The 52,462-nt window shown below is 46.7% G+C and overlaps 1 protein-coding gene across 1 annotated transcript; it reads left to right on the forward strand.

The window, feature by feature from the left end:
- Positions 1–330: 330 nt before the first annotated feature.
- On the forward strand, positions 331–37,453 carry CIMAP1D (CIMAP1 family member D). Its single transcript, XM_078670167.1, has 4 exons — positions 331–391; positions 3,191–3,301; positions 35,402–35,515; positions 36,969–37,453. Exons 1-4 carry the CDS (start codon positions 340–342, stop codon positions 37,451–37,453), a joined length of 762 nt encoding a protein of 253 aa, XP_078526293.1. The 5' UTR covers positions 331–339.
- The last annotated feature ends 15,009 nt before the right edge of the window (positions 37,454–52,462 follow it).

Genomic DNA, 52,462 nt, shown 5'->3' on the forward strand with positions numbered 1-52,462 from the left:
GACTCGACACTTCAGGTGAGCACCTTTCCACATCACAGACTGCCTGACACCAGAGATGAGCCTGTCACATCATTGCCAGTCAGCTGCAGGTCGACCTTCTGATGGTAGAAGCAGCCCGAGGAGACCTACATCCTACATCAGATGATCAGGAGAAGAGACGAAGGCCTGTTCACGCCGACTCCCACTGCTCGTAGGAGTTAGGGCTTCCCACGTCGGCTGCATCTCAAGGGGTTGTGTGAAGAACATCTGACTTCAGCTGTTACCGTCCACCGTCCTGAGGAAGGAATGCAGTCCTCCCCTACCGTCCACCGTCCAGAGGTGGGCATACAGTCCTCCACCATGAGTGAAGCTGGTGAGAAGAAAGCTCCAATGATTGAAGCCCGTGTGACAGGTATGTAGGGTTCACATTGAAAGACTTGAGGGTCACGACAAGGGGTGGTGGCATTTGGGGTCAATCACCATCGCCCATATGTGTTCCATTTATCTACACTTTTCCATGTAGTAGACCGAACATGTTTTTCTACAGTTTACTATCACACTCAGCTCTTGGACACAAAGAAAAACCAAACATCTGCCAGACACTGCCAGCATTCCTGGGAAAAATAACTGTTCTGCTATTTACAAAGGACTAAAATATTGTCCACTTATATTTATTTAGTATGTTCTTGCTGACAGAAGTGTGGCACGACCCACTGTATGTAATGCAAGATAGTGATATTAAACTTATTGTTCATATTATAGTGCCTCGCTGCGCCCCACGAGTGAGTGACAGCTCTTCAAACTCCAGCTCCTTCCTTTCAAGGGACACTGGATATTTACTGACCTCCTGAAAATGCACATTTTCAGCCTCAAATCCCCACTCGTGTCCGTGTTACCTGCACATCCCTCTGCACACCCACAGCACCTGATGTGCCTGTCAATAGAAGGGTCCAACAGAGACAGTGGCTCAGCCATGGGGCCATGGGCTCTGGTGCAAGGAAGGACATGGGCCCCCAGGCACTACAGCACAAATCAGGGTTCAGGGGGCCCCTCAGACCTCTGGACCCAGTGCTACTGCCCCTGAGCACCGATCCAGCAGGGTCTGGATCGGTGGAAAATCAAAAAGAAAAATACACCCAATGAAAAGAATAGTAATCACATTACGTAACAGAGTAATGGAAAACCTGAAGGTGGAAATGAGTCAAAAACAACACCAAGAAAATGTGTGATGAAAATACCATATAAAATATCCATGGGAACACAATATTTAAAAACGAAAACTAATGGTAAAATAGTATGAAAATAAGCTTAAGAAAAGAACGAGAAATAGGAAAGATAATGAATAAGTTGGAAGTAGGAGGTCCATACGTTTGTCAGGGAACCCGCCCCCTGTGCCCTTGGCATCTGGGAATATTCAGGTGCTCTAAGGGTGGTGGTGGTGGTGGTGGTGGTGGTGGTGGTGGAGCTGGTAGAGGGGCAGGTGGTTCACAATGAGGAATTTACCTCCAGGCTTACAAGTTTCTATTACAGTTAAAAATATTGACCAGCCTGAAGGCTCGACCAAATTTGGTTCCACGAGGCCGTTTAGCCGCATTGTGAAGTCTCAGTCACCAGGAACAACGTCAGTCAAAAGTGCTCCAACCAGGATACACCTGAAAGCTGACTCTGGATTTGGGCTTCAGAATAAAAAAAAACACTTTGCAGAAACTCATGGTCAGGGGTGGCGTCAGATGTAGGGTTTTCCAAGTAGCCCCAAGTCAATATTCGGATTTACGTTGTTACAATACATGCTTTTACCACGCATGCTTTTACAACGCAGGTTTTTCAACGCAAGTCGTTACAACGACTTGCGTTGGGGGGTGCTGGATAGTGAATAGTTTAATTTACTATTCCAACTCCAGTCCCCGTGGATAGTAGGGAAGGTGTTGGATAGTAAATTAAACTATTACCTATCCTAGTGCGCCCTCAAGCGCAATTTGTTGTAATGACTTGCGTTGAAAAACCTGGGTTGTAAAGGCACTGCGTGGTAAAAGTTGCGTCGTAAAGGATGTTTCCCCAATAGTCAAGCTCTGGTGTGCATCCGATCTACTGCATGGAGGTTCTGAGTTTAGATTTCAAAATGAAAACTACCTTTTTCTTTTTCTACCATTCCACCCCAAGTTTTCCTACAATTCGCCCCCAAGTCCTGGCCATTTATAAAAAAAAAGTTGTAGGGATGTCTCCCCCCCTGGACCCAAGCACACAAAGGTCATGTTACTTCACCCACAGTGTTAAGTCCTCTTCTGGATTTCGATCACTCGCAGCTCATGGGCATGAAGGAATGAATATTGGATTTGTAGAGCGCGGACTTAGCCCACGGGCGTTAAGGCGCTGTGTACGGAACCTGAGGGTGCAGATAGAAAGACATGCTCATACCGACGTCTGAGAAAAAAGCCAGGTCTTTAAGGCTTTACGGAAAAGCGAGTGGGACACCTGGCTCGAAAGCTCATATGGGAAGGAGTTCCACAGTTGAGCAGCAGCCGTGGCAATAGCTCTCCCTCCCCATTTGGCCTTCCTAAACCTCGGTACTGTTAACAAATTTGTGTCAGAGGACCGGAGCATCAAACTCCTCCGTAAATACATCATATCTGGAAACTGCACCTCTGCATACATCACCTCTGAATTCACAGGTCTGTAGATATTTAAGAATATCTACTATTGATGAACATGAACCGCGGGATGGGTGATTGTATATAGAGGTTTTTTTCCATAGTTTTCTTTGTACATATATTTATTTTATTTGCCTTTTCGCAGCCCTGATGAAGTCCTGTGTAAAGGACGAAACGCGTTGGCTGGGCTGACCATGTGTGTAAAATATGCTGTGAAGAAGAATGGAGAGTAGAAAGACTTTACATGAATTGGTCTTCCTGGAGGAGTTCACAGACTGGACATAGATTATATGTATACGTTATTGGTATATCTCCAACTACTGAAACCATGTTGGATGTAGTGATTGAGACCCTAAACATATTTTTGAGTGATCCTCCCACATACATTAGTTCATAACATAAAGTGATGTAATACCAGAAGCCCAGGACAACTTTGCTTGTATCTCCTAATCTTTGTTGGGAAACTGACAAAATGTGGTTATTGCATATCTTTCTAGAGCCTCATGGCCACTTTCTGTATTCAATTCCTTGTTTTTTTCTCACTGTGTGTTTATTTTATGCAGGACCTGGGCCCGGGCGATACAAGCTGCCCCCAACCGTGGGCTTTATCAACCATGACTACACGCGCTACACTAGCCCTGCGTACTCCTTCCATGGCCGTCTCAGTGATGTCAGTAAGTGTGTCCAGAGGTTGCAGTAAAAAAAACACATTTCTATCTGGATGAATATGGGTACTAAATTGTTTTAGCGAAGTCAAAGTTTTAAGCCCCACCCATGTGAAAAAGGGCGACTTGAATGGTATGGCCTTGGTGGTATATTGAAATACAGCAAACACAAGGAGATGATGGACGGAGCACTTAAACTTTTCAGTTACTCACCCCCAGTCACAGATCTGGGTTTAATCCATCATCATTCTTTAGCTCACTTCTCCACCTCAGTTTAGACCCAGCTAAATGCAAATCAATCTTGACCCTGTGCCTCATGGGAACAGTCCAGCCCAAACTGCCAAGCCAGGTCTTCCCCGAACCGGACACAAGCATCCTGGGACCAGTGTCTGGGTAACACCCTTCATCAGCCAGGCTAGCTTGAATCCAGTGGCAGAGTGAGCAAGGGACCCACGTCTGGGCATACCCTGCCAACTTAGGGTGAACAAAGCAAACACAAGGAGATGATGGACAGAGCGCTGAAACTTTTCAGACACTCACCCCCAGTCACAGATCTGGGTTGAATCCATCATCATTCTTTAGCTCACTTCTCCACCTCAGTTCAGACCTAGCTATATGCAAATCAGTCTTGACCGTGTGCCTCATGGGAACAGTTCAGCCCGAAATCCCAAGCCAGGTCTTCCCTGAACCGGAAACAATCATCCTGGGACCGGTTTCTGGGTAACACCCTTCATCAGTCAAGCTAGCTTGGATCCAGTGGCATAGTGAGCAAGGGACCCATGTCTGTGCATTCCCTGCCAACTTAGGGCGAACAATCATATTGAAATATCAACTGCAGACGTGTTGTGCTATCAAAGCTTTGTGAGCAAATGCCGAGATGGAAAGTGCATACAGGTAAGTCTAGGCTACGTCAATATCCTCAAGGGATATCCATCTGGAGCTAAGCTTCGGGGATTTGGAAGCAGAAACTTCTGGACTCAATTTTAAGGTGCAATGTCTATCACCTGGCATAGCTTCTGAGGGCCCTACTCACATGTGCAACAATGTGGTAACATTCTGTGTTATTTGGAACATGGACATACACAGGTAGAGATTCAACTACATATAAGGACAACCGTGGGGGTTGGGTCTCAGCGGCGCTCGAGTGGCCCGGGGCGGCAGTGAGGACCAGTGACTCCTTCGGCCTCAATGACGCCTCTATGGAAACCAGTGACCCAACAAACATCCCCGGAGGGATGAGGGATCCGGTGTGCCTGGGAGGGGCAGGTGCTGCTTACAGCCCCCATTAGCCCCCAGGCAGAGATGTGTGAGGTGTCTGTGATGGGATTAAAGGACACCCGAGATGTCCCGTTGTGATTGGACACTGACCTCACTGTCCTGTCCAGCTGCTAAGATACAGGCTTGGCTCTGTTTTCAGTAACTGGGCCTCTCCTGATCACCTTTTATCTCTAGAGGATAGACTTACGAGGGCCGTATTTGTCACCAGGGTCCCCGGCGCTAGTCACAAGCGACCCCTTTATGCACCAATGCAAGGTAGTGCAAAAGATTCTGTGGGGGTGAGCAAATACGCCTGTATTCAACTGATGTACGAGAACCATGGAAAAAAAACCTAGGGGCATATTATCAAGGAATTTATCCCCGCTTTTTTGGCTTTAAAAGCCAAGAAATGGAGATAAAATTATCTCCCTATCAGCAACAGGGTGCTAACACGCAAACACGCATGTTAGCACTCTTTTCCTCTACGCTTCCCCTTGCATCTCTAATGAGATGCAAAGGGGCGTTCCAGAGAAAAATAATAGGAGAAATGTTGTTAAGCGACATTTCTCCTATTATCAAGGATTTCGCTAACCCTGTTAGTGATAAAAAAAAGCAGCCCTAACCGCGGTTAGCGCTGCTTTTTTTACACCTGGTATTTTCCTGACTTAGCCATGACATCCCATGGAAGGTGGATATCATGGCTAAGTTTGTGTGCCCCTATCATCAAGCTAACGCCAAACTTCGAGAGATTATCGTTGGTTTTCCAGCGATAATCTCTCAGTGGCAGTTAGCGCGAGGATTTTTATCACTTCTGAGATAAGCGTGGCTAATAGCAAGTTATCTCTGCGATAATTTCCGGTTTTGCTTAGCGTTAAAAAATGTGTTGCTAAGCATCGTTAGCGATAAATATCGCTAATCATTGGTAATATGCCCCCTTGTTTCATGAAGTACAAGGATTCATATGATACACTTCAAGGGGTTATTCTAAAAGCTTACCAATAAGAACACACCTAGTCACATGCAGTCCAGAGGGCTTCTCTCACTACACCATCTGCTCTCTCGTGAACACCATCATTTGACACAAAACCCATAATATGTTTTCCTTCGAACTGTGATATGAGAGTCCACAAACAAACATTGCTCTGTTTCTGCCTATTTTCTACCAGTTCTGTAAGTGAATTAATCTTGAACTGCTACAGATTATGCTGAACCTGTCAACTGTGAGAGGGAAGCTTACACTGCTGCTAGAACGCCTGCATCTATGTACATCTAAAAATAAAGCCTGTGCTGCGGCCTCTGCTGTGCCTGTTCTGTATGTGACTGCAGCTCGCATTGCTGTTGTATGTGTAGCTTTTATTCATTGTGTGACGAAAACGTGCACTATTGCAACCTTTGGTATGTTTTTCAAGAGAGTGCACAATAAACTTGCACTGTCTGCTGTCTCTAGATTACATTTTCTGTTTGTGCTGTACTCATACTCAGTGTAATTGATGCGTGCACTGTTGCCTGAGCTGTGCCTACTCTATGTGAGTGAAGCTTGCACAGCTGCTCTCAGCTGTTCCCATTCTGTGACTGGGTGAATCTTGCTCTGGTGTTTTATTTACTATATCCATTGTGTGTATAAACATATCTTGCAATAGTAATATCTATGTTGTATTTATTCTGTGCGAGTGAAGCTTGCGCAGCTGCTCTCGGCTGTTCTCATTCTGTGACTGGGTGAATCTTGCGCTGGTGTTTTCTTTACTATATCCACAGTGTGTATAAACGAAGCTTGCAATACTGTTCTCTATGTTGAATTCATCATGTGTGAGTGAAGCTTGCACAGCTGCTCTCAGCTGTTCCCATTCTGTGACTGGGTGAATCTTGCTCTGGTGTTTTATTTACTATATCCATTGTGTGTATAAACATATCTTGCAATAGTAATATCTATGTTGTATTTATTCTGTGCGAGTGAAGCTTGCGCAGCTGCTCTCGGCTGTTCTCATTCTGTGACTGGGTGAATCTTGCGCTGGTGTTTTCTTTACTATATCCACAGTGTGTATAAACGAAGCTTGCAATACTGTTCTCTATGTTGAATTCATCATGTGTGAGTGAAGCTTGCAGAGATGCTCTCGGCTGTTCCCATTCTGTGAGTGGGTGAATCCGGCACTGGTGTTTTCTTTACTATATCCACAGTGTGTATAAACGAAGCTTGCAATACTGTTCTCTATGTTGAATTCATCATGTGTGAGTGAAGCTTGCAGAGATGCTCTCGGCTGTTCCCATTCTGTGAGTGGGTGAATCCGGCACTGGTGTTTTCTTTACTATATCCATTGTGTGTATAAACAATTCTTGCAATACTGTTCTCTATGTTGTATTTATCCTGTGTGAGTGAAGCTTGCAGAGATGCTCTCGGCTGTTCCCATTCTGTGAGTGGGTGAATCCGGCACTGGTGTTTTCTTTACTATATCCATTGTGTGTATAAACGAAGCTTGCAATACTGTTCTCTATGTTGAATTCATCATGTGTGAGTGAAGCTTGCAGAGATGCTCTCGGCTGTTCCCATTCTGTGAGTGGGTGAATCCGGCACTGGTGTTTTCTTTACTATATCCATTGTGTGTATAAACAATTCTTGCAATACTGTTCTCTATGTTGTATTTATCCTGTGTGAGTGAAGCTTGCAGAGATGCTCTCGGCTGTTCCCATTCTGTGAGTGGGTGAATCCGGCACTGGTGTTTTCTTTACTATATCCATTGTGTGTATAAACGAAGCTTGCAATACTGTTCTCTATGTTGAATTCATCATGTGTGAGTGAAGCTTGCAGAGATGCTCTCGGCTGTTCCCATTCTGTGAGTGGGTGAATCCGGCACTGGTGTTTTCTTTACTATATCCATTGTGTGTATAAACAATTCTTGCAATACTGTTCTCTATGTTGTATTTATCCTGTGTGAGTGAAGCTTGCAGAGATGCTCTCGGCTGTTCCCATTCTGTGAGTGGGTGAATCCGGCACTGGTGTTTTCTTTACTATATCCATTGTGTGTATAAACAATTCTTGCAATACTGTTCTCTATGTTGAATTCATCATGTGTGAGTGAAGCTTGCAGAGATGCTCTCGGCTGTTCCCATTCTGTGACTGGGTGAATCTTGCGCTGGTGTTTTCTTTACTATATCCACAGTGTGTATAAACGAAGCTTGCAATACTGTTCTCTATGTTGAATTCATCATGTGTGAGTGAAGCTTGCAGAGATGCTCTCGGCTGTTCCCATTCTGTGAGTGGGTGAATCCGGCACTGGTGTTTTCTTTACTATATCCACAGTGTGTATAAACGAAGCTTGCAATACTGTTCTCTATGTTGAATTCATCATGTGTGAGTGAAGCTTGCAGAGATGCTCTCGGCTGTTCCCATTCTGTGAGTGGGTGAATCCGGCACTGGTGTTTTCTTTACTATATCCATTGTGTGTATAAACGAAGCTTGCAATACTGTTCTTCCATATACATGCATACACACATATATAATGCACACCTCATTATGCATAAGGTAGCACGGGATAACACAGCATTACAAAATATAGCACATTAATATAACAAAAAATGAGATCAAGATTAACATTAAAATTTAGCATAAAATGACTGCATAACATAGCATACCATAAAAAAGCACAAAGTTAACATTACATACAAGATATTATGCATCACAGTATTATATTCCACAGTATAAAATTCACAATTTATATCATAAGATAACATAATTGTTATTGTTGAATTCATCATGTGTGAGTGAAGCTTGCAGAGATGCTCTCGGCTGTTCCCATTCTGTGAGTGGGTGAATCCGGCACTGGTGTTTTCTTTACTATATCCACAGTGTGTATAAACGAAGCTTGCAATACTGTTCTCTATGTTGAATTCATCATGTGTGAGTGAAGCTTGCAGAGATGCTCTCGGCTGTTCCCATTCTGTGAGTGGGTGAATCCGGCACTGGTGTTTTCTTTACTATATCCATTGTGTGTATAAACGAAGCTTGCAATACTGTTCTCTATGTTGAATTCATCATGTGTGAGTGAAGCTTGCAGAGATGCTCTCGGCTGTTCCCATTCTGTGAGTGGGTGAATCCGGCACTGGTGTTTTCTTTACTATATCCATTGTGTGTATAAACAATTCTTGCAATACTGTTCTCTATGTTGAATTCATCATGTGTGAGTGAAGCTTGCAGAGATGCTCTCGGCTGTTCCCATTCTGTGACTGGGTGAATCTTGCGCTGGTGTTTTCTTTACTATATCCACAGTGTGTATAAACGAAGCTTGCAATACTGTTCTCTATGTTGAATTCATCATGTGTGAGTGAAGCTTGCAGAGATGCTCTCGGCTGTTCCCATTCTGTGAGTGGGTGAATCCGGCACTGGTGTTTTCTTTACTATATCCATTGTGTGTATAAACAATTCTTGCAATACTGTTCTCTATGTTGAATTCATCATGTGTGAGTGAAGCTTGCAGAGATGCTCTCGGCTGTTCCCATTCTGTGAGTGGGTGAATCCGGCACTGGTGTTTTCTTTACTATATCCACAGTGTGTATAAACGAAGCTTGCAATACTGTTCTCTATGTTGAATTCATCATGTGTGAGTGAAGCTTGCAGAGATGCTCTCGGCTGTTCCCATTCTGTGAGTGGGTGAATCCGGCACTGGTGTTTTCTTTACTATATCCATTGTGTGTATAAACAATTCTTGCAATACTGTTCTCTATGTTGAATTCATCATGTGTGAGTGAAGCTTGCAGAGATGCTCTCGGCTGTTCCCATTCTGTGACTGGGTGAATCTTGCGCTGGTGTTTTCTTTACTATATCCACAGTGTGTATAAACGAAGCTTGCAATACTGTTCTCTATGTTGAATTCATCATGTGTGAGTGAAGCTTGCAGAGATGCTCTCGGCTGTTCCCATTCTGTGAGTGGGTGAATCCGGCACTGGTGTTTTCTTTACTATATCCATTGTGTGTATAAACAATTCTTGCATTACTGTTCTCTATGTTGAATTCATCATGTGTGAGTGAAGCTTGCAGAGATGCTCTCGGCTGTTCCCATTCTGTGACTGGGTGAATCTTGCGCTGGTGTTTTCTTTACTATATCCACAGTGTGTATAAACGAAGCTTGCAATACTGTTCTCTATGTTGAATTCATCATGTGTGAGTGAAGCTTGCAGAGATGCTCTCGGCTGTTCCCATTCTGTGAGTGGGTGAATCCGGCACTGGTGTTTTCTTTACTATATCCATTGTGTGTATAAACAATTCTTGCAATACTGTTCTCTATGTTGAATTCATCATGTGTGAGTGAAGCTTGCAGAGATGCTCTCGGCTGTTCCCATTCTGTGACTGGGTGAATCTTGCTCTGGTGTTTTCTTTACTATATCCATTGTGTGTATAAACGAAGCTTGCAATACTGTTCTCTATGTTGAATTCATCATGTGTGAGTGAAGCTTGCAGAGATGCTCTCGGCTGTTCCCATTCTGTGACTGGGTGAATCTTGCTCTGGTGTTTTCTTTACTATATCCATTGTGTGTATAAACGAAGCTTGCAATACTGTTCTCTATGTTGAATTCATCATGTGTGAGTGAAGCTTGCAGAGATGCTCTCGGCTGTTCCCATTCTGTGACTGGGTGAATCTTGCTCTGGTGTTTTCTTTACTATATCCATTGTGTGTATAAACGAAGCTTGCAATACTGTTCTTTATGTTATTTTTAACCTGTGTGAGTGAAGCTTGCGCAGCTGCTTTCGGCTGTTCCCATTTTGTGACTGAGGGAATCTTGCTCTGGTGTTTGGTGTTTACTATATCCATTGTGTGTATAAACGAAACTTGAAATACTGTTCTCTATGTTGTATTTATCCTGTGTGAGTGAAGCTTGCAGCACTTCTGCTGTGTGTGCGTCTTGTTTTGAGTGAAAGGTGCACTGATGCCTTTGCTGTACACGTTTGGTGTGTGTGTTTGAGTGTATTGGGTGAACGGAAGCTTGTGCTGTGGCTTCTGGCTATGCTGCGCCTGTAATATGTGTGACTGAACACACGGAGATGATGGACGGAGCACTGAAACATTTGAAACACTCACCCCCAATCACAGATCTGGGTTGAATCCATCATCGTTCATTAACTCACTTAGCCACCCAGTTAAGATCCAGCCATATGCAAATCAGCTCTGACCCTGTGCCTCATGGGAACAGTTCAGCCCGAACTGCCAAGCCAGGTCTTTCCTGGACCGGAAACAAGTATCCTAGAACTGGTTTCAGGGTAACACCCTTCATCAGCCAGGCTAGTTTGAATCCCGAGGCAAAGTGAGCAAGGGACCCACGTGTGGGCATACCCTGCCAACTTAGGGCGAACAAGTCAGACACAAGGAGATGAGGAATGGAGCACTGAAACCTTTCAGACACTCGCCCCCAGTCCCAGATCTGGGTTGAATCCATCATCATTCTTTAGCTCACTTTGCCACCTGAGTTCGGACCCTGCCATATGTAAATCAGTCTTGACCCTGTGCCTCATGGGAACAGTCCAGCCCGAACTGCCAAGCCATGTCCTCCCTGGACCGGAAACAAGCATCCGGGGACCGGTTTCAGGGGTGCTAACAGTTTCTGACATGTACCCATAACTCATCACATTTGGTTACCCTGTCAGATTCCTTATGCTCTGGGATTCAGCCAGTTCTAAGAATGCACCGGCTACAGTTTTCCTATTTATGCTAGTACTGACTAGAGGATCCCAAAATATGTAATGTAACTCAACTCTCAAATACTTGGCTTTCACGTACGCGATCCAGGGAATTGACAGACCTCTATCCAGAGACAGATGGCCATTTATAATATCTCTAGATAGAGCTGCCACAGTATTTTGCCAGATAGATAGACACAGTGAAAGAGGCCTTAACATAATCAAATCAGTAATATAGCAGAGTCCGAGTCCCTGGTTGCAAATAAAATGTGATGCAGAAATAGGGACAGATAAAAGCTTTCTACAAAATCTATTCTCTACAGTCTGGACAGCTGAACAACTGGAGTTCCCCCACTCCTCTGCCCCATACATGGCAATCGGCAAGCATTGCGATTAATATGATTGTAACATTGGAGCCACGGCGCCACACGATGGTTGGGGAAGACTGCTTAACGAACTGTTGGCGCCTAACACGCTTGTGAAGCGGTGCACAATGTTTGCAGACTATAAACCATGCCTAGATGAAAGACCACTAGGGTAAGACAAGTTATCAATAATACTCATGCTATGGGTGCCAACTATCATGTGTGAGAGGGGTCTGCTCTTAGGGCCACATGCCATAATGTGGGATTTGGCAAAGTTTGTCTGAGTCAAGAGAGGCCATATAGTCCACAAATGCGTTAATCAACTGGCGCAGAGCCCTTGGTGTACGTGCCATGAGCATTGCGTCATCCGCATAAAGTAACGTGGGCAGTGGTTTACCTTTAATGAGGGGCACCTCGGAACAATGAAGGTGCCACTGCTGCTGCAGTGCCTGTTTCATCCGTTAGTTCAGCTATGCTCTGCTTGTTTCATGCGTGAGTGAAGCTTGCTGTGCTGCTGGTGCTTATCCCATGTGTGAGTGAAGCTTGCACTGCTGCTGTATCATTTAATGGGTGACTGAAGGTGTCACTGCTGCTGCAGTGCCTATTCCGTCCGTTAGTTCAGCTGTGCTCTGCTTGTTTCATGCGTGAGTGAAGCTTGCTGTGCTGCTGGTGCTTATCCCATGTGTGGGTGAAGCTTGCACTGCTGCTGTATCATTTAATGGTTGACTGAAGGGGTCACTGCTGCTGCAGTGCCTGTTTCATCCATTAGTTCACCTATGCCCTGCTTGTTTCATGCGAGTGAAGCTTGCTGTGCTGCTGGTGCTTATCCCATGTGTGGGTGAAGCTTGCACTGCTGCTGTATCATTTAATGGGTGACTGAAGGTGTCACTTCTGCTGCAGTGCCTGTTCCGTCCGTTAGTTCAGCTATGCCCTGCTTGTTTAATGTGTGAGTGAAGCTTGCTGTGCTGCTGGTGCTTATCCCATGTGTGGGTGAAGCTTGCACTGCTGCTGTATCATTTATTGGGTGACTGAATGTGTCACTGCTGCTGCAGTGCCTGTTCCGTCCGTTAGTTCAGCTATGCTCTGCTTGTTTCATGTGTGAGTGAAGCTTGCTGTGCTGCTGGTGCTTATCCCATGTGTGGGTGAAGCTTGCACTGCTGCTGTATCATTTAATGGGTGACTGAAGGTGTCACTGCTGCTGCAGTGCCTGTTCCGTCCGTTAGTTCAGCTATGCTCTGCTTGTTTCATGTGTGAGTGAAGCTTGCTGTGCTGCTGGTGCTTATCCCATGTGAGGGTGAAGCTTGCACTGCTGCTGTATCATTTAATGGGTGACTGAAGGTGTCACTGCTGCTGCAGTGCCTGTTCCGTCCGTTAGTTCATCTATGCTCTGCTTGTTTCATGTGTGAGTGAAGCTTGCTGTGCTGCTGGTGCTTATCCCATGTGTGGGTGAAGCTTGACTGCTGCTGTATCATTTAATGAGTGACTGAAGGTGTTACTGCTGCTGCAGTGCCTGTTCCGTCTGTTAGTTCAGCTATGCTCTGCTTGTTTCATGCGTGAGTGAAGCTTGCTGTGCTGCTGGTGCTTATCCCATGTGTGGGACAAGCTTGCACTGCTGCTGTATCATTTAATGGGTGACTGAAGGTGTCACTGCTGCTGCAGTGCCTGTTTCATCCGTTAGTTCAGCTATGCTCTGCTTGTTTCATGCGTGAGTGAAGCTTGCTGTGCTGCTGGTGCTTATCCCATGTGTGAGTGAAGCTTGCACTGCTGCTGTATCATTTAATGGGTGACTGAAGGTGTCACAGCTGCTGCAGTGCCTGTTTCATCCGTTAGTTCAGCTATGCTCTGCTTGTTTCATGCGTGAGTGAAGCTTGCTGTGCTGCTGGTGCTTATCCCATGTGTGGGTGAAGCTTGCACTGCTGCTGTATCATTTAATGGGTGACTGAAGGTGTCACTTGTGCTGCAGTGCCTGTTTCATCCGTTAGTTCAGCTATGCTCTGCGTGTTTCATGTGTGAGTGAAGCTTGCTGTGCTGCTGGTGCTTATCCCATGTGTGAGTGAAGCTTGCACTGCTGCTGTATCATTTAATGGGTGACTGAAGGTGTCACTGCTGCTGCAGTGCCTGTTTCATCCATTAGTTCAGCTATGCTTTCCTTGTTTCATGGGTGAGTGAAGCTTGCTGTGCTGCTGGTGCTTATCCCATGTGTGGGTAAAGCTTGTACTGCTGCTGTATCATTTAATGGGTGACTGAAGGTGTCACTGCTGCTGCAGTGCCTGTTCCGTCTGTTAGTTCAGCTATGCTCCGCTTGTTTCATGTGTGAGTGAAGCTTGCTGTGCTGCTGGTGCTTATCCCATGTGTGAGTGAAGCTTGCACTGCTGCTGTATCATTTAATGGGTGACTGAAGGTGTCACTGCTGCTGCAGTGCCTGTTCCGTCCGTTAGTTCAGCTATGCTCTGCTTGTTTCATGTGTGAGTGAAGCTTGCTGTGCTGCTGGTGCTTATCCCATGTGTGGGTGAAGCTTGCACTGCTGCTGTATCATTTAATGGGTGACTGAAGGTGTCACTGCTGCTGCAGTGCCTGTTTCACCCATTAGTTCAGCTATGCTCTCCTTGTTTCATGGGTGAGTGAAGCTTGCTGTGCTGCTGGTGCTTATCCCATGTGTGGGTAAAGCTTGTACTGCTGCTGTAGGAGAGTAGGGTCTGCTATCCTATGGTCACCCCAAATTTTTGCTTTTTGCTTCACTGGTTTTCGACTACTGAGGCTGTGGGCCTGCTGATCAGACCCCCAGCCTGCTGTTCTCTCACTAAATTAATGATACATGTACTATAGGCACATACCACAATTGGAAATGGACTCCTTGTCAGCCCCTGTATAATGCACCATAGGTGCCCAGGGCATAGGGGCCACCAAGGCCTACCAGGGGCTGCAGCATATCTTTTGCCACCCCTGGCTGGTTCTTAAATTGACACAACTGGCTGATCACTCAGCTGGGGTAAGGTGGTGTATTCACCCCTTACTTAGATATCTAAACCTATATCTGGACACATATTAACCTGTGAGCCACTCCTATGGAAGGCCTCATCAATCCTGGAGGCAGAGTGCGTGGTTTAATGTGAGATGGAGCTCTAGCATGAGCTGAGCCTGTCTGCAGCTGTCGGGAACAACTCCCTAAGCTGTTTCAGGATAATGCCATACCATATACTCTTAAGCGCCTTATAATCCTCGCGGTTATATAGCAACTTTGGTTTGGCTTTATCAAAACATGTCGTGTAAGGTGTCATACGATTTGGAATACTATCCCCTCGCCAGTTCTGGCGACGGGGATAGCATTCCACCCCTCTAGAGGGGTAAGACATGTTACTTTACTTAAATGCGGTTAATTTCTAAAAGGACCTTGGATCCACAAAATGGATGCCTCTGCCACAGACACGAGTCTGACCCCCTGAAGCTGACCGAAACTCAGCCAAATGGGGCCTGGACAAAGGGTTTCCTGTCGCAGGGAGGTGCTACCCCCCCTCAGACAGGAGATAGTGGATTGTAGCGGGGAGGTTTGAAAGAAACCAGACACTGCCTGGGGAGCACAAGGCTGCCCCTTGCATAATCCGGCCAAACCGGTTCTGGGGCACTCAAGCCCTCGTGCCAGGGCGGCCTGGATCAAAGGAAAGGGGTGTATCCACCCCCTTCCTGGGTCTCACCCATAGGAGGGGACCTAGCAGGTAATCCAGCCCCCAAAATTAGTATAAGACTGGGAGCAGTGCCAATGCACTTCAGATTATCCTGATGAAACATAAGAAACGAAACTCTGGACCCTTCGACATCCTACTCGACGTAGAAGCCCGAAGAATCTCCCTTGTGGTCAAGGAGTGACCACCCTGTGCAAACAGGCACCATCCAGCCATCGACGTCTGTTTTGTCGCAGTTCCCGCCGGAACTCGAGCGACAGAGATCGACGAGATCAAGCTTGCCTGCCTTCCAACAGCCCGATCCACAGTCCCTGCAGAGCTGAGACCCGTGGAGGCGACCGGAAGCGTGGGGCACGCCATCTTGGAAAGACCACGAGACGCTGACCGTGCAGCCCACGAGTGACTCTCGAAGCTGTACACCGGGGTTTGAGAAGCCCCAACCCTGAGCCACACTTGCACCGAAGTTCAGCCCTCCACACTCGACGAGTGCTGCGTGGGGCCCTTCTGCTTCTTTTGGCTCAACGCGTTGGCCCGGTCACTTGCCAGCCGGCTTGTGGCCCCTGTGTCGACGAAACTTGAAATTTGACCTGCGATTCTGGTTGCTCCAGATTTGCACCAGCTCCCCTGAAAAGGAGCCCCCACTCTGACCCTCCTGGTTCGAGTGAGAAGCAATCTCCCGGTTCCGCGTGGATTGCTTTTGCCAAGTGTTGTTTGCTCCAATCTTGAAGCCGACAGCGCCGACGGCGAGAGCCTGCGTGGGACAGATCGTGACCTGCTCCTGGACATCGTAGATGCCCCAGAGCCCACGTGACAGCGGAGAGAAGCTCCTCGACGACCACCTGATTGCGCCCGACATTGCCTGGTTCCGTCCTGGTTCCACCCTGGTCACTGCTGAGTGACCCAGACTCTGTCCCCTCTGCTTTCAGGTACTTTTCGACTCGAGTCCACCCTTGGACTCCACCGGACACTTCTCTTTCACCCCGCCTGCAGCCCTTTCAGCTTCAAGCACCAAGAGCCTGCGTGACGAAACCCGACTCAACTTCGACCCTGTGCACCCGCTTCCTGTGGGTGAGGTAACTTTGCTCCGCCGGTGTTCCCACACTGGTACACATCTCTAGGGTCTGTGTCTTAAGTTTTGTTCCTCTAGGTTCAGCGGAAGTGTCCTTAAACTTTAACTTTACAACTTTTACGCATCATTGGTTAACATTGGTGCATGCGTGCGCTTTCCGCACTGCACCCGAATCCCGTGGGCCTCTCCCGACTTCAGCATTGCTTGTCCCGACTGCTCCCAGCGATTCCCTAGGCCCTAGGCCTAACCACTGTTCGATTGGTATCTCTTATACCACTTGTTTAGTACATGGTTTGAGTGGCCCCCTGCCCTCATCCATAATTGTGCAACTTTGTATGTTTAAACTGTGCTTTTGATTTAACGCTTGTGCCCCTTTATTCATAAAGAATACTGGGGATTGTTTTTAGTAATAAATACATATATTTTTATAATATATACTTGTGTGGTGTCCTTTCATTTGATATTACAGGATTGTATGTGGTAAAACAGCTCGCTTAACACGACCTCTTAAGTTAAGCCTTTAGGCTGCTTAGTCCATGCTACCCCTAGGATAGCTTGTCTAATAAGGTTGACTTACAACCAGACACCATAAGGGACTGTTTGGTCTGATAACAGGTGGTTCCAGAATTGGAAACATCACCTATCAGGCCAACTTCTCACAGCTGCTGTATCATTTAATGTGTGACTGAAGGTGTCACTGCTGCTGCAGTGCCTGTTCCGTCTGTTAGTTCAGCTATGCTCTGCTTGTTTCATGTGTGAGTGAAGCTTGCTGTGCTGCTGGTGCTTATCCCATGTGTGAGTGAAGCTTGCACTGCTGCTGTATCATTTAATGGGTGACTGAAGGTGTCACTGCTGCTGCAGTGCCTGTTCCGTCCGTTAGTTCAGCTATGCTCTGCTTGTTTCATGTGTGAGTGAAGCTTGCTGTGCTGCTGGTGCTTATCCCATGTGTGGGTGAAACTTGCTCCTTCTCTCCATGTTTTGGGTGCTACGGAAGCTTGCACCATTCACTCCCTGCAGTTTGTAAAACATGGATGCACAATTGAAACCAGCTTATGTATAACTGTATTCCTCACATTTTGTCCACATTCATTTGAGCAGATGCTTGCAGCTGGGGCCCAGCGGCACTCATGTTTGGAGACCAGATCTTATTGCTTCATCTCAGATTTTCACCCAGAGCATGAGAAAGAAAGACACAAGAGGGGAAAAGAAGGCGGAAAGGGAAAACAGAAAGACAGTGACTGAGGGGAAAGCAGGGATGATAAAGAGCCTACGGGAAGAGTTAGAGATACAAGGAGTATTTGGTGGTGGAAGAAAGAGGCAGGAGGTGGAATTAACACTCCGCAGCCATGGGATTTGGCATTCCTGATAGTCGCAGTGTCCGGCGCAAGTTTTGAGCAAAACTTTGAGCTCTGGCACTTCTTATTTTACAAATTTAGAATTGGGTCTCGACATAGACATCCTCAGATTTCTGCATGTACGGACGAGTGGAACAATGGGGTGCAGCGTCACTCCATACATGTATTTTGCCCTTCCCCTTGAAGTGGCCCTGTCCCCTTTCACTTGCGGATGTTTCATCTCAGGGACAGCCCAAGGGCCTGCTCCTAAGTGCTGCAAGTTGGAATTTCTGACAATAACTGTCTGAGGAGCTCCCTCACTCTCCTAACTTTATCTACGGGGAGAGTTCACTTAGTAGAGATTGAAGGTTTTCTCATCACCAGGGGGCATATTACCAACAAAGCGATACATTTTCCGCCGATAGCGGCGATATGCGTGAATATCGCTGAGAATACAGCGATAACATGGCTAAGAACTGGTCTGAGCAGGCGTTGGTTTTTGGCAATAGCGGGAATATTTCCATCGCTACGCCTGCCTTGCTAATAGGCAATAGCGATGTTATCGACTGTTTTCAGTCGCTAACAGTTTGGGTACACCCACTTTGCATGTCATTAGCGGTAAATATCGCTGACATGCAAAGCGGGCCCCAAACCGCTCGCTATCACCTAAAAGCTGTCGCTAACTGCTGTTAGCGACAGCTTGCAAATAGGGTGATATAATTATCGACACCCTTGATAATATGCCCCCAGATGTCTGCATATTCAGAGAAGACGAATCCGAGAGCGAATGTCTGCTGGGCTCCTGCTCGCCGGGGCCTCTTCCGGCTGAGCCCCCCTGGGTGGCGGCTGCGACCTGCTGTCTGCTTTATCTGGACTCAGACTGCTCCTTCCAACGGCGAGAGCCTGAGTGGGACAGATCGTGACCTGCTCCTGGACATCGTAGATGCCCCAGAGCCCACGTGACAGCGGAGAGAAGCTCCTCGACGACCACCTGATTGCGCCCGACATTGCCTGGTTCCGTCCTGGTTCCACCCTGGTCACTGCTGAGTGACCCAGACTCTGTCCCCTCTGCTTTCAGGTACTTTTCGACTCGAGTCCACCCTTGGACTCCACCGGACACTTCTCTTTCACCCCGCCTGCAGCCCTTTCAGCTTCAAGCACCAAGAGCCTGCGTGACGAAACCCGACTCAACTTCGACCCTGTGCACCCGCTTCCTGTGGGTGAGGTAACTTTGCTCCGCCGGTGTTCCCACACTGGTACACATCTCTAGGGTCTGTGTCTTAAGTTTTGTTCCTCTAGGTTCAGCGGAAGTGTCCTTAAACTTTAACTTTACAACTTTTACGCACCATTGGTTAACATTGGTGCATGCGTGCGCTTTCCGCACTGCACCCGAATCCCGTGGGCCTCTCCCGACTTCAGCATTGCTTGTCCCGACTGCTCCCAGCGATTCCCTAGGCCCTAGGCCTAACCACTGTTCGATTGGTATCTCTTATACCACTTGTTTAGTACATGGTTTGAGTGGCCCCCCGCCCTCATCCATAATTGTGCAACTTTGTATGTTTAAACTGTGCTTTTGATTTAACGCTTGTGCCCCTTTATTCATAAAGAATACTGGGGATTGTTTTTAGTAATAAATACATATATTTTTATAATATATACTTGTGTGGTGTCCTTTCATTTGATATTACAGGATTGTATGTGGTAAAACAGCTCGCTTAACACGACCTCTTAAGTTAAGCCTTTAGGCTGCTTAGTCCATGCTACCCCTAGGATAGCTTGTCTAATAAGGTTGACTTACAACCAGACACCATAAGGGACTGTTTGGTCTGATAACAGGTGGTTCCAGAATTGGAAACATCACCTATCAGGCCAACTTCTCACAGCTGCTGTATCATTTAATGTGTGACTGAAGGTGTCACTGCTGCTGCAGTGCCTGTTCCGTCTGTTAGTTCAGCTATGCTCTTCTTGTTTCATGTGTGAGTGAAGCTTGCTGTGCTGCTGGTGCTTATCCCATGTGTGAGTGAAGCTTGCACTGCTGCTGTATCATTTAATGGGTGACTGAAGGTGTCACTGCTGCTGCAGTGCCTGTTCCGTCCGTTAGTTCAGCTATGCTCTGCTTGTTTCATGTGTGAGTGAAGCTTGCTGTGCTGCTGGTGCTTATCCCATGTGTGGGTGAAACTTGCTCCTTCTCTCCATGTTTTGGGTGCTACGGAAGCTTGCACCATTCACTCCCTGCAGTTTGTAAAACATGGATGCACAATTGAAACCAGCTTATGTATAACTGTATTCCTCACATTTTGTCCACATTCATTTGAGCAGATGCTTGCAGCTGGGGCCCAGCGGCACTCATGTTTGGAGACCAGATCTTATTGCTTCATCTCAGATTTTCACCCAGAGCATGAGAAAGAAAGACACAAGAGGGGAAAAGAAGGCGGAAAGGGAAAACAGAAAGACAGTGACTGAGGGGAAAGCAGGGATGATAAAGAGCCTACGGGAAGAGTTAGAGATACAAGGAGTATTTGGTGGTGGAAGAAAGAGGCAGGAGGTGGAATTAACACTCCGCAGCCATGGGATTTGGCATTCCTGATAGTCGCAGTGTCCGGCGCAAGTTTTGAGCAAAACTTTGAGCTCTGGCACTTCTTATTTTACAAATTTAGAATTGGGTCTCGACATAGACATCCTCAGATTTCTGCATGTACGGACGAGTGGAACAATGGGGTGCAGCGTCACTCCATACATGTATTTTGCCCTTCCCCTTGAAGTGGCCCTGTCCCCTTTCACTTGCGGATGTTTCATCTCAGGGACAGCCCAAGGGCCTGCTCCTAAGTGCTGCAAGTTGGAATTTCTGACAATAACTGTCTGAGGAGCGCCCTCACTCTCCTAACTTTATCTACGGGGAGAGTTCACTTAGTAGAGATTGAAGGTTTTCTCATCACCAGGGGGCATATTACCAACAAAGCGATACATTTTCCGCCGATAGCGGCGATATGCGTGAATATCGCTGAGAATACAGCGATAACATGGCTAAGAACTGGTCTGAGCAGGCGTTGGTTTTTGGCAATAGCGGGAATATTTCCATTGCTACGCCTGCCTTGCTAATAGGCAATAGCGATGTTATCGACTGTTTTCAGTCGCTAACAGTTTGGGTACACCCACTTTGCATGTCATTAGCGGTAAATATCGCTGACATGCAAAGCGGGCCCCAAACCGCTCGCTATCACCTAAAAGCTGTCGCTAACTGCTGTTAGCGACAGCTTGCTAATAGGGTGATATAATTATCGACACCCTTGATAATATGCCCCCAGATGTCTGCATATTCAGAGAAGACGAATCCGAGAGCGAATGTCTGCTGGGCTCCTGCTCGCCGGGGCCTTTTCCGGCTGAGCCCCCCTGGGTGGCGGCTGCGACCTGCTGTCTGCTTTATCTGGACTCAGACTGCTCCTTCCAAGGGCCTTAGATCCCTCAAGGACTCTTGAGAGGCACAAGCGGTGTTCAGCCACACACAATGTGGAGGAACAGGTCTTTGGATGCTTGCATTGGCCACCAAGGCCCCTCCGTGCTGTCCAGCATACATGACCCCAGCGGAAGGCATGTCATGACTCAGACTGCACACACCGGCCGTGCCTGCGAGAGATGGCTCCAGCTTGGCATCCATCGAGGTGGCAGAGGGATGCACGGAGCGAGGCGAGCCCCTGCTCTCATCGTGAGAACAGTGATGAGGACGACTTGGACTCGGAGTAATGAAGATTAACGAGAAGTAATGCCCACGATGCAGTCAGGCGGCCGCCGAGAGCTCCAGAGAACAGCCTTTGTTATTCCTGCAGTGATCTCTGGAAGGAACGACCCCTGCCTGCTGGAGCAGCGCCCGCAGAACACTGGCTGCGGTACCTCCATGTGGAGCGGGCCTCCCACCCCCACCGCTACGGAGAGGGGAATGATGCGGGTGATGATGAGTCTAGAACCGGCAACAGCCTTTACCATGAGCTTTTTACCTCATTGTACCTTTACCACGCATGCTTTTACAACATATGCCTTTATCACGCATTTAAGGTAAGTTGGAGGGTGTGAGTGGTCTTCCCCCACAAATAAATTGTTTTTGTATGTATATATATATATATACAATGCTTGGCAAAGACATACGTCGTGAAAGCATATGCGATCTAAAAAAATGCGTGGCAAAGGCATGCAGAGTATTTCCCTGCATTGTTCCGTCATACAACCGCCTAGAATACAGGCTCTCGAACACAGCTCCGCCATCTTACGCTCTTCCTGCCCCAGTGACAGATAAAAGCAACTGAAAGCTTGTTGGCCAGACATGTAGTACATGCCATGCCTGTTACTGGCATGCGGAGAACATGCATACCTGTTACTGGCATGTGGATACCATGCATACCTGTTACTGGCATGAATGAATGAATACATTTGTACTTGTAAAGCGCACTGCTGCCCCAGCAACGGGCGTCCTGGCGCTGCACTCATACCACTGGGAAACCCTTCCTGGCTCTTCCCTGTGAAGTGTCCACTCCTGGGCACCTCCAAGGTGAAGCCAGGCATCCCAGCGCTGTTGGGGCCGTTGTGGAGATTAAGCAAGCTAATGCCCAGAGTTGCAGAGTGGGACCCATCATTAGACTAGGCACCGAGGCGAGAATTATCAGGTCCGGGGAGATTGAGCACAAGACCTGGGAATTGAACCCTGGTCCCGGCCAGACCTCTGCCTCAGGGTCTGCGGCTCTAACCATTGAGCCACACTTCTCCACTGTGGAGAACATGCATACATACCTGTTACTGGCATGTGGAGAACATGCATACCTGTTACTGGCATGTGGTCACCATGCACACCTGTTTCTGGCATGTGGATACCATGCACACCTGTTTCTGGCATGTGGATACCATGCACACCTTTAAATCCTACCCCGTTTCTGGTTATCGTTACTGGCAATAATTTTCTTTAAAGGTCGGCAGGGAGAGTTCAGAGCCCCAATCCCATGTTTTTTAATCTTCTTACTTTCAGAGCTTGTTAGGACTCCCATGTCAAGCATGATTAGCTCACCCGGTCCCGGCCTTAGACTTCTGCGGCCTCATTTATGAGGCTATGCGTCACTTTTACGCCTGACGCACCAGTGGCGTAAAAAATGCGCCTTGTTGCGCCATATTTACAAAGTGACGCATCTAGGTAGATGCGTCACTTTGTAAACCCCTGCGCCGCATTATACCTGCGCCAGGTATAATGTATGCAAGGGGGCGTATTGCCTCAAGAAAGGGTCGTAGAAGTGACGCAGTGAAATCTATAGGATTTCACTGCGCCACTTCTAGGATACAAATGCGTCATTTTCTTTAGCCTGCCTCACAGCAGGCGTAAGACTGACTAGGGTCCTTTCACATGGGCCTTGCCCCATGTGAAAGGGAGCATTGCTGGAGTTGCGTCACTTTTGTGACATACTCCAGCAATGCATCACTTTTGCGCCATACAGATACGTCAGAAATACTGACTTATCTGTAACTCCTTGCGCAATGATGCGTCATACTGTAAATATGACGCATCATTGGTGTCGCAAGGAGGGCGCAGTGAAAAGTGACGCATCGCTGTCTTCACGCAGCGATGCGTCACTTTTCATAAATGAGGCCCCTGGTACTTACCGTCTAGAACGTACAATGGGAAAATAAATCTGTAATTACTGGAAGGAAAAGTAGAACCAGGGCTCCCACAGGATTTAAATTGCAGCTTTCGGCACTAATATTTCGAAAAGTATGGGGGGGATGAGGGGGGGTAACTGCTAAACCCTTGCTTAAAATTATGTGTTACATTTCTTTAAAATTCCAATTTTTTAACTTTATGATTGGTCAGAAATATGCTTACATTTCTTATTTAGAAATCCATCGCTACCAATAATGCCCAAGAAATGTTTATGGTGTCCCCTCCCCTCTGTGGCTGAAACTGAGGGTTTGTTTTAGTGGGGATAGCACATGTGGTTGAGTTGGTGCACTGCTAGTGGGGGCATCCAATGGGCTCCTTTCACTGTATTTTGTACGTGGGCTGTCATTTCCCGCTAAGTCACCTGGGGCCATATGTATGAAGCCAAATTGTGATCGCAAACACTGAAATTCGCAAAATTTTAGCGTTTGCGATCGCAATAGCCAAATTGCGATCGCAAACACTGAAATTCGCACAATTTCAGCGTTTGTGATTGCAATTTAGGCAGTGTGCAATGTAGCACACAAAATCCCACTCGCAAAATAAGGAATCGCAAAATTTGCAATTCCCTATTTTGCAAATGCATTTAAGGAATCCCAAATTGCGATTCCTTAAATGCAGTGCAGGAAGCATCCAAGATGTGCGATTTTGGCTTAAGGAATCACAAATTACCACAAGCTTCAAGGTTGGTGGTAATTTGTGATTTCTTAGAAAATTGCACTTTTTTGCATTTTTCAAAGCACCATGTGGCGCACATACATGCCCTTAGGGCATGTATGTGCGCCACATGTGCACACATACTTATTTCAAGGGTGCAACAGGGTGTCCTATTGACACCCTTGCAACCTTGAAATTGCATTCTCAATTTGCGAATCTCTAATTGGGAATCGCAAATTGAGAATGTCTTCCCATTCATTCCTATGAGCCTTCTAGCCCATAGGAATGAATGGGAAGGTATTCCTTATTTGCGAATCTCAATTTGCGATTCGCAAATAAGGAATATTCAGGATTCGCAAAAATTTTAGCAAATCCTACATGCATTGCATTTTGCAATTCTCTAATTGCAATTCCCTAAAAATCGCAATTTGAGAATCGCAAAATGCGTTTTTCATACATATGACCCCTGATTCTGAAACAATGAAAGCCTGCATTTATATAATATGAAAAACACAACTTCAAGTACCAGCATGCATAGCAAAATCCTGTATGAAACACAAACACCTGGGACTGCTGAAGGCATCCTGTGGGTGGACCTCCCTCGGCCCCCACGTGCTAGTGCAGCGGCGGAGGGCGCTTCGTCCCCCACACGCGAGGCTCCTTCACTCCATCGCTGAGGGAACATGTTATTTGTTTTTCCATTGAGAGGGATAAGGCTTAAGGCCACGCCCACATTGCCCTAGTCTCCTGTCACCAGCTCAGGGCATGAAGCCAGAGGCAGCCATCTTTGTTTACCTACCAGGTGCCAACTGAAACTGGGCTCCAGTCCTAATGATTCACCCATCCAACCTAGGCGGCTGTTTAATATGTTAACAGACTTCCCTTCCCACAACGTGGTTGTAAGTGATTAATGAAATACCGTCACTGAGAAATCATTTTATCTAAACAATTTAATAGAAGTTTTCACGATGAATGGCATTTACCATTTCATAGAAACCAAATCATAAAATGTCTATTGTATCGAAATTGGGTTCTGCAAACTTATTTTATAAGGTGCAAATGAAATAGTTGCAGGTCTTATTTTCAGAACGTCTGGGGATATTATTTCAGACTTATATCATTTACATTATCAAACAATTACTTTGGAGGCATTGGAGGCCAGATGTCCGACCCGACATTGCATGCGCAAACGGGTGAGCAACCCGTATGCGCATGCAAAAACGATTAGGGCCATGAACAATTCCTATTTAGCGAGTCTCTATTTTTTTGTGACTCGCTAAATAGGAATTGCGACTGCGCAGTTGCGGTTGCAAAACACTCACAATTTACCACCCTCTTCAAGAGGGTGGTAATGCACTCACAAATGGGAAGGGGTCCCCAGGGGAACACTTCCCCTTTGCAAATGCAGGGGATAATATTTTTTTGGGCCAGGCAGTGGTCCCAGGAACCACTACCCACCCTCAAAAAATGAAATGAAAACGTTTCTTTTTTTTTTTTTTTATGCGGGCAGCATTTGAAAAAAAAACTGCTTTATTTAAAAGCAGTCCCAGACATGGAGGTCTGCTGAGCCCAGCAGGCCACCATCCCTCCGAGGGCCAGCCATTCCCAAATGGGGTCGCAAATTGTGAGTGCCTTATGAATATTGATGAGTCAAGAAATTTGCGACCCCATTGGGCATCGCAAACAGTTTCTCAGACACTGTTGTACATGGCATTTTGCTACTCACAAATTGCGACTTACAATCGAGCACAATTTGCGAGTCGCAAATTGTCATGGTCGTACATCTGGCCCTTAATTCCCTGAACCCTCCCCACCTATAAATACCATCCATCTATGCCCCCTGAAAATACCTCTGCACGGATAAACTCAACCCATCCCTCATTGCTAAACACCAGGTGCCTCATTTATAAGAAATGACGCATCGCTGCGTGAAAGCAGCGATGCGTCACTTCTCAGTACGCACTGCTTGCGACATTCCTGATGCGTCATATTTAATGTATGACGCATCATGTCGCAAGGAGGTACAGATACGTCAGTATTTCTGACGTATCTGTATGGCGCAAAAGTGACACATTGCTGGAGTGTGTCATAAAAGTGACGCAACTCCAGCAATGCGTCCTTTCACATGGGGCAAGCCCCATGTGAAAGGGCCTGCTTCGGTCTTACGCCTGCTGTGAGGCAGGCGCAAGATTTTGACAAAACGGCGTCCTAGAAGGGACGCAGTGAAATCTCATAGATTTCACTGCGTCACTTCTACGTGGCTTTTTGTGGGGGAACGCCCCCTCTGCATACATTATACCTGGCGCAGGTATAATATAGCGCAGGTGTTTACAAAGTGACGCATCTCCTTAGATGCGTCACTTTGTAAATAGTGCGCAACAAGAGGCATGTTGTACGCCGCCGATGCGTCACAAAAAGTGACGCATCGGAAGCGCAAAACTGACGCAAGGCCTCATAAATGAGGCCCCTACCATCTCTGGCCCCAAAATTCCACTAATTTCTGAACCCCTAAAAGCCCTTTCTATTCTTAAACTCCACTTTTCTTAACCTAAAACCCCTCACTATGGCAAAACTCCACCCATTTCTGAACCCTAAAACACCTTTCTACGCCTAAACCCTACCCATCCTTCATCCCTTGAAGTCCCATCCCACCTCTAAACTCTACTCAACCCAGAACCTTAAAAAACCCACACCACCCCCGAAAACCACCCAATCATGAGCCCTAAAATCCCTCACCACCCCTAACCTCTTGTACCCCTGAAACCTAAAAGCCTTTTGGATATAAACATCACCTATCCCATAACCCTTAAAACCCCACAGAAGCCATGAACTCCACTTATTCCGGAACACTAAACACCCTTCACCATCACAAAACTCTACCGGTCACTGAAACTTAAAAACACTCACCAGCCCTAAACTCCACCCATCCATAAAACATAAAAAACACCAGCTCTTAACGCCACCCGTCTCTGAACCCTAAAAATATCCCTGATCAGCACTATACTCCACTCATCCGTGATCCCTAAAAACCCTGACCAGCCCTAATATCCACCCATCTCTGAATCCTAAAAACCTTTAAACCTCCTCATATCCACTAAACATTACCCATCCCTGAGCCCAAAAAAAACTACTACCCCTCCTACTCTTACACAAGGGTGTGATTGTGGATGTTTCCTTAAATTGATCTTTTCACTAAAATGTTTCCTTTCATTTTCAATTTGTTTGTATTTCGTTAAAATTGTTTTTCCATGATGTTGTTTCTTCCAATGTGGTTTCTCAGTTTTCGTTTTTCCATTAATTCACATACATCACCTCAATGCACTGCTGGCCTCGGCAGGTGTGGTTTTAGGAGGGTACCTAGTTAAAGCTTCACATATTGTTTTGCTTATGCAAAGTTCTTGCCAATATTCAAGTCACCAAAAAGGGGAAGAGTGATTAGATTGTTTTTAAACGAGTTTTTCACCATTTTGAATCAGAACAAAATAATCTCACCAATATGTAATCTATTGGCAAACTCCTGAACCCTCTTCCTCCTACCCCAAACTTTCCCAATTAGAACTACTCACCCTCACCGCAGCCTCTTAACGAACAGTTCCATGGTTATGCACCCTCTGTATTGAGTTATGCAGTTCATTGGCTGGTTGGATTTCTAATGTCCATGTTGGTGGTTGACTGGCCATCGCCAGGAGTGTAAGGCTCTTGCACCCTCTGTATTGAGTTATGCCGTTCATGGGCTGGTGGGATTTCTAATGTCCATGTTGGTGGTTAACTGGCCATCGCCAGGAGTGTAAGGCTCTTGCACCCTCTGTACTGAGTTATGCCGTTCATTGGCTGGTGGGATTTCTAATGTCCATGTTGGTGGTTAACTGGCCATCGCCAGGAGTGTAAGGCTATTGCACTCTCTGTATTGAGTTATGCCGGTCATTGGCTGGTGGGATTTCTAATGTCCATGTTGGTGGTTAACTGGCCATCACCTGGAGTGTAAGGCTCTTGCACTCTCTGTATTGAGTTATGCCGTTCATTGGCTGGTTGGATTTCTAATGTCCATGTTGGTGGTTAACTGGCCATCGCCAGGAGTGTAAGGCTCTAGCACCCTCTGTATTGAGTTATGCCGGTCATTGGCTGGTGGGATTTCTAATGTCCATGTTGGTGGTTAACTGGCCATCGCCAGGAGTGTAAGGCTCTTGCACTCTCTGTACTGAGTTATGCCGTTCATTGGCTGGTGGGATTTCTAATGTCCATGTTGGTGGTTAACTGGCCATCGCCAGGAGTGTAAGGCTCTAGCACCCTCTGTATTGAGTGATGCCGTTCATTGGCTGGTGGGATTTCTAATGTCCATGTTGGTGATTAACTGGCCATCGCCAGGAGTGTAAGGCTCTTGCACCCTCTGTATTGAGTTATGCCGGTCATTGGCTGGTGGGATTTCCTATGTCCAGGTTGGTGGTTAACTGGCCATCGCCAGGAGTGTAAGGCGCTGGCACCCTCTGTATTGAGTTATGCCGTTCATTGGCTGGTTGGATTTCTAATGTCCATGTTGGTGGTTAACTGGCCATCGCCAGGAGTGTAAGGCTCTTGCACCCTCTGTATTGAGTTATGCCGTTCATTGGCTGGTTGGATTTCTAATGTTCATGTTGGTGGTTAACTGGCCATCGCCAGGAGTGTAAGGCTCTTGCACCCTCTGTATTGAGTTATGCCGTTCATTGGCTGGTTGGATTTCTAATGTTCATGTTGGTGGTTAACTGGCCATCGCCAGGAGTGTAAGGCTCTTGCACTCTCTGTATTGAGTGATGCCGGTCATTGGCTGCTGGGATTTCTAATGTCCATGTTGGTGGTTAACTGGCCATCGCCAGGAGTGTAAGGCTCTTGCACTCTCTGTATTGAGTTATGCCGGTCATTGGCTGCTGGGATTTCTAATGTCCATGTTGGTGGTTAACTGGCCATCGCCAGGAGTGTAAGGCTCTTGCACCCTCTGTATTGAGTTATGCTGTTCATTGGCTGGTGGGATTCCTAATGTCCATGTTGGTGGTTAACTGGCCATCGCCAGGAGTGTAAGGCTCTTGCACCCTCTGTATTGAGTTATGCCGTTCATCGGCTGGTGGGATTTCTAATGTCCATGTTGGTGGTTAACTGGCCATCGCCAGGAGTGTAAGGCTCTTGCACTCTCTGTATTGAGTTATGCTGTTCATTGGCTGGTGGGATTCCTAATGTCCATGTTGGTGATTAACTGGCCATCGCCAGGAGTGTAAGGCTCTTGCACCCTCTGTATTGAGTTATGCTGTTCATTGGCTGGTGGGATTCCTAATGTCCATGTTGGTGGTTAACTGGCCATCGCCAGGAGTGTGAGGCTCTTGCACCCTCTGTATTGAGTTATGCCTTTCATTGGCTGGTGGGATTCCTAATGTCCATGTTGGTGGTTAACTGGCCATTGCCAGGAGTGTGAGGCTCTTGCACCCTCTGTATTGAGTTATGCAGTTCATTGGCTGGTTGGATTTCTAATGCCCATGTTGGTGGTTAACTGGCCATCGCCAGGAGTGTAAGGCTCTGGCACCCTCTGTATTGAGTTAAGCCGGTCATTGGCTGGTGGGATTTCTAATGTCCATGTTGGTGGTTAACTGGCCATCGCCAGGAGTGTAAGGCTCTTGCACCCTCTGTATTGAGTTATGCCGGTCATTGGCTGGTTGGATTCCTAATGTCCATGTTGGTGGTTAACTGGCCATCGCCAGGAGTGTAAGGCTCTTGCACTCTCTGTACTGAGTTATGCCGTTCATCGGCTGGTTGGATTCCTAATGTCCATGTTGGTGGTTAACTGGCCATCGCCAGGAGTGTAAGGCTCTTGCACCCTCTGTACTGAGTTATGCCGTTCATTGGCTGGTGGGATTTCTAATGTCCATGTTGGTGGTTAACTGGCCATCGCCAGGAGTGTAAGGCTCTTGCACCCTCTGTACTGAGTTATGCCGTTCATTGGCTGGTGGGATTTCTAATGTCCATGTTGGTGGTTAACTGGCCATCGCCAGGAGTGTAAGGCTCTTGCACCCTCTGTACTGAGTTATGCCGTTCATTGGCTGGTGGGATTTCTAATGTCCATGTTGGTGGTTAACTGGCCATCGCCAGGAGTGTAAGGCTCTTGCACCCTCTGTACTGAGTTATGCCGTTCATTGGCTGGTGGGATTTCTAATGTCCATGTTGGTGGTTAACTGGCCATCGCCAGGAGTGTAAGGCTCTTGCACCCTCTGTATTGAGTTATGCCGTTCATAGGCTGGTTGGATTTCTAATGTCCATGTTGGTGGTTAACTGGCCATCGCCAGGAGTGTAAGGCTCTTGCACCCTCTGTACTGAGTTATGCCGTTCATTGGCTGGTGGGATTTCTAATGTCCATGTTGGTGGTTAACTGGCCATCGCCAGGAGTGTAAGGCTCTTGCACCCTCTGTACTGAGTTATGCCGTTCATTGGCTGGTGGGATTTCTAATGTCCATGTTGGTGGTTAACTGGCCATCGCCAGGAGTGTAAGGCTCTTGCACTCTCTGTATTGAGTGATGCCGGTCATTGGCTGGTGGGATTTCTAATGTCCATGTTGGTGGTTAACTGGCCATCGCCAGGAGTGTAAGGCTCTTGCACTCTCTGTATTGAGTTATGCCGGTCATTGGCTGGTGGGATTCCTAATGTCCATGTTGGTGGTTAACTGGCCATCGCCAGGAGTGTAAGGCTCTTGCACTCTCTGTATTGAGTGATGCCGGTCATTGGCTGGTGGGATTTCTAATGTCCATGTTGGTGGTTAACTGGCCATCGCCAGGAGTGTAAGGCTCTAGCACCCTCTGTATTGAGTTATGCCGGTCATTGGCTGGTGGGATTTCCTATGTCCAGGTTGGTGGTTAACTGGCCATCGCCAGGAGTGTAAGGCTCTTGCACCCTCTGTATTGAGTTATGCCGGTCATTGGCTGGTGGGATTCCTAATGTCCATGTTGGTGGTTAACTGGCCATCGCCAGGAGTGTAAGGCTCTTGCACCCTCTGTACTGAGTTATGCCGGTCATTGGCTGGTGGGATTCCTAATGTCCATGTTGGTGGTTAACTGGCCATCGCCAGGAGTGTAACGCTCTTGCACTCTCTGTATTGAGTGATGCCGGTCATTGGCTGGTTGGATTTCTAATGTCCATGTTGGTGGTTAACTGGCCATCGCCAGGAGTGTAAGGCTCTAGCACTCTCTGTATTGAGTTATGCCGGTCATTGGCTGGTTGGATTTCTAATGTCCATGTTGGTGGTTGACTGGCCATCGCCAGGAGTGTAAGGGTCTAGCACTCTCTGTATTGGGTTATGCCGTTCATAGGCTGGTGGGATTTCCTATGTCCAGGTTGGTGGTTAACTGGCCATCGCCAGGAGTGTAAGGCTCTTGCACTCTCTGTATTGAGTGATGCCGTTCATTGGCTGCTGGGATTTCTAATGTCCATGTTGGTGGTTAACTGGCCATCGCCAGGAGTGTAAGGCTCTTGCACTCTCTGTATTGAGTGATGCCGGTCATTGGCTGGTGGGATTTCTAATGTCCATGTTGGTGGTTAACTGGCCATCGCCAGGAGTGTAAGGCTCTGGCACCCTCTGTATTGAGTTATGCCGGTCATTGGCTGGTGGGATTTCTAATGTCCATGTTGGTGGTTAACTGGCCATCGCCAGGAGTGTAAGGCTCTTGCACCCTCTGTACTGAGTTATGCCGGTCATTGGCTGGTGGGATTTCCTATGTCCAGGTTGGTGGTTAACTGGCCATCGCCAGGAGTGTAAGGCTCTGGCACCCTCTGTATTGAGTGATGCCGGTCATTGGCTGGTGGGATTTCTAATGTCCATGTTGGTGGTTAACTGGCCATCGCCAGGAGTGTAAGGCTCTTGCACCCTCTGTATTGAGTTATGCCGGTCATTGGCTGGTGGGATTTCTAATATCCATGTTGGTGGTAACTGGCCATCGCCAGGAGTGTAAGGCTCTTGCACCCTCTGTACTGAGTTATGCCGGTCATTGGCTGGTGGGATTTCTAATGTCCATGTTGGTGGTTAACTGGCCATCGCCAGGAGTGTAAGGCTCTTGCTTCCTCTGTACTGAGTTATGCCGGTCATTGGCTGGTGGGATTCCTAATGTCCATGTTGGTGGTTAACTGGCCATCGCCAGGAGTGTAAGGCTCTTGCACTCTCTGTATTGAGTGATGCCGGTCATTGGCTGGTGGGATTTCTAATGTCCATGTTGGTGATTAACTGGCCATCGCCAGGAGTGTAAGGCTCTAGCACCCTCTGTATTGAGTTATGCCGGTCATTGGCTGGTGGGATTTCCTATGTCCAGGTTGGTGGTTAACTGGCCATCGCCAGGAGTGTAAGGCTCTTGCACCCTCTGTACTGAGTTATGCCGGTCATTGGCTGGTGGGATTCCTAATGTCCATGTTGGTGGTTAACTGGCCATCGCCAGGAGTGTAAGGCTCTTGCACCCTCTGTATTGAGTTATGCCGGTCATTGGCTGGTGGGATTTCTAATGTCCATGTTGGTGGTTGACTGGCCATCGCCAGGAGTGTAAGGCTCTTGCACTCTCTGTATTGAGTGATGCCGGTCATTGGCTGGTGGGATTTCTAATATCCATGTTGGTGATTAACTGGCCATCGCCAGGAGTGTAAGGCTCTAGCACCCTCTGTATTGAGTTATGCCGGTCATTGGCTGGTGGGATTTCCTATGTCCAGGTTGGTGGTTAACTGGCCATCGCCAGGAGTGTAAGGCTCTTGCACCCTCTGTACTGAGTTATGCCGGTCATTGGCTGGTGGGATTCCTAATGTCCATGTTGGTGGTTAACTGGCCATCGCCAGGAGTGTAAGGCTCTTGCACCCTCTGTATTGAGTTATGCCGTTCATCGGCTGGTGGGATTTCTAATGTCCATGTTGGTGGTTGACTGGCCATCGCCAGGAGTGTAAGGCTCTTGCACTCTCTGTATTGAGTTATGCCGGTCATTGGCTGGTTGGATTTCTAATGTCCATGTTGGTGGTTGACTGGCCATCGCCAGGAGTGTAAGGCTCTTGCACTCTCTGTATTGAGTTATGCCGTTCATAGGCTGGTGGGATTTCCTATGTCCAGGTTGGTGGTTAACTGGCCATCGCCAGGAGTGTAAGGCTCTAGCACTCTCTGTATTGAGTTATGCCGTTCATTGGCTGGTGGGATTTCTAATGTCCATGTTGGTGGTTAACTGGCCATTGCCAGGAGTGTAAGGCTCTAGCACTCTCTGTATTGAGTTATGCCGTTCATTGGCTGCTGGGATTTCTAATTTCCATGTTGGTGGTTAATTGGCCATCGCCAGGAGTGTAAGGCTCTTGCACCCTCTGTATTGAGTTATGCCGGTCATAGGCTGCTGGGATTTCTAATGTCCATGTTGGTGGTTAATTGGCCATCGCCAGGAGTGTAAGGCTCTAGCACTCTCTGTATTGAGTTATGCCGGTCATAGGCTGCTGGGATTTCTAATGTCCATGTTGGTGGTTAATTGGCCATCGCCAGGAGTGTAAGGCTCTTGCACTCTCTGTATTGAGTTATGCCGGTCATAGGCTGGTGGGATTTCTAATGTCCATGTTGGTGGTTAACTGGCCATCGCCAGGAGTGTAAGGCTCTTGCACTCTCTGTATTGAGTGATGCCGTTCATTGGCTGGTTGGATTTCTAATGTCCATGTTGGTGGTTAACTGGCCATCGCCAGGAGTGTAAGGCTCTAGCACTCTCTGTATTGAGTTATGCCGGTCATAGTCTGGTGGGATTTCTAATGTCCATGTTGGTGGTTAACTGGCCATCGCCAGGAGTGTAAGGCTCTAGCACCCTCTGTATTGAGTTATGCCGGTCATTGGCTGGTGGGATTCCTAATGTCCATGTTGGTGGTTAACTGGCCATCGCCAGGAGTGTAAGGCTCTTGCACCCTCTGTATTGAGTTATGCCGTTCATCGGCTGGTGGGATTTCTAATGTTCATGTTGGTGGTTAACTGGCCATCACCTGGAGTGTAAGGCTCTTGCACCCTCTGTATTGAGTGATGCCGTTCATTGGCTGGTTGGATTCCTAATGTCCATGTTGGTGGTTAACTGGCCATCGCCAGGAGTGTAAGGCTCTTGCACCCTCTGTATTGAGTTATGCCGTTCATCGGCTGGTGGGATTTCTAATGTCCATGTTGGTGGTTAACTGGCCATCACCTGGAGTGTAAGGCTCTTGCACCCTCTGTATTGAGTTATGCAGTTCATTGGCTGGTGGGATTTCTAATGTCCATGTTGGTGGTTAACTGGCCATCACCTGGAGTGTAAGGCTCTTGCACTCTCTGTATTGAGTTATGCCGTTCATCGGCTGGTTGGATTCCTAATGTCCATGTTGGTGGTTAACTGGCCATCGCCAGGAGTGTAAGGCTCTTGCACCCTCTGTATTGAGTTATGCCGTTCATCGGCTGGTGGGATTTCTAATGTCCATGTTGGTGGTTAACTGGCCATCACCTGGAGTGTAAGGCTCTTGCACCCTCTGTATTGAGTTATGCAGTTCATTGGCTAGTGGGATTTCTAATGTCCATGTTGGTGGTTAACTGGCCATTACCTGGAGTGTAAGGCTCTTGCACTCTCTGTATTGAGTTATGCAGTTCATTGGCTGGTGGGATTTCTAATGTCCATATTGGTGGTTAACTGGCCATCGCCAGGAGTGTAAGGCTCTATCACTCTCTGTATTGAGTTATGCCGGTCATTGGCTGGTGGGATTTCTAATGTCCATGTTGGTGGTTAACTGGCCATCGCCAGGAGTGTAAGGCTCTTGCACTCTCTGTATTGAGTTATGCTGTTCATCGGCTGGTTGGATTTCTAATGTCCATGTTGGTGGTTAACTGGCCATCGCCAGGAGTGTAAGGCTCTTGCACTCTCTGTATTGAGTTATGCCGGTCATAGGCTGGTGGGATTTCTAATGTCCATGTTGGTGGTTAACTGGCCATCGCCAGGAGTGTAAGGCTCTTGCACTCTCTGTATTGAGTTATGCCGGTCATAGGCTGGTGGGATTTCTAATCTCCATGTTGGTGGTTAACTGGCCATCACCAGGAGTGTAAGGCTCCTTGAACTCACTATCAATGTATACTGTTGATTGTCTGGTGCTTGAATGTCCTTGTGTGCTACAAGTGGTGGTGGTAGCGGTATGTCTCAGTGGACAGCTCACTGTTAGCTCTGCTGGGGTTTGAGGTTCCTGTTGCTCCTCTTGCTGAGGGTTTCTTTCTCCCGGTGCTTGGTACTTTCTCACCTCCAGTTGGTTATTGACTCGCGCCCTGCCCTTGATATGTCTTCTGCTCCTTTAGGTTGACTACAACGTCACCTCACACACGAGCTATCACACGTCTCTCCCCCTTACCAACTAACCCTTCTCTTCCTCTCTCCGAAGTGTACTTCAAGGACTCCAGTCCCGGACCACGCTACTTCGTGGACCCGCAGTTAACCCGCTTCGGCCAGGGCGGAGGGCCAGCCTACTCCATACAGTCTCGCACCAAGGTCCCAGGTGGGCATCATGGACGAAGGTTTGTGGGCGCTAAAGAGGGGTCATTCCTCACTACACTCCGTGCAACATCTGGTAGTGTCACTATATCATATGTAACACCGGAGCCGCTGGAATTATGCGATTTTGCTGCTCCAACATTTTCTGTATAATTATGGATTTGACGCATTTGCCACATAATCCATCATCTGCTGCATAATCTGCAGAGTTTAGCAAAAAAATGATGTTTCCAGCTCAAACAGATCAAACGTTACTAAAACAAGCACTGGCGTTGCCAATAGGTCTCGCATTAGGAAAGTGTGGGCTATTGGTATTGTAAATGACAATTATTTTTTTAATATGTGTTGGCACTGAAAATATATACATTAATAGCATTGTTATTTACAAAGCCAATAGCTTACACTTTCCTAATGCGAGTCCTATTGGCTATGGGAATGCTTGTTGTTAGCCTGCATTAGCATGCCAATCAGGGGTCTCTGGGGGTGGGGATTGTAAAAGACAGTCTGTGGATTTGGTGTCAATGCGCAAGTGCAACAGAAAATGAATGTGGAGCGTCGCTGAAAGAAAGAGGAACTAGCGTGATATGTTGTAAAGTGAAAGAGACACCATGTTTAAGTGTAGCAGGAGGATTGTTTTTTAATAGCGGAAAAAAGCAAACTTGTGAAAGCGATTAGTTGAGGCGAGCGCAAGACATCCCATCTCTAAAAGTAAATTTTTGATATAAAGACCACTGTCACATTGACGCAGTTCGATATTGTGTGTTGCAGCTGAGGCACAGCGCAAGGTAATCAGATACAGTGGGGGAGAGATAAAACAAGAGCGGCCGGGAAACTGAAAGTACGGCCGGCCAGCCATGATTAATTAGGGGAGGAGAAGCCGCAGAGCGCACGCTGGGCGAAGCCCTTTGATGTGCTGTGCGGCTGTGAAAAAATGCAATTAGGAGGGAGGGAGGGAGGCTGATGCGCGTGCTTCTTTGGGCACGTGATTCACGTGAACTCAAAGAAAACCGCAGCAAAAAGCCCTTGGTTTGACGAGCTTTTTGAGCACTTGAATTCTCGCTCCGCTCAATGCGCTTGCGCGCATTGATAAGTCGCGAGACCTAAAAAACTGCAACCCGTGTTGCAGTGCAGTGGAAGGACCTTCACAAAGGTTGACTGGTCACCTTTTTGCTGCTTATTGATGTATTTGAGTGTTAAATTGTCAATAATGAGGTGGAAGCTTTGCCCAGTGAGTGTTACGTGTAAAAATGACAAAATAATGAGGTGATACTATGACAAGATTTTGCTGCACTGTCCCGCATAATTTGCATTTTCTTGCCGCATAATTTGGTCAACCTTGCCACATAATTTGGTTGTTTACTGCCGCATAATTCCAGTGGCCCCACCTAGTGGTGTCATCTTCCTCATGCCTTCAACATACACCTCCTGCTGACATCACCTCTATCCCTCTTTTGCAGTTTTCAAGAAGACGGTGCCAGGGCCAGGAGTATACAGTCCTGAAAAAGCTCCCGTGTTGACCCACCAGCGCCCGCCTACATACACCATGGGGGCCCGGACCAGATACCGTGTGGTAGATCCTGTACCAGCTCCCAACAGCTACCACCTTCCCTCGCTGCTGGGCTCCCAAGTCCCAAGCAAGACCTCGACACCCAGCTACAGCGTGGCAGGCCGTACCCGGTCTGGGGGGTACTCCGAGGACCTGGCAAAGACCCCTGGACCTGGACACTACAACAGCACTGAGCCGGGCACCTACAAACGCCGCGGTCCAGCCTACTCCATGCTAGGACGCCACAGTGCGCCAGCCAGAAGCAGCCAGACGCCGGGGCCTGGCACACACAGCCCGGAAAGGGTGACCGCCACCAGGGCACGGGCACCTTCCTTCTCGATGGGAGTCCGCCACTCCGAGTTCATGACCCCGCTTATAGTTGACGTCTCATATTGACCCTGAGGATATCTGAACTGGTCACAGGTTTTCTGCGGTCACATGTCCCAACAATAATGCCTCTCTGCCTTGTTCACCTTATAGCGGAGAACATCCTTTACAACCCAACTGTTACAACAAAGTACCTTTACGACGCAACCATTACAACGCAATTTTACAACGACTTGCGCTGGGGGGCGCTCTAGGATAGGGAATAGTTTCCAACACCTTCCCAACTATCCACGGGGACTGGAGTTGGAATAGTAAATTAAACTATTCACTATCCAGCGCCCCCCAACGCAAGTCGCTGTAAAAGTTGCGTTGTAAAACTTGCGTCATAAAGGCATGCGTTGTATTAGCATGCGTTGTAACGTCATACATCCCCTTATAGCACCACCTTGCCTCCTGACCGGTAACAAAGCCGCAATACACACTGAGCATGCCTTACAGTGCTATGGTTGGCAATCAACAACATACTGATTTACATCTCTTATTGCTTTCAGAGCTGCAGCTAAGTCCCCTCCACCTGTGAATGCCAAGGCCACTCCAGCTGAAGGGGGTACAGGGGGACATGTTTCTGCTCAGGGGGGATATGGATAGATCTGACTACGGACACTTTTTCACTTTTCAGACTTCCTCCCTTCTCACACCCTCACACTTGTCCCAAGGAGAGATCTGAGCGTCAGTGGTCATTTGGTAACCCTAGGACCCTGTCCAGCATCAGTGACCGGAGTGTGAGGGATGTATGACGGTACAACGCGTGCTTTTACAATGCGTACCGTTACCACGCAGGTTTTACAATGCAAGTCGTTACAACGACTTGCGTTGGGGGGCGCTGGATAGTGAATAGTTTAATTTACTATTCCAACTCCAGTCCCTGTGGATAGTAGGGAAGGTGTTGGATAGTAAATTAAACTATTCCCTATCCTCCAGCGCCCTCCAGCGCAAGTCGTTGTAACGACTTGCGTTGTATAACCTGCGTGGTAATGGTACCGCTTTGTAAAACGTTCGTGGTAAAGGATGTTTCCCAGTGTGAGGCACTGTGCCTGCAGGGCCCTGAGCTCCCAGATATCCACGCACGCGAGGCAGTGAGTCAACAAATGGCCCACGAGTCGCGTACTAGTGTAGAGTGGGGAACAGCGTTTACTACGCAACTTTTACAACGCTGTGCCTTTACGACGCAACTTTTACAACGCAAGTTGTTACAACGACTTGCGCTGGGGGGCGCTCCAGGATAGGGAATAGTTTGATTTACTATCCAACTCCTTCCCTACTATCCACGGGGACTGGAGTTGGAATAGTAAATTAAACTATTCACTATCCAGCGCCCCCGACTTGCGTTGTGAAAGTTGCGTCGTAAAGGCATGCGTTGTAAATGCATGTGTAGTAACGACATACATCCGTGTAGAGTGGGACACCGGCCAGATGGTAGCGAGACTCAGACACAGGGCGGCAGATATATGAGTGGGCCACTGGTGGGGGAGTCTGGTCTTGCACTGTACATAAAAGCCAGTTCTGAAAGACTGTCCGCTGCCCACAAGAAGAGGCACGTGGGTCCCCATGGTGCATTTACTAGGCCTTAGCAAAATGTACGTAATGCTGGTGTTATCTCACATAATTTTGGTAATTTTCCATTATACTTGTTAAACAAAAATCTCAAAGTTATTCAACTGGGCATAAGCAAGCATTTCATGCTAAACTATAGTCCCAAATGTCGATTATACATTTCACATAATTATGTGCCATTTTTTAAAATTTAAATTTATTTTTGCATAATTACATAAAAACAAATTATACCGGTTTTGCACACCTCTAGGGGCATATTACCAACTATGAGCGATATTTATCGCTAACGATGCTTAGCAACGAATTTTTCAACGCTAAGCATCGCCGGAAATTATCGCAGAGATAACTTGCTATTAGCAAGGTTTATCTCAGAAGTGATAAAAATCCTCGCGCTAACTGCCAAATGAGAGATTATCGCTGGAAAACCAACGATAATCTCTCGAAGTTTGGCGTTAGCTTGATGATAGGGGCTCATAAACTTAGCCATGATATCCACCTTCCATAGGATATCATGGCTCAGGAAAATACCAGGTGTAAAAAAAGCAGCGCTAACCGCGGTTAGCGCTGCTTTTTTTTTTATCAGTAACAGGGTTAGCGAAATCCTTGATAATAGGAGAAATGTCGCTTAACAACATTTCTCCTATTATTTTTCTCTGGAACGCCCCCTTTGCATCTCATTAGAGATGCAAGGGGAAGCGTAGAGAAAAAGGGTGCTAACCTGCGAATTTGCGTGTTAGCACCCTGTTGCTGATAGGGAGATATTTTAATCTCCGCTTTCTTGGCTTTTAAAGCCAAAAAAGCGGATATAAATCCCTTGATAATATGCCCCCTACTTTGTACCAGTTCGGGGCACAATCCAGGCTGTGCAGGAGAAGGGTGCAAGGCGGAGTCGGAGACGTGCTCTCACCAGGGTAACATCTAATATACACCCCTAGTGTTTCATGAGTGGGCGGGACTTTCACAAGATGAGATATGAACCATGATTGACACTCAAAACAGTGGCCCGGGGAAGCCTTTGATGTGCAGAATCCAACACCTTTGTTGACACCCCCTTCCTTAAGAAGGCACAGATTTGAGATAAGCCAGCCTAGCCAGCGCTCTTTTTAGGTCGCGCCTAGGCAGCGCCTTCGCTGTCTCTTCCAGACATGCTGTATCCACTCTGTGGGCTTACATCCCGCCCTCTTCCTTTTTCTACCTCCCTTCGATTGTCATTCAAAAATACTTGTGCGCTACAGGAAAATCCTTCCTCTTTGTCCCTCCTTTTTGTGATTTGTTTACTCTCGCAGAGCCCTGCCCAACTACTGGTAACGTTCTTATCTGTTCATGTCGGGGACTATTTTTTTATTCCTTTCCTGCTCGTCTTTTTTGTGGCAGCTTCAAGGCATCCAGCCGCTACCGTGCTCCCTCATCTCGGCAGCACTCACTCCAGGTTTCGTCAGTAAACAGGGCTCTAATTATTGTTCTTGTCTCCTCACATAGAATATTTCTAAATATCGGCACAGATTACGACGAGTGTCCACGTCATGGTGTTACTTCCTATTACAGAACTAGCGTTGGCTGCTTTGGTACACGCAAGGCCGCATTCCCCCCCCCAAAAAAAGGAAATATTACCACGGCTCCCCCCCGGCTCAGCTTGAGAGCCCATACTATAAAATTGACTGCTTTCTGCAAACTTGCCCCAAAATGCTTTGCGGGGTCTCGCCTTTAAAAGGCCTTTTAGTCCATATCTCAGCCTGTGGTGGTCCCAGGGCGACGGGACCACCACCAAATTGTTCAGCACGACATGGCCTTCCTTCCCTAGTCAACTTCGAGGTACTCACCCTAAGTTGGGGAAACCTCAAAATCAGCACCTTTCCTTCCTTTCAATATTTCTACAAGGTCCTCCATTGTTGAAGTTTTTGTTTTGCAGCTGTTAGTTGTTTGCTTTCTTGAGACCTTGCTGCATGGTAGCATTGTGGAAGGCTGTAAATGTATTGTTCATGTGGTTATATTCTCTAGGAGTTGATTATATGGCTGCAACTCGATGCTCTTTCACAATGCAGTTTACTTGGTTTGTTTAATTGTATTTAAACCTATCTTTAGTTATCCACTCCCCAAAATTAAAGATGCAGTTCAATTTTTTCAGCAGAATAGAATACCTAAACTGTGAGGTAAAACAGCATGTTATGGTGTTACTTCGTAATACAGAACTAGTGGTGACCATTTTGGTACACCCACGGCTGTGTTCTCAAAAAAACAACAGGCATATTAGCAACGCTTTGCGACAAATATCGCAAAGCGTGCTTAGCGCACATTTTTCTATCGCCAGCTATCGCTGGATTTTATCGCCGTTATTAGCAACGCGTATCTCAAATGCGATAATTAATCCAGCGATAGTGGCAAAATGCCTGTTCATCGCATGGAATCCAGCGCAAATAGACCAGCGATAGGGGAATGCTTGCTGATATGCCCTGGTGGATTCAGCCCCACAATCCACCTCCCATTGTGTAGATAGGTAAGTAGTGTTCTGAGCAGGTGTAAAAACACCAGCGATGAATGCGGTTAGCGCGACTTTTGTCATCGCTAACGGGGTCCGCGGTCTCATTGCTAATAGGGAGTAGATCTGTTAGCGGCCGGTTTTGTAGACTTTTGGTTGGGACTGCCTACTTTGCATGTCATTAGAGATTAATATCGCTGACATGCAAAGGGGCACCCAAAACGGTCGCTTTAGCTATGAAGCTGTCTCTAACAGCTGTTAGCAAAAGCTTGCTGATAGGGCGATAAAAATAGCGCCGCTTTAGCGGCAAAAAGTGCCGCTAAAGCAGCGATACTGCCCTTCCTAATATGCCCCAACAAAACTACATGGAAGTATCACTGTGGCTCTCCCAGGCACAGCAGCCGAGCCTCCACTATAAAATACATAGCTTTCTACAAAGTTGCCCCATAATGCTTTGTGGGGCCACACCTTTAAACTGCCTTTTAATCCATACCTCAGCCAGTGGGGTCCTAGGGTGACGGGACCACCACCAAATTGTTCAGCACGGCGTGGCCTTGCTTTTCCGGTCAACTTCCAGGACCTCACCTTAAATTTGAGGGGACCTCAAAATCATCACCTCCCCTGCCTTACAATTAATGTACCTGCTCTTCACTGGTTGAATGTTTTGTTCTATAGTTAGGAGTGGTTTAGTCCTTTGGGGTTTTGTGCATGATAACGTTAAATAAATCTGGGAAGCCACCAAATGTGTAATGTGATGTTTATGTGTTTAGGAGATGATTATATGGTTTCAATTCAACGTACTTTCACAATGTAGTTTAAGTGTGATGTCTTGCCTTCTTTGATTTTTTTTAATTGTGCTAGAATCTATCTTTAGTTATTCACCCCCCAAAATTAAAGATGTATGAGAGTTATTTCTGTGAACACAATACTGACACGGTGAGGTGAAAGATAGTTATTTGTGTTACAAGGCAGCAGATAGTGTAAGATCTGGTTTTGTTTAGTAATAAACATACATGCCTTCACCCACATTGTTTTCACTCTGCTACCCTTTCCAGATGAGAGGAAACGTTGTTTCGCTCATATCACATTAAGCTTTGCATATCGTTTTCAGAGCTCCAGCTTGAAAACTTTGGAGCATATTACCAACGATTAGCGATATTTATCGCAAACTAGGCTAAGCAACACATTTTTTATCGCTAAGCATCGCCGGAAATTATCGCTGAGATAACTTGCTATTAGCAAGGTTTATCTCAAAAGCGATACATTTTCTGGCGATAGCGTGAATATCGCTGAGAACACAGCGATATTCACACATTAGCCACAAAATGCTCTTAGCCATGTTATCCACCTCCCATTGGATAACATGGCTAAGAACTGGTCTGAGCAGGTGTTAGTTTTTGGAGATATTCGCGCTTAGCGTGAATATTTCCAACGCTACGCCTGCCTTGCTAATAGGCGATAGCGACGTTAGCGAGGGTTGGGTAAGCCCACTTTGCATGTCATTAGCGATAAACATCGCTGACATGCAAAGCGGGCCCCAACCGCTCGCTATCGCCTAAAAGCTGTCGCTAACATCAGTTAGCGACAGCTTGCTAATGGGGCGATAGAATTATCGCCTCTTAGCGGCCGAAGACGGCCGCTAAAATAGGCGATAATTGTCTATTGCCACCCTTGGTAATATGCCCCATAGAGTGATGTAGCTTTGAGAAGAACATGAGTTGTTCTATTTCTATAATTACATGAGTGCACATCTATTTTCTTTTTAAGGTATACTTGTTTGTAACCTGCGTCCTTGTTCTAATATCCTGTGGCAGCTCAAAGGCAGGAGCCGAAACGCGTCAACCATTGCTTTGTGTGGAGTTCCTCAATTTTAAGAGCTTAATTCAAGGACAATTTCAAGCACAAACATTTAGATCTCAATTATATTTCCCTCATGGGTTTGATTGATATATTAAAGGAATTACCTTAGGTGGACTCTTCTTCTATAATCAATTGAGATACACCCAGAAAACTGATAACAAGGGCTGTGTGTGTTTTTAGTTTTTTGTGCTTAGGACTTGTTTATACCGTATCAGATATGCTGTGTATGTCTTCTGTTTTGTCCATTTTGTTAAAATTTGAAATGAATTTGTTTTAAACTAGCTGGGATGGTAATACCAGTGTTGGGTAAATAAATGCAATTTAAGTTGCAGTAATAAATTAATTGCTTTTCCACTAGTGAGTGATTCCTCTATTGTTGAACTCCTCTAGATGTGTGTTAAATTGTCACCAATAGAGAACCCCCCCATATCTTGAATTTAGGGATGTATGACATTTTCACACATCCTGTGATGCCAATTTGGGTGCAAAACTGCTTTCGCTCCAGGGTCTCCTTTACACTGTCCTCTTTGGAATCATGACTTCTGTATTCCCTTCAAACTGTATATGGCTCCTTGGGTCCTTGCAAGAGTAAATGGGGCCTCATTTATGTGGCCGTGCGTCACTTTTACGCCGCCGGTGCGTCACTTTTTGTGACACACTCCAGCAATGCGTCACTTTTGCGCTTACAGATACGTCAGAAATACTGACGTATCTGTAACTCCTTGCAACATGATGCGTCATACATTAAATATGACGCATCATTAGTGTCGCAAGGAGTGCGCAGTGAAAAGTGATGCATCGCTGTTTTCAGGCAGCGATGTGTCACTTTTCATAAATGAGGCCCATGGTGTTTTGTCTTCTAATGGTAAACAACAATACCCCATAAACCTTCCTATCTGCACTTCATGCTTTGTTTCGTTACAAGAGGGTTAACCGGTTGTAATCGTGGAGTAATCACAATGTTAGGTGTCAGTAAAACATGAGCATAAACAATTTTAAACAAATGTATTAAAAGTCATAGGCGTTTATTTACAATATTTTGGCATAGAGCAGTGCCGCAAGCCTTCTAGCTGCGCTGCCCTACGTCAAAAGAAAAGGTCAGGAATGCACTGGGCCTCATTTATAAGGATTTGCGTCACTTTTACGCCACCGGTGCGTCACTTTTTGTGACGCACCAGTGGCGTAAAAAATGCACCTTGTTGCGCCATATTTACAAAGTGACGCATCTAGGTAGATGCGTCACTTTGTAAACCCCTGCGCCACATTATACCTGCGCTAGGTATAATGTATGCAAGGGGGGCGTATTGACGCAAGGAAGGGTCGTAGAAGTGACGCAGTAAAATCTATGAGATTTCACTGCGTCACTTTTAGGACGTTGTTGCATCAAAATCTTGCGCCTGCCTCACAGCAGGCGTAAGACTGACGCAGGCCCTTTCACATGGGGCTTGCCCCATGTGAAAGGACGCACTGCTGGAGTTGCGTCACTTTTGTGACACACTCCAGCAATGCGTCACTTTTGCGCCATACAGATACGTCATAAATACTGACGTATCTGTAACTCCCTGCGACATGATGCATCATACTGTAAATATGACGCATCATTGGTGTCGCAAGGAGTGCGCACTGAGAAGTGACGCATCGCTGCGCGTCACTTTTCATAAATGAGGCCCACTGTATCTACAAGATCCGGTAAATTCCTGTCCTTTCTGCCAGCGCTGGTGCACAAATTGCTGCCGAGCGCCAACGCAGGCACCATTACACCTTGGTGCAAGGGTGTCTGTGTCGTTGGCATGATTGTTTGTGTGCAAGAAGGGACACCTTCCTGCACAAAAACAATCAAAGGAGCAGTTTACTTCGTTCTATGTGTGCTGCAGAATGCCGCACACATGGAAAGGGGAAAAAACGAGGAAAAATTAAAACATTTCTCTTCGTTACGCCTTCTTTGGGAAGGCATTCGTTTTGACGCTTTCCCAGATCTACGCTATGTTTTAAATCTGCGGCAGTGTGGGAACACCCACAACAACATCCATGGAACACTCTTTCCAGGAGAACATCGTTTACAACGCGGTGTTTACATCGCAGTACCTTTACAACGGTGCCATTACAACGCAAGTCGTTACTACGACTTGCACTGGATGGCGCTGTTGTATAAGGAATATTGTAATTTTATATTCCAACACCATCCCTACTGTTACGTGGGCTGGTGTTAGTATATAAAATTATAATAATCCACATTCCACGCACACCAACGCAAGTCGTTGTAACGACTTGCGTTGTAAAGTCAGCGTTGTAAAGTACCGCGATCTTAAAGATCGCGTTGTACTAACGTACATCCCCCTAAGGCATTGCCTTACTCCATATTTACAAGGCCATGAAAAGCCACGCAGGGGGGCCTTGAATGACCTTGTAAATATGGGCCGCCACACTGCGCATCCAGAGTGTCACTAAAGTCCCGCTGCTGTGGCATAAAAGTGCCGCTGGGGCATTGCAATTGTGCTCCAAAATGTTTTAACAATGTTAGATAGAGAACAAAGACCATCACCGGTAATTAATTGTGCTTAGATACAGGACTGAGGGGCATATTTACAACAAATGACGCATCTCTGCGCCAAGGCAGTGATGGGTCAAAAGTTCTCACGCCTGCATCAAAAATCCTTGCAACGCCATAGATGCACCGTACTTACAATATGTGGCTCCATGGTGCAGGCTCCCAAGAATGCATTAGAAATGTTGACATATCCATGGGAAGGAAGCTGCAAGGCATCTCACCCAAAAGTGGCACATAGCTGTAGTTGGTCATAAAACTGACTCAACTAAAGCAATGCGGCGAAAAACAGAGGTGACGCATCAGTATTGACTGACGAAAGGGGGAACATCCTTTACAACGCAACTTTTACAACGCACTACCATTACGACGCAACTTTTACAACGCAAGTTGTTACAACGCATTGTGCTGGGGGGCGCTCTAGGATAGGGAATAGTTTAATTACTATCCAACACATTCCCTATTATCCACGGGGACTGGAGTTGGAATAGTAAATTAAACTATTCACTATCCAGCACCCCCCAACGCAAGTCGTTGTAACGACTTGCGTTGTAAAACCTGCGTCATAATGGCATGCGTTGTAAAAGCATGCGTTGAAACATCATACATCCGACGAAAGTAGCCTACTGTATGGGGACCAATGTAATAGAGTGTAAAAAGGTCAAATACTCACAAAGGACTGTGGGCCCGATGTAGGTAGCCCTTTACCGATCGGAATCGGCCGAAAATACCGATTTTCGGCCGTTTCCGATCGGTAAAGGGCTATGGAGATGTAGGGGCACATTTTCGGTAATTTTACCGATTCGTTATCATTACCGAATCGGTAATATGTACCGATTCGGTAATGATAACGATTCGGTAAAATTACCGAAAATGCAATGTAGGTAGCCTATGTTCCATCAGCACATGGCTTACAGAATCGGTATTTTACCATGGAATACAAATCCATGGTAAAAAACCGATTCCTGTGTACATGCACATCTGTGCATGTACACATGTGCCATGTGACAGACAGACGTGCCCTTAGGGCATGTCTGTGTGCCACATTGCACACATGCCCGTTTTGGGGGTGCTAGAGGGTGTCAAAGTGACACCCCCTGCTCCCTTGTGAAATCTTTAATTACCGATTCGGTATGCCTAATCATTCCTATGGGCTTCAAAGCCCATAGGAATGAATGGGCATTACCGATTCGGTATTTACCGAATCGGTAATTAAAGAATTGTTAAGGATTCGGTAACGAATCCAGATGTTGGGACCTACATCCCATTTACCGATTTTGAAATACCGAATCGGTAAAATTCGGTATTTCAAAATCGGTAAATGGGATTTACCTACATCGGGGCCTGTATTACATTGGTCCTGGATGTCACGCAGACAAGTGGGCATGGTGTACTGATGTGTACCACTATGCCTACATTTGTGTGACATAAGTCATTAATGGTGTGTAATTTGTGATTTACTGTATTAACTACCTTATGTGTGTACTTACCTGTTTAGGGGCTGTAACTTGATTGCAGATTATACAGTTTCAAGTCACTTCATCTGGTCGAATTCCGCTGAAGCAGTCAATGCGTCATTCCTGCGCCTGGGTTTTAGCGGCATAGGAATTTTGAAGCATCTCAAGCGTAGCGGCCCTTCTCCCGAAGATGGGTCACTTTGGATAAAAGTCATAAATACCACTGTGTCAGTGTTAAAGGGGATTTTAGGAGCGAACGCCTACCTTGCATATATTAAAACGAATGTGACGCAGCCGATTCCGATAAAGGAAAAACCAACGCAGGCCGGCGGTAAGTCACGTATCAGCCTAGATACGTCACTTTGTAATTAAAGAGCAATGACAGTGTTGCCGCTGCGTCAAAAAATATGATGCAGCGCAAACTCCTTGTAAATATGCCCCTGAGTTACATGTGAATCAACTTTTCTTCCACAGTGATATCTTTAATCAAAGACTCCCTTATTTTAAAAGACATGATGGGGCATATTTACAAAGGAATAGCGGAGCATGGCATTAAGCGTAAAATGCCAAGGCCATGCTCCGCCATACTGAGAATGCAGGGATGAACCGTATTTACAAAAGTAAGGCACATCCCTGCATTTCCCCTGGTGCTGGTGCAAAAGTAAGCTGCCTAACGCCAACGCAGGCACCCTTGAAGCACAGTGTAAGGGTGCCGGCTTTGAGGAAATGATTATTTATGTGAGGGAAGTTCCCTTCCTCCACATAAACAATCACAAATGAGGATTCCGCACACATAAAAGTTTCGAATCACCATTTGTGATTGTTTATGCGCAGGAAGGGACGCCTTCCTGCGCATAAACAACCTTTCATGGCGTTTTGTTGTTTCCATGTGTGCTGCACAACGCAGCACACAGAAACAGCAAAAACAAGGAGACATGAAGCATTTCTCCTCATTTCGCCATGTTAAGAACAGGTTTTATATGTATTTTCCTGAAGGTGAAAGGCCAACAAAACAGTTCCAGAATATTTAATTATATTTAGCCACAGCTCGAGCCACGTCCCCTTTCACACAGACTCCGCACTCTTGTACTTAGGATCACAGGGGCATATTACCAACAACTAGCGATAATTATCGCTATGTTGGTTTAGCGGCGAAATTTTTATCGCCGAGCTGCGGCGATTTTCATCGCTTAGGAACCTTGCTATTATCAAGGTTTATCTCCTAAGCGATAAAAAACGGCCGCAATGCATGAATATCGCTGTAAAGTCAGCGATATTCATGCATTACCGAGCTGATGCTCTTAGCCATGTTATCCACCTCCCATTGGATAACATGGCTAAGAACTGCTCAGGGGCAGGCGTTAGCTTTTGGAGATATTCGCGCTTAGCGCGATTATTTCCAAAAGTAGGTAATAGGAGATAGCGATGTTAGCGACTGTTTCCAGTCGCTAACATCTTGGCACGCCCACTTTGCATGTCATTAGTGATAAATTTCTCTGACATGCAAAGCGGGGCCCAAGATGGTCGCTATCTCCTACTAGCTGTCGCTAACTGGTGTTAGCGACAGCTAGGTAATAGGGAGATAATTTTATCTCCGCTTTCTTGGCTTTTAAAGCCAAAAAAGCGGAGATAAACCCCCTTGATAATATGCCCCACAGTTCCCATACTTTTACATACTGCAACCCAAGAGTGATGTATAGCTCCCCAGGAACAAACCCATTCCTCTCACAGTGCCATGGAGTTTGGACATGAAATGTTCCCTTTCCCATCCATTGACTGAAGTGAATCTCTGACTCTCTCTAGAGGCGTACCCAAATGTTCACAGCTGTAAACACCTTGAAAAGAAATCCAATTACAAGGGGTGTATTCATGAGTAATGTTATGATGGCGTGGGATAACGTTATCAGAAGGAGCAACAAAATGTACGTCGTCATCGCCACCTTTAATGGATGCCTATCTGTTGTAACTCTTGTCAAGTGCGTCCATACAACTGTTATGTAAGTGCTAAAAGCTTTGTGATTCGAGGCCCATATCTTTTTCTCAAATTGACGGTGCAGTGTCAAATCTTTTTACTTCAAAACAACACAAAAAGGAGCTTTTTCAAAGGAGGTGAAAAATGTTGTTTTCATAAACTAGAAGTGAAGGTCACATACACAGTTGGGCCCTCATTTAAGGGATTTTGGCATAGGGCAGCACAGCAAGGCCCCTTGCTGTGCTGCCCTACACCAAAATAAAAGTGCAGGAATGCTCCTTATTCATGCAATATGGCGCATTCCTGTCTTTTCCCCCTGCGCCGGCGCCATTTTGGCAACCTAGCGCCAATGTAGGCACCCTTGCACCACGGTGCAAGGGGGCCTCTTCTGCATGCAGGGTTGTTTTTGAGTAGGCAGGGGCACTTTCCTGCACAAAAACAATTGTAAGAGGCATTTTCCTCTTTCTAAGTGTGCTGCAAAATGCAGCACGCACAGAAAGAGGAAAGAAACATGGAGAAATAAACATATTTCTCCTCATTAGGCCTCACCTCTGGAGGTGCATGGATTTGACGCTTCACCAGGTTAACATCAGTTTGTAATTCGGGGTCAGCGTCAAATTCAACGGGTGTTGAGGGGGAAAACCACTGCAAAGCCCATGGAATGGCCATCGGCGCAGGGCAAGGCGACGAGGCGATTTAGGCTGCATTGCCGGGAAACATCCTTTACAACGCAACTGTTACAACGCACCACCATTACGACGCAACCATTACAACGCAAGTCCTTACAACGACTTGCGCTGGAGGGCGCTGTAGGATAAGGAATAGTTTAATTTACTATCCAACACCTTCCCTACTATCCACGGGGACTGGAGTTGGAATAGTAAATTAAACTATTCACTATCCAGCGCCCCCCAACGCAAGTCGTGGTAACGACTTGCTTTGTAAAACTTGCGTCGTAAAGGCATGCGTTGTAATAGCATGCGTTGTAACGTCGTACATCTGCGTTGCCTTACTCAAGATTGATGAGACCACTCAAAGCCGTAGAGGGTGGGTCTGCCTGGCTTCCAAAATGTTAATGAGAGGTCTGCGTCATGCATGCACCACTTTACGTGGTGCATAAGTGACACGCGCTCTCATAAATAAGCCCTTTAGTTTCCACTGATAGTCCAACAGCGACACATCTAGGGAAAAGGAAGAATTCAGTTTAGATTATAGCCCTCCGTCATCTCTAGAAATCGGCTTCCTAAAGATGATTGCCCCGAATGTCTCTGGACATAGATGGCTTCGGACACCCTCTCTTCTCAAGGCGAGTCTCAATTTCGCCTTTGTGCCCTTCTTGAGACTAAGGGGCATATTTACAATAAGTGGCGCATCTCTGCATATCAGCAGGGATGCGCCACTTATTGTACGCCATGCCTACGCCAACATGGTTGCGCTGCATTTACAATGCGGCGCACCATGGGGCAAAAACGGCACAGATGCGTGACGCATCTGTGCCGTAAATGTGTCGCATTGCTGGAGTTGCGTTGCAAGCACGACGCAGCTCCAGCAATGCTCGGGGGGCCCTATTATTCCAATGCTGCGTCAATCGTTACGCCTACTTCAAGCAGGCGCAGAGTTTTGACGCAGCATGGGCACCAAAATGACTGAGTGAAATCTGGTAGATTTCACTCAGCCACTTTCAGGAGGCATTCCTGCGCCGGAACGCCCCCCCCTGCGCAGGAACGCCTCCTTCTGGCACAGAGCTTTACAACGTGACGCATCTCCCAGATGCGTCACGTTGTAAATACCCCGCACCGTGGCGCATCATTTGCGCCGCCGCTGCGTCACAAAAGTGACGCAACGGCGGCGCAAGGGGCTTGTAAATATGCCCCTAAGAGCATATGAACAGTTGAATCCACCTATGTCCCTTCATGGCTGCAAACACGCAAGTGTTTCACAAATGGCCATCAGAGGGCGCTGCTGCCCTATTTTGCTCATTCCAATCCGTTCAATGGAAACAGATTATTTTCCCTAATGTTATTATCACATCTCCTGGCTGGCATCCTTTTCCCGCCCATGTACTCAGAGGCGATTAAGGCCACGTGTAAAGTGGGGAGATGCTTGGGGTCCCCACCTACCAAGTGACCCCTGGATATTTCTAGATCTCAACCTCTCACCTTTCTACCTCCGACTCTGCCCCTCTTTGCCCAATGTAAAGGATTTTAGGGACGCCCAGAAGACATATTTGAATGTTTTTTGTGTGAAACCCATTTGCTAAACATTGGTGTCATGCAAGGTTAAATTCTCCGAAAACAGGTAATAGGATGAAAAGTTTTTTTCGAATAAGGAGGACCCAACATGGTTGTATGTGATTTCATAGAATCCCACCAGAACATGATTTCTCTGAATAACATTATAGAGAAACAATTTCATCTAAACTGTTTAATGGAAATTTTCAGGATGAATAGCATTCAGCAATTCAGAGAAACCAATTACTAAAATGTCTTTTACATCAGAAACTGGCTTTTGCTTGCTTATTCGTCAAGGTGTAAATGCAATGGTGGCAGGTCTTACTTTCAGAAACATTTCTGTCAAAGGTATTTATTTCAGCGCTTTACTTCAGGGCACATTACTTCCAATTTGTATTTTTTACACCGTCAAACAATTAGTTTGTAAGCTTATAATTTGCTAACGCCTCACCACCCCAGAACACCCTCAATCCCAGACCCCCTCACAGGTCCCAAACACACCCCTTCTTCCCTGTCCTTCAAAAACCTGTCACCACACAATCTACACCTATCCCCAGCCCCCTAAACCCTCCATGCCTGAACCAAAAATACTTTTTTAACCTAAATTCCACAGATCCCTGAACCCTAAAAAGCCCTGATCCCACCTACACTCCACTCATCCCTGACCCCTAAAATCTACCCATCCCTGAACCCTAAAATTCCTCACTACCCCTAAACTCCACCCATTCATGATCTCTAAATCCTCCTTCATTCTTTAATCTACTTATTACCCCTAAAGACTGTTGATCCGTGAACCCTTAAAAAAATACTCAACATCCCTACACTCTATCCATCCCTGAACCCTAAAAAGTCATACACAACTCTAAACACCACTCATTCCTGAGCCCTAAAACCCCTCACAACCCCAAACTCCACAAATTCCA

Source organism: Lissotriton helveticus, chromosome 12 (genome assembly GCF_964261635.1).
Source record: "Lissotriton helveticus chromosome 12, aLisHel1.1, whole genome shotgun sequence".
NCBI lineage: Eukaryota > Metazoa > Chordata > Amphibia > Caudata > Salamandridae > Lissotriton > Lissotriton helveticus.

Coding starts and splice junctions, on each gene's coding strand:
- CIMAP1D (XM_078670167.1), top strand. CDS start 340: ATGAGTGAAGCTGGTGAGAAGAAAGCTCCAATGATTGAAGCCCGTGTG. Junction 3,302..35,401: donor TGGCCGTCTCAGTGATGTCA/GTAAGTGTGTCC, acceptor CTCTCTCCGAAG/TGTACTTCAAGGACTCCAGT. Junction 35,516..36,968: donor GTCTCGCACCAAGGTCCCAG/GTGGGCATCATG, acceptor CCTCTTTTGCAG/TTTTCAAGAAGACGGTGCCA.